Source organism: Mauremys reevesii, linkage group 17, assembly GCF_016161935.1.
Source record: "Mauremys reevesii isolate NIE-2019 linkage group 17, ASM1616193v1, whole genome shotgun sequence".
Taxonomy (NCBI): domain Eukaryota; kingdom Metazoa; phylum Chordata; order Testudines; family Geoemydidae; genus Mauremys; species Mauremys reevesii.
The window spans coordinates 6,481,736-6,553,354 of NC_052639.1; the positions used below are offsets into that span (position 1 = coordinate 6,481,736).

A 71,619-nucleotide genomic window follows, 5' to 3' on the forward strand; every position below is an offset into this window, starting at 1 on the left:
GACAAATGAGGGCCGCCCTGGAATACTGGTGGTGGCCAGCCATAAAAAGACCTTTACAATTTCTCAAAAGATGTGACATGTGCACAAGTGAATGTGGGTAAAAGGAAAAAGGTGCCTCTGAATCACCAGCCACAACCAGAGGACCGTGGCAAAATTTGCAAATTGATTTTACTGGACCCTTGCCACAAAGCAGAAAGTACACTTACATTTTGGTAAGTGTTAACACTTTACCCAATAGGTAAAGCATTCTCAACCAAGAACTGTACTGCTACCACAGTAGCCCAAATCCTAGCAGAAAAAAATAATACCCAGATGGGGTTTGCCACTGTCAATAAACTCTCACCAAAGACCTCACGTTACAGGGTGAGTAATGAAGGAGGCATGGACGGCGCTAGGACTAAAGCAAAGATTCCATATACCATATTATACCACCTTGAAAGCTCGGGAATGAGTGAAAGAATGAACAAAACAATGAAAACAGCCTTAACAAACACAGTACTGGATACAGGAAAGAATGCGCTCGTATGCTTCCTGCTGTATTGTATCAAATCAGGGCAGCCCAAATAGGCTAACTCAACTGACACCCTTTGAGCTAATGACAAGAAGAGCAATAAAAATCCCTAGCACTGTAATCCTCCTGCGGGGCGGGCAGGGCTTTTTGCGAACAGGTTGCAGAACTACATCAAGGCATTGGACAGAAAGTTAAAAGATTTAAACAACCAAGTGAAGGAAAACCAAACCCAGCTGAATCATAATAGCAGTCTGGGCAAACCTGCATTTAAAGCTGGGAATTTGGTAATGTGTCACATTTACCCAGAAGTTAAAGAAAATGTAAAGCCAAAATAGCAAGAGCCTATGAGGTCCTTCTAACTACTAATACATGTGCGAAAATTGGGAACATTTTGGTGTCACCAAAATCAGTTAAAATTGTTTCAATCAGCATCTGTCAATACTAACAATGTTTCCACAGATGTCTCCACAGGTAAACAACAAAAGGTAAAAGAGAAAGGACTGAAGGGTGACCAGGACAACCAGAACGACCCTGCTGTGGCTCCTGCTGTCCCTGTGGTGCATGAGAAAGGACGCAAGTAGTGTGCCATGTGTGACGGGAACTACAAAGTCCTGGGCTATCCCTCATTTGAACACAATTACATGACATATTGCCACGATGGCTTGAGAAACACACAGATCTCGATACTGGAATTTGTGTGGGATTTTGTGGGAAAAAAACCAAACACTCATGAAATATTATGTGCCAATTATACTGACCTGGTACCAGTTGAGGTTGGGCCTACTGAATCAGGATGTGGCTTACCACTTAAAGCATGGATGAAGGCAACCCCAAAGGCATAGCATACATTTGTTAAACGATGGCCCAAGTTAGAATGTCCACGACTGGTAACAATTAACGGGTTATCAGAGACAGAGTGGAACCACCCAACTGTGTGTCATGCCTGAACAAATCCCCTGTTCCAAAACCAGGATTGATAATGATAGGACCAGCCCTGCCGGTCCTCACCTCGGTATTCCACACTTACAGAGTTGAGGTGCATATTCCTTTAAAGGAAATGAAACAGACAATGTGCAAAGATCAGGCCTCGAATGAGTAGAAACATTACTAGCCTAACAAACTAAATTGGTGAGCGCTTAACTAGACAGAAGAGGATTACTAAATACCCTTGCAGGATGGTTTGGTGCAGGAAATTCTGTGTATGTTGTGTATTTGGTTGTCATGGTTTTTGTTCCTATGGCAACTGAGTTAGATTATTAGGGGATAGGCTGGGTACATTAAAATTGGTATATTTGACTTCGGGTTAGGGAACCCTAGGGTCAAGAGAAGGGACTGAAGGGTTAAAATCCATGTGCATTTTATATAACAACCTGGTATATGGATTGTGCCAGCTCTTTCTCAGACCCAAAGTCTAGAGTTTGGTCAAGAGACCAGAGGCCTACCAAATAGTGATTAGCTAAGAGAAAGCTGGGTAAACAGATAATCTTGTTTTGCTAAAATAGGCCTGGTCAGCAAATTTGCCAAGTGTTGCAGCTAAGAACTAAATAATTGTGTCTTATTCAGAGTTGCAAATTGAACAAAGGATCCCTGTTCCTATTGTGTCAGTCTCTTCTGTAGGGAATGTTCTTCCCACAGATCCAACCTTGAGTTTATGAATAGTTGGTACATGTCAGTATAAGATATGGCAGCCTCCCACCTCCCTTCCCAGGGACCAATGCCTGCCTTAAGACATAAAGGGGACAATCTTTATTGCCATATACTTCCACTGTTTCTTTGCTTTAACCCTTAGGAATGTACCTGTTGGACAATCAAAGGTTGCTCCATTCTATGGACCCCAAATCAGAATTCAACATAGATATTTTGTACTGATAACATTTTATCAAAGTATTAATTAAAGTTAACTTGCTAACTTGAGACCATGGGCGGAGACATTATGTAACCTTTTAACCATTGGCTAATGTGCTATCTTGTCTTGCTGCAAAACCTATCCCAGGGTGTGGAACTGCCTACCCGTCACTTTCCCCAACCATGGAAAATCTATATATTCTATTGTAATCAATTAATTGACTGTCTCTGAGCCTAATAAGCCAGGTGACACTCCGCCAGCGCTGTGTGTAATAAACTCCTCTGCTTGGCCTCTACACGGTGTGGATTTATGTCCCTTCACCCAGTCCTAAGGCATCTCCCAACAGTAGCCTTATCACCCTCCCCACCTTGGCCTGTTCAATGGGGAAGGCCTTAGGACAAAATATGAAGAGAGCGGACTGGTTTATGATGCCTCTGAACTTCTGCTGGTCCCTGTCAAAGTGTTCAGGCAAAGGTGTGGTGGGGCCTTGTTCGGGGACAGGCTAGTGCCCCGAGCTTGGAATGCAGCATTTCCCACCTGCACATGGGTTACCTGGTCACACCAAATTTTATTTTCTGACAACATCTGCATCATTCAAGCACGTGGAGCCTGATTTTCTGCCTATATATAAACAATCCACTCTGGCATATCCAGAGACCCTTAGGCTTGTCTGGGCGCTGAAATGCCTTCTTTCCTCGCCAGGGCGTTGGATGCAGTAGGGTTAGATGGTCTGTGCCAGCTGTCAGAGCCAGGTCATGGGCCGCGGCCTCTTGGCTAGAACCAGAGTCAGACATCAGGAATCAGAGTCGTAGGTCAGCATGGGATCAGGAACAGAATCTGGAGTTGAGGCCAAGTCAGGAGCCAGAGTCCAGGGCCAGGAGGTAGGCGAGGTCACAACCCAGAAGTCAGAAGCAGACGACAAAGCCGAGTCAGAAACCGGGTATCAGAGCCAGGAGGGAAAAGCCAGCCTCAGGAACCAGAGTGAGGAAGCTAGGTCTGTAGCAGCAACTAGCTGGGGATCCACCTAGTTGCACAAACTTCCTGTATCCTCCCCAGGCTTAAATAGTATGTCCAGGCCAATCAGCAATCAGGAATGTCCTGTCAGTAGGCCCACACGACCTGCTCAGTGTGTCCACTGCCACAGCTGTTAGGTGCTGGCATGGAGATGGTTGCTGCCCAGGATTCTGCAACCCCATGTTCTTGACCTGCTGCTCCTTACAAGGGATGAGGAGGAGACTTTTCCTAGGGCAGGTTACACCTTCCTCTCAAGCAGCTGCTTCTAGCCCTGTTGAAGACAAGACCCTAGCCTAGATGGACACTGGTCCAGATTCCACTGCCACACCCCAGATTCCTAAGCAGTCCCTCAAACTGTATCCTGTTTCCCTGGCTTGCCCTTGTCTATCAAGGCTCTTTGTCAGAAATCACCCAGCCTTCTCCTCCCTTAGTTTCTTTTCCTGGGGAATACCTGGGGCATAAGTGCTAGATGCCATTAATAATTCCACCGTATAAGCAAGCTTGGAGGGGAAAAATTGCTAAGTTAATTTTTAGATCTATACCCAGGGGGCTTGAACTCCCAGCCTTTATAGCAAGAGGGCAGTTGTATCCGCACAAGGCCTCAACACTGGATAGCTCTGGTTGCTAATTAGCAACAAGATGCAAGTCTGTTAGCCCACTGCTACAACAGACAGAGCACTATGAGGACAGAATCATTCAAACATTGCCCATGAAAGTTGCAGAGTTCAGGGCACATCTGTTCCCCTGGAGGCTGTTTCGCAGAGGGGCTTCACTTCTTCAACTAGAACTGAGAAGAAAAACATGAATTTCTTTCATCTCTGACGTGATGCAGTGACTGACGCTTGGCAGTGCCAGGCTAACGCCAGCTGGGTCTGCATGAGGTGGCAACAGGAGCTACTCACATGACTCTGAATAAGAAACAAATTCCAGATTCCACTTCTACAGACTGTCCATCTAAGCTGGGCAGTGCTATTTGGGGATTTATTATTATTCAAATAGCATCTAAGTGGTGTGTCTGAGTCCACCTACCTGCACCTCCTGCCATCATGGAGACGGCGAGAAATGCTGCCAGATCTGAGCTGGAGTTCACCTGCACTTTGCACTGGGGTGAATGACAGCTCCAAGGGCTGGAGTCAGGGGAGAATGGGGCCCTTTGTAGCCAGTGCATCTTGGCCTTTGTATAGAGAGGAAGGGCTCATCTTGCACATACTTAGGGTCTTGGAGGAGCTTGGACTGGAGCAGTTAGCCCAGGGCCTCGTTTGCACCACCGTGGCCATGCTGCTATTTGTAGCCTGTTAGCTCAGTCAAAGCTAGCATGTGTATGTCTCCCCAAGCTGGAGTATCCCCCGGCTCCAGTATAGATGGACCTTGACCCTGCAGCAGATGGGAGCAACTAGGGTGCCAGAGCAGAGGGACAGGTGGCCATGGCCCCACCACTTTTAAAACCCTTTTACTGGCCGTAAGGGAGATTGATGGGGAGAGGGGCAGAGAGGAGTGAGCAGGAGGATGGGGCAGTGCAGGGGTGGGGCCACAATTCAGGCAACAGTAGCCCTCCCACTTTGAAGCTTCCCTGCTCCTGGGAGCAACCTGTGACTGCAACCAAGCCACGACTACCACCTGGACTCAGCAGCCAGCAGACTCAATGTGCCCGCTCTGTATCTGTGCATTGGTGGGTCAAATGGGGGGCAAATTCCCCTTTGTCTGTAAGCACCCCTGCTTCCTCCCATCCGTAAGGGTCTCCTCCACCTCTCACATTCTCCCCACGCTCCCATGGGCTCCAATCCACCTGCTATAGCCGCTGCTCCAGTTGGCTCCTGTTGCTTCATGGCAAACCCCTGGACCCCAGAGGCTGTAAGCAGCTGGGACCTGGATCTGGCCTGGCAGCAGGCAGGGTGCTCAGCTACCTCCTGCCCTCCCACAGTGCACGGGCGGCTGGGGCCACAGCCCTACCTGAAGCAGGAGAAGATGCTGATGGCCAGGACCAGAGCAGCCAGGGAGGTGGAGTAGCCGCAGGTGTAAAGCACCTTCACAGTGGCAAAATAGGCCCCCTGGAAGAGAAAGGCACAGCTGAGTTAGCAGGTCAGCGCGGCAGTGCCAGGCAGCTGTGCAGGCACTAGGGCATGGCCGTGCAGCCGGGAGCACCACTGACCCTTTGGACATGCTGCTCCCTGACACGCAGTGGGGTGGAGAGGTGCGGTGGGGCGGGGTGGAGGGAACATGCTGCTGACAGACTTTGGGTCCTGCTGTATTCATGCCATCATCTATGAGGATCCCAGGGACCTGGCCTGCCCCTAGAGCCCCAGCAAACCACCCACCAGCCCCAGGGGACCCGGCCTGCCACAGACCCCAGCTCACCACCCACCAGCCCCAGGGACCCAGCCTGCCCCAGAGAGACCCCAGCTAACCATCCACCAGCCCCAGGGACCCGGCCTGCCCAGAGAGACCCCAGCTAACCACCCACCAGCCCCAGGGGACCGGCCTGCCCCAGAGAGACCCCAGCTAACCACCCACCAGCCCCAGGGGACCAGGCCTGCCCCAGAGAGACCCCAGCTCACCAGCCACCAGCCCCAGGGGACCCGGCCTGCCCCCGAGACCCCAGCTCACCACCCACCAGCCCCAGGGGACCCAGCCTGCCCCAGACCCCAGCTCACCACCCACCAGCACCAGGGACCTGGCCTGCCCCAGAGAGACCCCAGCTAACCACCCACCAGCCCAGGGACCCGGCCTGCCCCAGAGAGACCCCAGCTAACCATCCACCAGCCCCAGGGGACCCAGCCTGCCCCAGAGAGACTCCAGCTCACCACCCACCAGCCCCAGGGGACCCGGCCTGCCCCAGAGAGACCCCAGCTAACCATCCACCAGCCCCAGGGGACCCGGCCTGCCCCAGAGAGACCCCAGCTCACCACCCACCAGCCCCAGGGGATCCGAGCTGCTCACTAGAGACCCCAGCTAACCATCCACCAGCCTCAGAAACCCAGCCTGCCCCTAGAAACTCCAGCAAATCAGCCACCAGCCCCAGAGGACCCGGCCTGCCCCAGAGAGACCCAGCTAACCAACCACCAGCCCCAGGGGACCCGGCCTGCCCCAGAGAGACCCCAGCTAACCACCCACCAGCCCCAGGGACCTGGCCTGCCCCAGAGAGACCCCAGCTAACCATCCACCAGCCCCAGCGGACCAGGCCTGCCCCAGAGACCCCAGCTAACCATCCACCAGCCCCAGGGGACCCTGCCTGCCCCAGAGAGACCCCAGCTCACCACCCACCAGCCCCAGGGGACCCGGCCTGCCCCAGAGAGACCCCAGCTCACCACCCACCAGCCCCAGGGGATCCGGCTGGCTGCTCACTAGAGACCCCAGCTAACCAGCCACCAGCCTCAGGAAACCCAGCCTGCCCCCTAGAAACTCCGGCAAATCAGCCACCAGCCCCAGAGGACCCGGCCTGCCCCAGAGAGACCCCAGCTAACCATCCACCAGCCCCAGCAGACCTGGCCTGCCCCAGTTAGTGGAGCTCAGTTTGGTGCTGATGTGGGCTCTCATCAGTGTTTAATTAAATCTAGGCTGCTTCATTTTTAACCAATTCTTCCACAAAGTGGCAAACCCCAGAGCCCCTGCAGCCTTGCAATGGGGATACCAGCCAATGTCCCACTCCCCAGCAGTGCCTTGCAATGGGGATACCAGCCCCCGTCCCACTCCCCAGCAGTGCCTTGCAATGGGGATACCAGCCCCCGTCCCACTCCCCAGCAGTGCCTTGCAATGGGGATACCAGCCCTCGTCCCACTCCCCAGCAGTGCCTTGCAATGGGGATACCAGCCCCGTCACTCCCCAGCAGTGCCTTGCAATGGGGATACCAGCCCCGTCCACTCCCCAGCAGTGCCTTGCAATGGGGATACCAGCCCCTGTCCCACTCCCCAGCAGTGCCTTGCAATGGGGATACCAGCCCCGTCCACTCCCCAGCAATGCCTTGCAATGGGGATACCAGCCCCGTCCACTCCCCAGCAGTGCCTTGCAATGGGGATACCATCCCCCGTCCACTCCCCAGCAGTGCCTTGCAATGGGGATACCATCCCCGTCCCACTCCCCAGCAGTGCCTTGCAATGGGGATACCAGCCCCGTCCACTCCCCAGCAGTGCCTTGCAATGGGGATACCAGCCCCGTCCACTCCCCAGCAGTGCCTTGCAATGGGGATACCAGCCCCGTCCCACTCCCCAGCAGTGCCTTGCAATGGGGATACCAGCCCCGTCCACTCCCTGGCATAGTCTTGCTTCACTTGCCTTGGCTTCTGTGTCCTTATTGCTGCCATTCAGCTCGCAGGTGTAATGCGGGGGCTGGGGCTGCTCCAGCCGGACTCTGTGCAGTTCCTGCGTATCAACACTGCATCGACAAAGTGAAGCTCTTACAAGGACCTTTCCCTCAACCTCCTTGCCCGCACCCAGATCCTGCCCCGGCCCCCAACCCTCTGCCCCCGCACCCAGGCTGCACTGTAGTGTTTCTGTTCTAAGGGCTCCGATATCAGTTTCTGGTTCTCAGCCATGCCCGAGGCTTGAAGCTGGGGCCCATCCTGGATGCCTGGCGCTGACAACCCTGCTGTAACTGGAGAAGAGGGATTTGGAGGGCACTCGCCCCTCCTGCCCAGCAGCATGGTGCGGTGGGCAATAGCATAGGGTACTCTGACCAGAACTGCCTTCCCCAATGAGGCCTTCAAATGGAGTCACCACTGCCAATGCGAGAGGGCTAGGGCCCCATGGGGCAGGACATCAGCTACAGGAGTCGGGGCGTCCCAGACCACTCAGCACTGGCCTAACCCTGCTCCAGCTGGTGGCACTGGGAACAGTAAAGCCAATGCCGAGCTTTTGGGAATCCCACCCAGCACAGAAGAACTAGACTGGAGGTCATCACACAGCCCTCCGTGTAATGCCTGGGATTAGCCCCAACATACAGCATAGATACATCCCAAAGACCATTTCGTCACAGCCTCAGTTGCTGGTAAGATTCTCAGCGAGTCTCTATCTCAGCTGACCCGTCCCAGGCCTACTCTCTGACCCAAGGCAAATGGTTATCAAAACCCCGGAGCATTAATAAATTATACTCATTTGCCCCTGTGGCCAATCAGTCAGTTTTCTTTGTGCTCTGACAATGCTGAAGCAGTGCACTCAGAACCCCGCTTGGCTGCAGTCAAAGCCCAATAAGGGACTCTTGCTTTGCTACCAGGAAAGAATAGCTTTGAAATAATGATTATATCTGATTTGTATCTAGCACTTCTCAGCAGTAGATCCCACAGGGCTTTGCCAAGGAGATCAGCATCATTATCCTCATTTTACAGATGGGAAACTGAGGCACAGAGCAAGGAAGTGATTCGCCTAGCAGCAGAACCAGGAATAGAACTCAAGCTTGCTGTGCCCCAGGCCAACATTCACTCCACTAGGCCCCACTGCTGCCTACAGGTAACTGTTTTAAGGTGCAGGCCCAGGGCCCGGCTGCCCATCAGTGCAGCTGCCTGGAGCCAGAGAGCCACACTGCACACGTCAGGGGATGTGTGCATTGCACCAGGCTGAGAGGAAGCAGAAGAGCTTTGCTCTCTGGTGGCCTTTACATCGGACCTTCCTACCCCCAACTCACTATGATGATGGTGTTTGGAATTACCTCCTTCTGCCCTGGCCGCTGCCCCTTTAAGGTGGGCTGAAATTTGAGAGGCCTTCCCAGAGAGGTGCGGGGAACTGGGCTGGCACTGCTAGGGCCCAGTGCAACTGGCAGCCTCTCCACTGTCCACTGCAAGTGTCCGGCTCCTAACGGTGCCCAGCACCCCAGAGTGTTCAGGGCTAGAGTGTGCCCTAATTGACTCCAAGGGGTGACTTGATCCCATGACAGCCTCTTCCTGGGGCCCTCTCTCTCTCCCTCTGTGTCTCTCGCTCTGTCCAGAAGGGTCACTCCACCTGCAGGCAGACAGAGGGAGGAGCCCTCTCCTTCACTAGGGCAGTCCCTGTGGTGGGCTGCTGAGTGGCTAGACAGCCCCTTTCAGGTATCAGCAGTGGGAAAGGCCTGGCTAGTTAGGGGGCTGGCAGGATTAGAGATCCCACTTCTTCTTCCAGCCCAGGAGAAGAGGGGTGCCGGGGAGAAAGACAGGGGTGCATGCTGCAGCGGCAGAGACTCAGAGCTGGGGGACTGATGCTAGAAGCACCCTGTGGGCCTGCTCCACATGGCGCCACAAGCCAGAATCAGCCAGAGCCCAAAGGAGAGGAGACACCTGACTGTCGGATGGATGCTGAAGGGGCACTTGTGCTGTGCCTCTGCTGATGAAGGGTGGGATGATTCCTGAGTCCCTGCCCTCCCCAAGGGCAATAGGAGCAGCCTCTGCTAGAACTGAGCAAATCACTGATTGAAATGTTTTATTCAATCAGAAACTGAAACAGCCAAAGCGAAGTTTTTCGGCTTTTCAAAAATATTCTTCCATTTTTTTTCTAGTCACTGAATTCCTCCTGAATTCGGGAACAGTTTCATAGCCTTTAAAATGCATTTTTGTGCAAATTTACTATTTGCTGAAAACAATTCACCCCCCAGCTCTAGTTTCCATCCCCAGCAAGAGAGGGAGTGAGAACCAGCTACTCGAGCACAGAGGCCCCAGCACAGTGGCTTTGAAGGATACCGGCCCCTTTACTAGAGGGCTGTGGGGTGCCAGCACTGCACCTTGAGATTTCTTGAATACTTGAAGGATCTCTTGACAGGTCACTGCTTGGGACTGGCCAACTGACACCGCCGGCCAGCAGCTGACGCCATCCCACTCCCTCGAACAGCCTGGGAGAACCAAGAACAACGTTAGCATTGGGGGTGGAAATGAGCAAGTCACCATGTGGCATCCGGAGAGTGTAGCTATCATTTGGTGGGGACCAAGGCAAGTCACCCCCAAAAAAGAAAGGGGTCTCCTCATCAGCTGCCACTCCATGGCCTCCCCTCATCAGAACGCAGCCCCCCACCTGCAGAGAGGTTGCAGCCGCAGTTCCCTTCTCCCAGTCAGTAAAGGAGAAATTTCACACCAGATCCTCTGATAGGTGTTAGAAATGAAACCATTGATGCGTCAACGTGCTGTCATTCAAAGTGAAAGCCAAAGGCAGGTGAGGCTGCAGCAGCCTCAGAATTCGGATGGTGGCTGCCCATCTCTGCGAGTGGGGTCCATTGCTCTATAAGAGGAGCAGCTGCACTGTAGCAAGCTAGTCTTTAAAGATTTGATCCCCCTGGCTCCTTCCTCATCTATGCAACCCCACTGTGGGAATTAGGACGCATTCAGTGCAGGGGGTGTGCAGCAGACTGGATCATTCACCTGTGCAATGAGGATTCCTAACTCCATAGGAAGCCAGACAAAATACAGATTCCCTAAAGCCAACGGAAATAAATTCTGCTCAAAGGAGCAGTCATTTCTTTTCTTGAAGTCTGACAACAGCTGGATTGGCTAAGTCAGGGTCATGCAGCCCTTGACAATCACCCAATAGTCCACCCTGTACAATACCAAGTATTGTTATTCCCCATCATACCACTGGAGCACTGAGACCCAGCAGTTAAGTGACTGTCCCAACACCACACAACTCAGTGGCAGAGCCAGGACTAGAACTGAGGAGTTTGTACCTGCCACTGTTACACATATTCAGCTAGACCATGGCTCTGAGGTGGAAAACAGCTTCCTGTTTGCAAAGGAAAGGGAAGTCATGCAGTCAAATAGGGTTCCCTCCTAACAGCTAAGCTACAAGATTCCCCAAGATCACATTCACTTTCCTATAGGTCCTCTGTGTTGGCTGGGTTTGGTCTCATTTGATTGGCACTAAGAATAATTCTGTCCTACTTGTTTGATACCATGGTTACCACTGACAATGTGTGGCCTCTCATGCTCTTTACACTACATAAATAATGTGAAGAAACCATAGTGTACAGCTGGGTCCACATAACCATATGCACCAGAGCTGTGTGAAAAGCAATGTCTCTGTCCTGGGAGAAATTCTAATATCTCAACAGTTTTTTGGTCCCAGAACAGGGCAAAAATGAAACAGTAAAACTTTCCATGGAACAAAGTGCTCAGAAAAAAATTTAATTCACAAATGACAAAAAAATAGTTGTACACAGTATAGTTGTAGTTGTGTCAGTGCCCGGATATTAAAGAGACAAGGTGAGTTAGGTGACATCTTTTATTGGAGCAACTCCTGTTGGTGAGAGGGACAAGCTTTCCACCACACAGAGCTCTTTTTGGGGTCTGGGCCTGGAAAAGGGACTCTCAGCATTACAGTTTATGACTTATTACAACAATCTGTAACCCTTTAACCCCCCTCATTTTGTCCTATGACTGCAGAGGTGTAAATGGACCTTGAATGGGCCCTTACAATACCTGCTAACTATTTATGCTAAACCAGCTGTTCCACCTTGCACTACAATCCCCAGGTCCTTTTCTGCAGAACTGCTGCTTAGCCAATCGGTCCTCAGCCTGTAGCAGTGCCTGGGATTCTTCCATCCTACGTGCAGGACTCTGCACTTGTCCTTGTTGAACCTCATCAGGTTTCTTTTGGCCCAATCCTCCAATTTGTCTAGGTCACTCTGAACTCTATCCCTACCCTCCAGTGTATCTACCTCTCCCCTCAGTTTAGTGTCATCTGCGAACTTGCTGAGGTGCAATTCATTACCATCATCCGGATCATTAATAAAGATGTTGAAAAAAACCAGCCCCAGGACCGACCCCTGGGGCACTCCTCTTGATACCGGCTGCCAACTAGACATGGAGCCATTGTTCACTACCCGTTGAGCCCGATGATCTAGCCAGCTTTCTATCCACCTTATAGTCCATTCATCCAGCCCATACTTCTTTATCTGTATTTAGATAGAATCTAATACTGTACATAGAAACAACCTATTTACACTCTTGTGTAAACTAAAATGTAAACATGATGAGAAAATGCTAATGAATCGGCTGTTAGCATATTGTGTTGAAGCAGGCTGTGGCCTTATTAAATGCTCTGAGGGGCCATGTATGGCCCACGGGCCATAGGGTGGGTACCCCTGATATGCATGATATAATCATCCCATATGAAACCAAGAGCTCACCAATGCAGCATAAGTTTGGGTTAGTTATTGGACTCTTCATGCATGCATGGCAGCTGGAATCATCCCTGCAAAATCAGAAGTGTTCCTGCTAGCCAATGTAGAGGAACATGATTATTTCAGATATGGACTGACTCTGCTGCCCTGAACCTTTAACCTTGCCTCTGTGGATGAGGGGAAAGGAGTGGAAGTGTTATTCCTTGACTTTAGCAAAGCTTTTGATAGGGTCTCCCACAGTATTCTTGCCAGCAAGTTAAAAAATATGGGCTGGATGAATGGACTGTAAGGTGGATAGAAAGCTGGCTAGATCGTTGGGCTCAGTGGGTAGTGATGAATTGCTCCATGTCTAGTTGGCAGCTGGAATCAAGTGGAGTGCCCCAAGGGTCGGTCCTGGGGCCGGTTATGTTCAATATCTTCATTAATGATCTGGAGGATGGTGTGGACTGTACCCTCAGCAAGTTTGCAGATGACACTAAACTGGGAGGAGTGGTTGATACGCTGGAGGGTAGGGATAGGATACAGAGGGACCTAGACAAATTAGAGGATTGGGCCAAAAGAAACCTGATGAGGTTCAACAAGGACATGTGCAGAGTCCTGCACCTAGGATGGAGAATCCCATTCACTGTTACAGACTAGGGACCGAATGGCTAGGAAGCAGTTCTACAGAAAAGTACCTAGGGTTACAGTGGGCGAGAAGCTGGATATGAGTCAACAGTGTGCCCTTGTTGCCAAGAAGGCTAATGGCATTTTGGGCTGTATAAGTAGGGGCATTGCCAGCAGATCGAGGGACGTGATCATTCCCCTCTATTCGACATTGGTGAGGCCTCATCTGGAGTACTGTGTCCAGTTTTGGGCCCCACACTACAAGAAGAATGTGGAAAAATTGGATAGAGTCCAGCGAAGGGTAACAAAAATGATTAGGGGGCTGGAGCACATGACTTATGAGGAGAGGCTGAGGGAACTGGGATTGTTTAGTCTGCAGAAGAGAAGAATGAGGGGATTTGATAGCTGCTTTCAACTACCTAAAAGGGGGTTCCAAAGAGGATGGATCTAGACTGTTCTCAGTGGTACCAGATGACAGAACAAGGAGTAATTGTCTCAAGTTGCAGTGGGGGAGGTTTAGGTGGGATATTAGGAAACACTATTTCACTAGGAGAGTGGTGGAGCACTGGAATGGGTTACCTAGGGAGGTGGTGGAATCTCCTTCCTTAGAGGTTTTTAAGGTCAGGCTTGACAAAGCCCTGGCTGGGATGGTTTAGTTGGGGTTGGTCCTGCTTCGAGCAGGGGCTGGACTAGAACCTCCTGAGGTCCCTTCCAACCCTGAGATTCTATGATTCTAAGATTCTCCTGCCATCTGCCAGCACAATGCTAACTAGGCACAACACCACCACAATGATATAACTTTACAAGCTTCACTCCCACCCTTCATTTAAAATAAGGTCATCACAAGCATGCACCTAAGGCAAAGGAGTCGTAAGCCTGCCCAGAAATTAGCACCAAGTGGGTGAAGGGATCCACAGAGAATTGTTTGACCAGAGGCGCGTGCGTGTCTCTGTGTGTGAGACAGACAAGCTGATGGAGAGACAAGAAAGAAACAGAGATGGCATGAACATGCAGTTGGCAAGCCGACTTTAGAATCATAGGGTTAGAATGGACCACAAGTGTCATCTAGTCTAACTCCCTGCTAAGATGCAGGATTTGTTGTGTTTAAACCAGCCTCCTTTTGTAAACTTCCAATGAAAGAACTCCACAACCTTCCTGTGCAGTCTGTTCCATTGTCCTACTGTACTTACAGTTAGGAAGTTTTTCTGGCGGTTTAATCTAAATCTGCTATGCTGGAATTTGAACCCACTGCCTCTTGTCCTGCCCTCTGTGGCAAGAGAGAACAACTTTATCCATCTTTTTATGGCAGCCTTTCAAGTATTTGAAGACCACTATCATATCCCCCTGTGACATATTGTACCTCAAAATAGCACCCTGTAATCCCCATATTCATCATTCATATATGTTTGTGATATTTCATACAAAGCATGCCTTGTAAAGTATCATATGAAAGGTCATGATCTGCTGAAACCCATTTTCTGTACAAATATGTATATCAATAGTGTGTATGAAGTTATGAGATGTTGTTACTGAAATATGTTATAGTAGAGACTCTCAAACTTACAAGGGTGGTGATCCGCCCAGGAGGGTATTAATTGACCATTAATCAGCAAGGGAGTTGTAATCCAGTGTTTTACAATTCAATGACAGTTGCACAAATACCACACGATGGGCACTGCTCAGTGCTATGACAAAGACTTCAATTGAGGAGACTGGTCAGGCTTAAGGGAGAAGCTTGTGTGTTAAGAACTGTAACAGCCAGTGTGGTGAGAAAATTTCTTGATCTAAATATTGCCTAGTGTAATAAGGTTTAATATTTAGACTGTGTGCTTATCTTTTATTTTCTTTGGTAACTATCTCTGTCCTTTTGTGCCTACCACTTATAATTACTTAAAATCTATCTTTCTGTAGTTAATAAATCTGTTTTATATTTTACCTAAAACAGTGTGTTTTGGTTGAAATGCTGGGGAAATCTCAGCTCAGTTTACAAAGGCTTGTGTGTGTCCTCTCCACATTGAGGGAGGGGCAGACTGGGTAATAAACTTACACTGATTAGGCTTCTGATCAGGGCAAGACAGTACAGCTCTGGGGTGTCAGGCTGGGGAGCTAGGGGGAATTGACTGGTTCCTTTCTCTGTGTGATTCCTGAATGGCTCAGGGAGCATTCATGCAATCTAGCTGGGTGTGGGTCTCCACACGCTAAGTGATAGCAGCATCTGGAGAGGTTTGGTGCTTGTCACTAGCAAAGCATTGTGAGCGACAGCCCAGGCTGGAGAGGTAAGGGGTCATAGAAGTACCCTATTTCCAGGTTATACCCCAGGGATCCTGCTCAGAGCACCGTTTTGACTCCTTTTCTTTCTAATTGGTCTTTCCATGGCACCTTGCCTACTATTTCTTTGTCAGTTGAAATCTGCCTTTCTGAAGTCCAGTGTCCTTGTTTTGCTGTTGTCAGGTCCTCCTTTCCATAGGATCTTGAATTTGATCAGATCATGATCACTTCCTCCAAAGTTCCCAACCACCTTCACATTTGCAACTAATTCATCCTTACTGGTCAAAATCAGATCCAAAATGGATGACCCCTTAGTTGTTTCCTCATCTTTCTGATTCAAGCAGCAAAGAATCCTGTGGCACCTTATAGACTAACAGATGTTTTGCAGCATGAGCTTTCATGGGTGAATACCCACTTCTTCGGATGCAAGCAGTGGAAATTTCCAGGGCAGGTATATATATAAGCAAGCAAGAAGCAGGCTAGAGATAACGAGGTTAGATCAATCAGGGAGGATGGGGCCCTGTTCCAGCAGCTGAGGTGTGAAAACCAAGGGAGGAGAAACTGGTTCTGTAATTGGCAAGCCATTCACAGTCTTTGTTTAGTCCTAAACTGATGGTGTTAAATTTGCAAATGAATTGGAGCTCAGCAGTTTCTCTCTGGAGTCTGGTCCTAAAGTTTTTTTGCTGGAGGATGGCCACCTTAAAATCTGCTATTGTGTGGCCAGGGAGGTTGAAGTGTTCTCCTACAGGTTTTTGTATATTGCCATTCCTAATGTCTGATTTGTGTCCATTTATCCTTTTCCTTAGAGACTGTCCAGTTTGGCCGATGTACATAGCAGAGGGGCATTGCTGGCATATGATGGCATATATTACATTGGTGGACGTGCAGGTGAATGAACCGGTGATGGTGTGGCTGATCTGGTTAGGTCCTGTGATGGTGTTGCTGGTGTAGATATGTGGGCAGAGTTGGCATCGAGGTTTGTTGCATGGGTTGGTTCCTGAGCTAGAGTTACTATGGTGCGGTGTGCAGTTGCTGGTGAGAATATGCTTCAGGTTGGCAGGTTGTCTGTGGGCGAGGACTGGCCTGCCATACAAACTTCCATACAAACGGACTTCACTAAAATAAGACAGGAGATCTACATTACCCACTTCACCTCTCTAAAAAGGAAAAAGGACTGTAAGCTGTCTAAACTCCTACCTGCCACATGGGGCCACAACCGTGATACCCCTAACCCACCCAGCAATATCGTCAATCTATCCAGCCACACACTCAGCCCAGAAGAACAGTCTGTCCTATCTCGGGGACTCTCTTTCTGCCCTGCCACCCCCACCAACATGATACAGTTCTGCGGCGATCTGGAAGCCTACTTTCGCCGTCTCCGACTCAAAGAATACTTCCAGGACAACACTGAACAGCGCACTGATACACAGTTACCCTCCCACCAACAGCACAAGAAGAAGAACTCCACATGGACTCCTCCTGAGGGTCGAAATGACAGTTTGGACCTATACATTGAATGCTTCCGCCGACGTGCACAGGCAGAAATTGTGGAAAAACAACATCGCTTGCCTCACAACCTAAGTCGTGCAGAACGCAATGCCATCCACAGCCTCAGAAACCATCCTGACATTATAATCAAAGAGGCTGATAAAGGAGGTGCTGTTGTCATCATGAACAGGTCTGACTACCAAAAGGAGGCCATCAGACAACTCTCCAATACCAAATTTTACAAGCTACTTCCCTCAGATCCCACTGAGGAATACACTAAGAAACTGCACCATCTACTCAGGACACTCCCTACACTAGCACCGGAACAAATCAACATACCCTTAGAGCCCCGACCAGGGTTATTCTATCTACTACCTAAGATCCACAAACCTGGTAATCCTGGACGCCCCATCATCTCTGGCATTGGAACTCTCACTGAAGGACTGTCTGGATATGTGGACTCCTACTCAGACCCTATGTTACCAGCACTCCCAGCTATCTCCGTGACACCACTGATTTCCTGAGGAAACTACAATGCATTGGTGACCTTCCAGAGAACACCATCCTAGCCACCATGGATGTAGAGGCTCTCTACACAAACATCCCACACACTGATGGAATACAAGCTGTCAGGAACAGTATCCCTGATGATGCAACAGCACAACTGGTTGCTGAGCTCTGTGCCTTTATCCTCACACACAACTATTTCAAATTTAATGACAATATATATCTCCAGATCAGTGGCACCGCTATGGGCACCCGCATGGCCCCACAATATGCCAATATTTTTATGGCTGACCTGGAACAACGCTTCCTCAGCTCCTGTCCACTCACGCCCCTTCTCTACCTATGCTACATTGATGACATCTTCATCATCTGGACCCATGGGAAGGAGACTCTAGAAAAATTCCACCATGATTTCAACAGCTTCCACCCTCCATCAACCTCAGCCTGGACCTATCTACACGGGAGGTCCACTTCCTAGACACCACGGTGCAAATAAGTGGTGGTCACATTAACACCACCCTATACCGAAAACCTACCGACCGCTATGCCTACCTTCATGCCTCCAGCTTCCATCCCGGGCACACCACAAGATCCATTGTCTACAGCCAAGCACTGAGGTACAACCGTATCTGCTCTAACCCCGCAGACAGAGACCAACACTTAGAAAATCTCCACCAAGCATTCTCAAGACTACAGTACCCATGAGGAAATAAGGAAACAGATCAACAGAGCCAGATGTGTACCCAGAAGCCTCCTACTGCAAGACAAGCCCAAGAAAGAAACCAACAGGACTCCACTGGCCATCACATACAGTCCCCAGCTCAAACCCCTCCACCGCATCATCAGGGATCTACAACCCATCCTGGACAATGATCCCACACTTTCACAGGCCTTGGGTGGCAGGCCAGTCCTCGCCCACAGACAACCTGCCAACCTGAAGCATATTCTCACCAGCAACTGCACACGCACCATAGTAACTCTAGCTCAGGAACCAACCCATGCAACAAACCTCGATGCCAACTCTGCCCACATATCTACACCAGCAACACCATCACAGGACCTAACCAGATCAGCCACACCATCACCGGTTCATTCACCTGCACGTCCACCAATGTAATATATGCCATCATATGCCAGCAATGCCCCTCTGCTATGTACATCGGCCAAACTGGACAGTCTCTAAGGAAAAGGATAAATGGACACAAATCAGACATTAGGAATGGCAATATACAAAAACCTGTAGGAGAACACTTCAACCTCCTGGCCACACAATAGCAGATTTTAAGGTGGCCATCCTCCAGCAAAAAACTTTAGGACCAGACTCCAGAGAGAAACTGCTGAGCTCCAATTCATTTGCAAATTTAACACCATCAGTTTAGGACTAAACAAAGACTGTGAATGGCTTGCCAATTACAGAACCAGTTTCTCCTCCCTTGGTTTTCACACCTCAGCTGCTGGAACAGGGCCCCATCCTCCCTGATTGATCTAACCTCGTTATCTCTAGCCTGCTTCTTGCTTGCTTATATATATATACCTGCCCCTGGAAATTTCCACTGCTTGCATCCGAAGAAGTGGGTATTCACCCACGAAAGCTCATGCTGCAAAACATCTGTTAGTCTATAAGGTGCCACAGGATTCTTTGCTGCTTCTACAGAACCAGACTAACACGGCTACCCCTCTGATACTTTCTGATTCAGAAAGTTGTCCCCTGCACATGCTAAGAACTTACAGGACATATTATATTTTGCTGTAATTGTCTTCCAACAGATACCAGGGAAATTAAAATCCCCCATTCATTCTAGCTCATGTGTGTTAGATAATCTTGTTACCTGCTTATAGAATGCCTCATCCGCTTCCTTTTCTGGATGTGCTGGTCTATAATTGACCCAATAACATCGCTACTGCTCTTTTCCCTCACCCAGAGACTCTCAGTAGGTTGACTGCTCTCTTCCCCTTGGACCTCAGAGCAAGTGTACACATTCTTGATGTACAGCCCAACATCTCCTCCCTCCCCCACCCAATACCTATCCTTCCAGGATAAGCAATAGCCCTCAATGCTGGTACTGTGATCATAAATATATGGAGATATGAAGGGACCCTGAAAGGTCATTGAGTCCAGCCCCCTGTCTTCACTAGCAGGACTGACTACTGATTGATGCCCCAGATCCCTAAGTGGCCCCTCAAGGATTGAGCTCACAACCCTGGGTTTAGGAGGCCAATGCTCAAACCACTGAGCTATCCCTCCCTGCAAGAGACTTGGCCCACAAAGTCTCTGTAATGCCAATTAAGTCATAATTTTTTTCATAGTTTATGACTTCCAGTTCATCTTGCTTGTTCCCAATACTCCTTGCAAAAAGCCTAGCGATAGAGCTTTTTGAATGCTGACTGAACAGAGTTTAGGGTCCTGTGAGCAATGACATGTCCCCGGGATTTTTCGTTTTGGTTCCTCCTGTGTTCAGAGAAACAGGACTTTGTACATTCCTTATAAATAAACAAGACTGCATCTAAGTGAATACCAGACACCATCGTCAACAGGGCCCTGTAATAGCCTGCACTCACCTCTTGTGAGCACCTCCTGTCTCAGTGTGAGCACCTATTGCTCTCTCTCTCTGTTTGTGGTGGGTCTTTGGTGACTCACAGTTAGGGCCAGCTTTTCCACACAGCTCAGCATCCAGTTGCTGAGCACTTCTGAGAATCCAGACATGTCTTTAGTTGCCTGGGTGGGGGCTGAGCATTTCTGGGACTCTGGCCCAGAGAGGCACAGAGCTCTGGAATTGTCAGTTCCAGCAGGTGTGTTATGAGATGCCACGAACACAGCCATTCTCAAACTGGCTGGTCATTTGGTGCTGGCTCCTCCTTGTTTCCAGCTGCAAAACAGCTCAAATACATGGCATCCTTGCCTGAGACTGTTGGTTCATGGCAGCATCTTATGGGAAAGGGGATGGGGTCACATGACAGTAAGCAAGTGGGGTGAGGAGACCTGCATGATTGTGAATGGGCGGTGCACACAATACAATCTCTCAACTATGACATGGTCTGGATTATGCCAGCCCCTGCCACAGACATGCTTTCACCTCCTACCCCTGCTGGAGTGCTTCCCACTAGACCTGCCCTGCCTGCACTCCGCCCATCACACTTGCTCCAGGCAGTTAGCAAGGTCCATTCCTCGCCCCCTTGCTCACCTGTCTCAGGGCTAAACTGCCTCTGTTCCTACCCCCCTTCCCCATCAGGCCAGCTTGAGCTGTTTTGTTGGGATGATTTTCCCTTCTTATTCAGACAGATCCACCCCCGGGCCGACTCCTCCAGTGAGTTCACAGTCCAGCCATGAAATCTCTGGGATTTGGGGAGTGGAGAGATGGGCACAGCTAAATCAACCTAAAGGGGCATCTAGAGGTGACCTGCTGCTGTGTCATCAGCAGCCCACCCCCTCAGGCCAGGATTTAGGGAGACCCAGTGTTGTGAGACTGGGAAGCGCAAGGCTCTCAGTCAGCCTAGGGGCTAGAGAGAGCCATGGGGTATCTCTGCATCCAGCAGCCTCAACAAAGGCCCCCTTTGCTCAGAGCTCCCCCTAACACACTGGGACCTTAGCAACAGGAGGAGGCTGGTAACATCTCTTTAAGGTGCTTCATTTTTGGTTTTTACCGATTTTTACCAAAAAAGTCCCAGGTTTTACAAAAGCCATTATTCATCCAATTTTCACCCAAATGTTTGACGTGCCAGAACTCCCCAGACCCAGCTCTGGAGGGAGAGATGGTGGCTCAGGAACCTCTCCTTCCAGAGCAGAGATTCAAGTCAGACATACGGGAATGACTCCAGGCTGGTGTACGTACAGTTGTCAATCCACGCCCACTACATACTGACTCTGCAGAGAGCACGGATGGTTATCCGCAGTCAAGCAAATAAAAGTCAGTGAACTGATTTTCATGCTAACATGGGTTGAAAACAGAAATCTGAACATAAGCAGGTTTTTTAAGTTTGGGAAAAAGCAAATGCTATTTACTCAGAAAACTGCTCAGTTAATTTTTGCACCAATTTTCACCTGCATTTTAATTTTTGTAGTAAACACTGATACATTCCCAGAAAATTTTAAAGAAAATAAAAGCAAAATGAAGGGCCTGATGTGCTGTACACTGAGCTCTGCAGCATGGGTCAGCAGCTTGTTAATGCCAGGCAGAGCAGGTTTGCACCAGAAATTTGCTATAAGTGTTAACACCCCCCACCCCAAATCCTTCCTTGGCCTGTGATAGTGGGGGGGGGGGGTCTTCCTGGACAGCAGCAGGGAATGGGGAGGAGCAGGGCAATCTGTGCATTCCTTTCCCTATTCCAACCAGTGTCTGCATAACCCCAGAAGGAGGCAGCACGGCTTGGCAAAGACACGCCCCAGCTGGCAGTGGCCACGCTTTGCTCCTCCCAGCTCTGCTGGGTGCTGTGTATGGAGAGCAGAGCATCATGGGTGCCCCATGTCATTTGGAGAGGGGGAAAGAGTCTGCTCATCCAGGGCCATGTGGTCTTTGCACCCTCCTCTGTAGTAGCTGGTGTGGCACTCTACATCCCAGGGGAGCACACTGTGACCTCCATCTTCATCATTTGCATATAATTGTGATATTGCCTTGTAAGGTGTCATGGTTTCCCATGGTTATGATCTACTGAAACCCACTGTTCCATCTAAATATGTAATATAATGGAGATACACCTATCTCATAGAGCTGGAAGGGACCTTGAAAGGTCATTGAGTCCAGCCCCCTGCCTTCACTAGCAGGGCCAAGTACTGATTTTGTCCCTGATCCCTAAGTGACCCCCTCAAGGATTGAACTTATAACCCTAGGTTGAGTGGGGCTAAGGCTTGAACCACTGAGCTATTCCCACCCTCCACTGTGTCTTATTCATGCATATGAAGTTATGGGGTGTGGGAGCAGGGGCAGTGAATTGTATGGGCCCTTGGTGCCTGGGCTTCAGCAATATTCAGGGCCCGGCTCCACCAATGTTCGGGGTCAGGTCTTTCCCCCATCCCTGCCTGCCACTCCGCATGCCTCCCACAAGTGTCCTCTGGCCCCTACATGTTGCCCCCAAGCATCTCTCCAGCAAGCTCCCTCCGTTCTGAGCATGAGCTATTTACACTAGGCACTCTTTGTGTTTCTAGACTCTCCCCCTTTGCCGTTTACACAGCAGATTCTCGGAGCCCCCTCTCCCTGGACACAGAAACAGGCCCGGGGCATCAATTACAGCAGGATCATCCAAGTGGACTTAACTCGGCTTCACTCCCCAGTGACAGACAAAGGTGCCCTGGCTCCCCGCACGCTGCCTGCACAACTGCTGCTGCTCTCCACTCACGGCCGCCTTGCAGCCCCCTTCCACTGGGGCCAATGGGACACAAAGCAGCAAATGCCCCTCTCTGGGGGCTGAGTTGGCTGCTCCTGCTCTGTGCAGGCCCTGCAGAAACCCTCCAAACAAAGGGAGCATCCTGGGGCAGAGGGCAGGTTGGCCAGAGGAGGCGGGGGCAGCTTGGGGGCAGGAGGAGGCATGGCTGGGGCAATTCTGCACCTCAGATATTCCCTGGCTGCAGCAAGGCCCAGAGACCATGGCATCTGGATCACAAGCCTGAGGCTGCACTGGTCTGTGTTGGGGGTCAAAGCCAGAACCAAGGAGGCAACCCCCCTCAGCCCATGCAGCAGGGCTAGCAGGTACATGGACAGGCTGAGCTGGGCGTCACTAGCCATGAAAAGAACATAAGAACGGCCATACTGGGTCAGACCAAAGATCCATCCAGCCTAGTATCTGTCTACCAACAGAGGCCAATGCCAGGTGCCCCAGAGGAAGTGAACCTAAGAGGCAATGATCAGGTGATCTGTCTCCTGCCATCCATCTCCATCCTCTGACAAACAGAGGCTAGGGACACCATTCTTACCCATTCTGGCTAATAGCCATTTATGGACTTAGCCACCATGAATTTATCCAGTTCCCTTTTAAACATTGTTATAGTCCTAGCCTTCACAACCTCCTCAGGTAAGGAGTTCCACACGTTGACTGTGCACTGCGTGAAGAAGAACTTCCTTTTATTTGTTTTAAACCTGCTGCCTATTAATTTCATTTGGTGACCCCTAGTTCTTGTATTATGGGAATAAGTAAATAACTTTTCCTTATCCACTTTCTCAACATCACTCATGATTTTATATATCTCTATCATATCCCCCCTTAGTCTTCTCTTTTCCAAGCTGAAGAGTCCTAGCCTCTTTAATCTTTCCTCATATGGGACCCTCTCTAACCCCCTAATCATTTTAGTTGCCCTTTTCTGAACCTTTTCTAGTGCTAGAATATCTTTTTTGAGGTGAGGAGACCACATCTGTACACAGTATTCGAGATGTGGGCGTACCATGGATTTATATAAGGGCAATAATATATTCTCAGTCTTATTCTCTATCCCCTTTTTAATGATTCCTAACATCCTGTTTGCTTTTTTGACCTCCTCTGCACACTGCGTGGACATCTTCAGAGAACTGTCCACGATGACGCCAAGATCTTTTTCCTAACTCGTAGCTAAATTAGCCCCCAACATATGTATAGTTGGGGTTATTTTTTCCAATGTGCATTACTTTAATGGCCTGTGAACCATCCAAGCCTCTGGGTGATTCTGAACCAGGAACAGAGAGCAGCCCAGCACCAGCTTCTGAGCCCAGGATGAAGGGCAGGTGTCTCCTCTCCTTCCTGAATGTTCCTGCGGCTCAGTCTCAATGGGTCTCACCCCTGACATCTGGCATTAGCTCTAGAGTTGCCAACGTTTTACTCACACAAAACCAAACACCCTTACCCTACCCCTAAAGGAAATAATTGGAGATATACCAGTCTCCTAGAACTGGAAGGGTCCTCAAAAGGTTAGTGAGTCCAGCCCCCTGCCTTAACTAGCAGGACCAATTTCTGCCCCAGATCCCTAAGTAGCTTCCTCAAGGACTGAGCTCACAACACAGGGTTTAGCAGGCCAATACTCAAACCACTGAGCTATCCCTCCTCCAACGCCTGGCCCTTGCCCCACCCCTTATCTGAGGTCCCACCCCCTGCTTACTACCCCCCCCCCGTCGCTTGCTCTCCCCACCCTCACTCACTTGCTCATTTTCATGGGGCTGGCTTAGGGGGTTGGGGTGTGGGAGGGGGTGAGGGCTCTGACTGGGTTTGCGGGCTCTGGGTGGGGCTGGGGATGAGGGGTTTGGGGTGCTGGAGGGTGCTCCGGGCTGGGATCAAGGGGTTCAGAGGGTGGGAGGGGGATCGGGGCTGGGGCAGGGGGTTGGAGCACAGGAGCAGGTGAAGGGAGAAGGCTCTGGGCGGCGCATACCTCAAGCAGCTCCCAGAAGCAGCAGCATGTCCCTTCTCCAGCTCCTACGCAGAGGCGCAGCCAGGTGGATCTGCATGCTGCCCCATCCACAGGCACCTCCCCCGCAGCTCCCATTGGCCATGGTGCAGAGCCCCCTGGCTGCCCATTCAGGGTTGGGGGGGCATGCCACTGCTTCTAGGAGCTGCTTGGAGCCACGGCAGGCAGGGAGCCTGCCTTAGCCATGCTGTGCCACCGACCGGACTTTTAATGCCTTGGTCAGCAATGCCAGGGTCCCTTTTCAACCGGGCGTTCTGGTCGAAAACCAGACCCTGTCAACCTTAGCTAGCTCTGTATGAGGGGAAGCATCATCCACCATCTCTCACCAGGATTCAGCTCAGGACGGTGCCCTGGTCTCACTGCTTTCAGGGAAGTGCCCTTTGGAGGCAACATTCCCTCTATGGTCAGCCTCTGGGATGTGGCATAGGGTTGTGTCGGCCTGTGAGACATGACATAGGGTTGTGTCAGGCTGTGGGATGTGGCGCAGGGTTGTGTCAGCCCATGGGACGTGGTGCAGGGCTGAGTCGGCCTGCGGGACGTGGTGTACGGCTGTGTTAGCCTGCAGGATGTGGCGTAGGGCTGTGTCAGGCTGCGGGAAATGGTGCAGGATTGTGTCAGCGCACGGGACGTGGCGCAGGGCTGAGTCGGCCTGCGGGGCATGGTGCAGGGCTATGTCAGCCTGCAAAATGTGGCCTAGGGCTGTATCAAGCTGCGGGACATGGTGTAAGGCTGAGTTGGCCTGTAGAACGTGGCGTAGGGCTGTGTCAGCCTGTGGGACGTGCCATAAGGCTGAGTCGGCCTGCAGGATGTGGTGTCGGTCGGTGTCAGCCTGTGGGACGTGGTGTAGGGCCGTGTTAGGCTGTGTCAGGCTGTGGGATGTGGCATCAGGCTGTGGGATGTGGTGTAGGGCTGTGTTAGGCTGTGGGACGTGGTGTAGGGCCGTGTTAGGCTGTGGGACATGCCGGAGGATGTGGCCTGCAGGATGTGGTGTCGGTCGGTGTCAGCCTGTGGGACGTGGTGTAGGGCCGTGTTAGGCTGTGTCAGGCTGTGGGATGTGGCATCAGGCTGTGGGATGTGGTGTAGGGCTGTGTTAGGCTGTGGGACGTGGTGTAGGGCCGTGTTAGGCTGTGGGACATGCCGGAGGATGTGGCCTGCAGGATGTGGTGTCGGTCGGTGTCAGCCTGTGGGACGTGGTGTAGGGCCGTGTTAGGCTGTGGGACATGCCGGAGGATGTGGCCTGCAGGATGTGGTGTCGGTCGGTGTCAGCCTGTGGGACGTGGTGTAGGGCTGTGTTAGGCTGTGGGACATGCCGGAGGATGTGGCCTGCAGGATGTGGTGTCGGTCGGTGTCAGCCTGTGGGACGTGGTGTAGGGCCGTGTTAGGCTGTGGGACATGCCGGAGGATGTGGCCTGCAGGATGTGGCGTCGGTCGGTGTCAGCCTGTGGGACGTGGTGTAGGGCCGTGTTAGGCTGTGGGACATGCCGGAGGATGTGGCCTGCAGGATGTGGTGTCGGTTGGTGTCAGCCTGTGGGACGTAGTGTAGGGCCGTGTTAGGCTGTGTCAGGCTGTGGGATGTGGCATCAGGCTGTGGGATGTGGTGTAGGGCTGTGTCAGGCTGCAAAACATGGTTTTAATATGACCCACAGGGCAGCACTTGTGGTCTGAGCTAGGAATCCGTGTCCTCAGCTGTTTCCCTGCAATGAGCCGTGCTGGAATACACGGCTCCAGGAGCTCATTCACAGGCCATAGTTTTGCTTACAGGTTAGGAATAAATCTGACTAAACAGTGGATCATATTTTGGATTCTTGTCAGCTCCAGATGGATTCAGGAGGCTGCATTTCCTTTTGGCCTTTTACCTTCTTCGCTCTGGGCTTAGGCTGGGCTCACTCAGAGAGCGCCCCGAGCAGTTTGGCCGTTTCTGGCTCAGCAGGCAGCTTTCTGACATTCATAACAGACCATGACTGTTCCTCTTCTGTACGTCCATCGTACTAGGGCATCATCCACGTGACTCTCCCCCCCGAGGGGCAGTAACTAGAGGAGCTCAGCCACCCCACTGATGGCAAAGGAAGGTGGGGGCGGTTGGAGCCAAACAAGGCTCCATCTGGGGATAGAGAATCCGTCATGTGGAAACCCAAAGGAAAAAGGCCAGAGCTCTTGCTGACCCTGAGAAATGTATCTCATTTTTATCCAGCTCATAATGTTTGAATTTCAGGGCCCTTTCTGGGGAAGCCACTGAGGTCATTTTAGGAATTTCTCTTTCAAACCCTGGTTCTCTGTGCCCTCCCAGGACAGAGACCAGCCCTCCATTCCTGAGCCTAAAGTGTTCTGCAGCCTTTGGCTTGGGTTAGTATGCAGGGCTGGGGCTTCTGCCGGTTGAGTTCACACTGTTCGCTAGAGGCCATGTGATCTGGTGCGTGGGGCAGCACTGCAGAGACCTGTGTTCTCAGCCTGGCTTTGCTGCTGGGTGACCTGGTTCAAATTGCTTTGACTCTGGCTCTCCTCCCACTCTTTGTCGGTTCAGAGTGTAAGCTCGCTGGGGCAGGGGCTGCGTCTCACCCCATGCAGCACCTTGCACAATGGGGCCCTGGGCTCACCTGCAGCTGTTGTAATACTAGTAACAGAGCAGATTGTGAGGCTCTTGCCCATATCGGTTTGTTCACCATCCGATGTTCCTTTTGATTGTCCTCCTCCCGAATGTATTTTCTCCCCCTTGTTCCCCATGCCATCCTCCAGCTAGCACGGAGTCCTGCAGTGCGTCTCCTCGGCCACATCCTGTGCTTCTTCCCATAGAACAGCACGTCAAGTTCAAGGTCTCAGGCCCTATCTTCAAGGCACTACAGGGCCTGGGACCAGTGTATCACCAAGAGCTGAGAGCTCTGGGATGAGGACAGCGCAGGAGGCTCTGCTCCTCTGGCCCCACAGAACTTTCTGCCCCAAGCAGGAAGCTTGAGCGCTCTCAGGACCCAGCCCCGACTCTGGAATGAACCCCCAGAGGAGAGAAATCTCCCCACCTCCTGGTCTGATTGCCAGCCATGCCTCTCTGTCCAACCTTCATTGACACACATACAGCAGCATGGACACATCGAAACAAAGGCCTACCAAAATGACCTACTCCACCACACCCCTGCTATCCCCATGGGAAGGGGATGAACTACATGGGACAGAGGTTAGTCACGTCACATAGTGCACAGCTGGAAGGCGCTCAGATACCACAGGGATGGGGTGGGATGAGAATATGCCTTGACATGAGTAGAATCCCCTATGGGTTAGCACCACCCTGAGACACTGTCACTGTGACTAGCACCCCAGGCCAAGAAAATGTGAGCAGCCCTGCTACAGTGCGAGGAAGAATTGGTGAGAAGGGACTGGAAACATGCCAGATCTTGTCCCCAGAGCAAGGAACAGAGCTGGGGTCCGGGGCAGGAGCGGTGGGTATAATAGGCCAGGAGAGGCTAAACCTCCCCTGGCGCAGCCACCACCGACCCTGCTGCCAGACCTTTGGGCCGTGGTGGCTCCGCCTCTTCCCCTCCCTGCTGGGAGTGGGCTTCTGCCAGAAGATTTTGCTTATTTATCATGCACCATGCAGGTTCCTGGGCGGCTGAAGTGGTGGGATCTGCTACTCAGCTTCCCGGGTCCCTTAGACTCCCCAGGGAGATTGCTGATGAACCTGGGAAGCTGAGTAGCAGATACCACCACCTCCGCCGTCCTGAAACCTGTGTGGCACCTGTAAAAGCTCAGCGTTCTCCACGCGCCACTGCCTGGCTGCTCCTCTCCAGCACTCCACCCCCTCTCCGGTGCCTATAAAAACCACCTGGAGGGACCAGGCACAGAGAAAATCCCTCCTCCAATCTACACATCCACTGAGGGGCTGGGACAGAGCCCTCTCTGAACAGACACACTGATGGGAGGATGGCCAGGGACAGAGCCTCCTACACAAAAACACTGGGGGACAGCTAGAGTGAAGGTTAGGAGCAGAGCACACCCCACAGACCAGAGGGGAACCAAAGCTCCCCCGCGAACACCCAGCAGGGGGAGACAGCCCCCTCCCCAACCCACAGCTGGGGGAGAACAGCCCCCCACTCTCACACACATGAGGTGGACAGAACCCTGCGTGGTACTATCCCTAACCCCCCATAACGGCTCTGGACCCACCCATCGCATGCCCCTGGCCCCACTCACCTCCCATTTGCCCCCAGGCCGCATTTCCCTTCTGGGCAGGGCTCGCCCGAGGCAACAGCGAGTGTGGACAGTGTAGGGGCAGGTGATGCGTGCTTGCAGGTGCCCAGCCAGAGCGCAGATTGGGACTGTTGTGTTTGGGTTGCCTCGGGGGAGCAGCCAGGCACACGTGTGGGAGGGAGTGGGGGCCCCGCTGCCCAGAGGGTCACTGGCCTAGCTGCCCATTGGGGATGAAGGTGAACGTCATGGCACACACCAGGCAGGTTTGCAATGCACACACTGTCATTAATGTAACCAGAGCAATAGACTAGTATAGCTGTTCACATTTTAATCCTTGCTAGCAAACAAATGCTGGAACAATCAGCCCTGGGAGGAGAGGAGAGGAGGAATGGAGAGGAGGCCTGGGGTGGGGCATGGCCATGGGTGGAAGAGGTGGGATGGGAAGCTAGCCTCCCTGAGTGGAAGCTTCACCTGCTGCCCATGGTCTGGAGCAGGCCTGCACAACTCGTAGCGGCGAGGCCACCTTCCTCCAAAGAAAACAGCTGAGGCCGAAACCTCCCAGCCCGAGGAAACACCCGCCCCAGGGCCCCAGCCCTGCGGAAACAAACCCTCCTTCCCCAGCGCCGCCCCACCAAAACAGCTGTGGGCCAAAAAGGAAGGTTGGGGGTGGGGAGATGATACTTTATTTTAAATCAACCAGGGGCTCCCAGCTAAAGAGGTGGCTGGGAGCCCTCAGGGTCAAATTAAAGGGCCCGGGGCTCCAGCGGCTGGGGGAACCCGGCAGGGCCGGCTCTAGGTTTTTTGCTGCCCCAAGCAAAAAAAAATTGTCTGTCCCCCTTCCCAGCCCTGGGCTCCCCCCCGTACCCTCCTGCTGCCCCAGTCCTGGGCTCTCCCCCCACCCACACACACCCCCTGCCACCCCAGCACTGGGCTTCCCCCTTTCCTCCCCACCAGTGCCCTCCCTCCACCCTGCTGCTGCCCCAGCCCTGGGTCACTGGTAACTCGCTCCCAGGGTGGGTCATTCAGCCGGAATTTTGGATGTGCACAAAACACAGACAGGATTGGTTCCCATATGGTTACAGAGCTGCAGTAAAGTGGAACAATTTTCAGCTTGTGTGATTGGAGGAGATCTGGATGCATATTATAAGACTGTCCTCCATAACTGAGGAAAAGTTGAGGTGCCTTTATTATTCTTTTGTTCCACTCTTTCTTTCTATGGGGAATTTGCCAATGCAATATCACTGTCTTCCTTTCAAACAAACAAAAAGGCAATGGCTGTTGAAAATAGCAATTCCAGTCCTAATAAGCATTTCTTGCTCAATTTTATCCTACTTTTTCTACAGCAAGTTACAGTGGATCAGTATATTTGAAATGAAGTAAAAGCTGCCCAAACCGAGCTTGAGCACTCCTGAATTTTGAGGTGTTCAAATCTGGAAGGCAGGTGCTGGGGGTGGGAGAGGGCTGTGGGCTCCATGGGGGAGCATGGCAGCAACTGTCTGGAGCTGCAGGGAGCTAGACACGCTGGTCTCAGTGGCACAGTAAGCGGTTTGGGGGTTGGAGAAGGGGTTGGGGGTTCCGGGGGGCAGTCAAGGGACAGGGAGCAGGGAGGTTGGATGGGGCAGAGGTTCAGGGGGCAGTCAGGGACAGGCAGCAGTAGGATAGGCATGGGAGTTCAGGAGGTTTATCAGGGGACAGGTAGGGGGTGGGGTCCTGGGGAGAAGTTGGGGGTCTCAGGAGGGGCAGTTGGGGACAAGGAAAAGGGAGGCTTAGATAGGGGCTGGGGTCCCAAGGGACAGTTAGGGGCAGGGGTCTTGGGAGGAGCAATCGGGGACAAGGACCAGTGGTGCTTAGATAGGGGTGGGGTCCTGGGGGCAGTTGGGGCAGGGTCTGGGGAGGGCAATCAGCATCCAGGGGCTGGGATCTAAAGGGCTCTGGGCTCCCCGCTGCAGCGGGCAGCCCAGAGCCCTCTGATTCCCGGCCGCGGCTGGGATTTAAAAGGCTCTGGGCTCCCTGCGGTTGCCGGCAGCCCAGAGCCCTCTGACTCCCGGCCGCGGCTGGGATTTAAAGGGCTCTGGGCTCCCTGCCACAGCGGGCAGCGCAGAGCCCTTTGAATCCTGGTCCCCACTGAGATTTAAAGGACTCTGGGCTCCCTGCTCCTGCAGGGAGCCCAGAGCCCTTTGATTCCCTGCCGCGGCTGGGATTCAAAGGGCTCTGGACTGCCCGCAGAGCGCCATGGGGGGGGATTTAGAATCCCCCAGCGGGCCGCACAGTGAGGCTCCACGGGCCGTATGTTGTGCAGGCCTGGTCTGGAGGTTAAAGGTCACCTGTCTAAGCACCCTACCTTCCCTGCAGTAGACAAATGCTTTTACTGCCTCCTACCCCCTGGTTTGCAATGTTTGTTTAAAAAGCAGAACATCAACCCTTGAGCCCAAATCCAAGAGAATCCCCTAAGAAGGAGTGTGGGCACCAGCAAGAGGCTTTTCCTCCACCAATATCCTTCTAAAGGGCTTTGCTGAACTTAGATGAAAACTTCCCCAGAGCGAGGAACTATTCAGGTTTTGAAGTATTGTGGGGTGTCTGTGTTTGGCTGCCTGTGTGACAGTCTGATCTACCCTGTTTTTCTGCAGGCCTCGTTGAGGTCTCCAATATATACTGCAGACTCTCGCATCTTCACCCAGGGGCCAGTGTTGGTGAATCTTTGACCGAGGCTTTCTTTCCCTCAAGTATTTGTTAAGCATTGGAGTCAAGTCCTTCCCTTCTCCATTAAAGACCTCGCCCCTGTCAAACAGGCTTCAGGAATGCCTAGTGGTGCTGGAACTCACTCACCTTTCCAGCTGGAAGACTCTGGAGACTCGTTGCTTTGGTTTTCACTCCTGATTGTTTCCAGACACTCAGCTTCTCGTTCCTGTAAATGCAGAACGATGGAGCACTCCGGGTGGGTTGCCTGCACCTTCAAGACGAAATGGACAGACACCAGAACACAGGGTGTTAAAGGGCTTTCACTCTTAACATACCCGTGCCTTCCGTTCAAGGACAAAATATTCCTGTGTGTCATATTTCCACTAGCCCCAACCCCAGGCAGTCCTCACGGTGCAGCTACCCTTTATCCCTGGTTTTGTCATATTTCCTTTGCTTTATGATCTTTGCCCAGTGAACAGTGTTAACAAACATGGAAATCATCGTTTACTATCCTCTCTGAGTCCCCTGTGTTTAAGAGGTCTCCTTTGAAAGCCACTGTGCCATACAGAGAATCTGTGCTTTCAAGATGGAGCCATTTGAGCCCTTTACCAGGGGGAACAGGAGTGGGGGTAATGGACGGACAGCAGAGGATTTGAAACAGAGCAAGAGAACAAAATATATTAGAGACAGAAAAAACTATTAGGACACGTCTCTCACATTGCTCTGTCAGCCAGGACAAGGTTGTTACCTGCAATAGATTTCCTAGTTCTTGGTCCTGTCTATTTTAACAGGTTTGAAGAGGAGACACCTGAGTAGTTGTAGAAAGGCAAAACCTTTCTCTTATTCCAAGACAAACCAGTGGGAAGGTGTCTCTGCAGTGCAGGTACATTAAAGGTTCATTCAAGTTTCAGGCTCTGTCCTCTGGACAAGTGCTGAATGTACAGCACAGCGAGACATCTGGGAGAGAACTCTCAAACATATTTGAATTTCAGGATCATTCCAGGAAAGTCCATTGCTGGCACATTTTTTAAAGGACAGGAAGGTTATAAACCTTTAATGAGATTGGACAGTTACATAGCCTCCCACATCCCTAAGCCTCCCAAAGCAAATCACAAACTCTGCTCTGTGCCAAAGGAGAGAACAGTAGGCAGGTTGTGAAGTCAAGCACGCAGAAGTTAGGAAATGCCCATTCAGCCCCCTTGGGCGCATGCATCATGACACCATCTTTATTAATATGATTTTTCCCCCATCTATTTTTACAGCTGGAGAACTGAGGTGCAGAAAGAGTAAGGCCAATGTTTGAAAAATGCCCAAGAATTCTGCATGCCCAACCCGAGACACCTCAGGTCTGGTGTTTCAGAGGCACTAAAGCATCCACAGCTCCACTAATGTTGGAGAGGCCAGGGTTCAGTCCTTCGGAAATCAGTCCTTAGGTGTCCCAAACTGGGTGCCCAGATTAGCCTTGCCATGCCTCAAATTGAGGGTCAATACGGTACAGAGCATGAGTCACTCAGATACTATGGTAACAGTAAAAATAGATAGATAGATAGATGTGCATGGGGATAGATAGATAGATAGATAGATAGATAGATAGATAGATAGATAGATAGATGTGCATGGGGATAGATAGCTGAACAGAAGAAGGTTTAAGGCCATATGGGCATCTGCTAAGTGGTTCTACAGTGTCACCATTTGAGCCTCTCCTGCTCTGCTCCTATGGCTAATGTGTTGGCCTAACCATTAGCCACTCATGGGGAGGCACAGGCAGTCGGTAAGGTCAGTTATTTCACTTCCTCAAGTAGTAGTCATTTCTTTTGGGTTTTACACAGGAACATGGGCATTGCCAAACTGGATCTGAGCCAAGGTCCACCCAGTCCAGTATGCTGTCTCTGACAGCGCAAGCAGCATATACTTCAGAGGAAGGCGTTGGAGATCCCTCCCTAGCGCATGTGGGATAATCTGCCCCCAGGAAGGTTTCATCATAATCCCTAACAATTAGAAACTGTTTTAAAATGAAAAAGGAAATTGTGCAAAAAGTGGAAACATGACCAAATTGATCAAGAGGGGTATAAAAGAACAGTACCAGTATGTAGGGACAAAATGAGACAGGCTAAGGCTCAAAATGAGTTACTCCCAGCCAGGGACAAAAAAGGCAACAAGAAAAGGTTCTTTAAATACATTAGGAGCAAGAGAAAGACAAAGGAAAATGTAGGTCCTCTACTTAGGAAAACTAATAATTGACATCAAGAAGGCTGAGGTACTTAATGCCTATTTTGCTTCAGTCTTCACTAAATAGTTAATTGTGACCAGATACTCAACACAATTAATACTGACAACCAAGGGGAAGGAATGGAAGCCAAAATAGGTTAAGAACAGGTTAAAGAATATTTGGATAAGTCAGATGTATTTAAGTCAGCAGGACCTGATGAAATTAATCCTAGGTTACTTCAGGAACTAGCCGAAGCAAATCTCGGAGCCTTTAGTAATTATCTTTGAGAACTCCTGGAGGATCGGAGAGGTCTCAGAAGACTGGAGAAGTGCAAACATGGTGCCTATCTTTAAAAAAGGGGGAGGGAACCAGGAGGAGCCAGAGAATTATAGACCAGTCAGCCTAACTTCAATACCTGGAAAGATACTGGAGCAAATTATTACACAATCAATTTGTAAGCACCTGGAGGATAATACGGTTATAAGGAACAGCCAGCATGGATTTGTCAAACCAACTTAATTTCCTTCTTTGATAGGATCACTGACCTAGTGTGTGTGTGCGGGGGGAGAAGCAGTAGTCATGATATAGCTTGATTTTAGTCAAAACAATGAGGAGTCCTTGTGGCACCTTAGAGACTAACAAATGTATTTGGGCATAAGCTTTCGTGGGCTAGAACCCACTTCATCAGATGCATGGAGTGGAAAATACAGGAACAGGTATAAATACACAGCACATGAAAAGATGAGAGTTGCCTTACCAAGTGGGAGGTCAGTCTAACGAGACAATTCAATTAACAGCAGGATACCAAGGGAGGAAAAATAACTTTTGTAGTGGTAATGAGAATGGCCCATTTCAAACAGTTGACAAGAAGGTGTGAGTAACAGTAGGGGAAAATTAGTATGGGGGAAATTAGGTTGTGTAATGACCCAACCACTCCCAGTCTTTATTCAGGCCTAATTCGATGGTGTCCAGTTTGCAAATTAATTCCAGTTCTGCAGTTTCACGTTAGAGTCTGTTTTTGAAGGTTTTTTGTTAAAGAATTGCCACTTTTAGGTCCATTATTGTGTGACCAGGGAGACTGAAGTGTTCTCCTACCGGTTTTTGAATGTTATGATTCCTGATGTCAGATTTGTGTCCATTTATTCTTTTGGTCGGGCTTGGCCAATGTTCATGGCAGAGGGGCATTGCTGGCACATGATGGCATATATCACATTGGTAGATGTGCAGGTGAATAGTCCCTAATGGTGTGGCTGGTGTTAGGTCCTATGATGGTGTCCCTTGAATAGATATGTGGACAGAGTTAGCACCGGGGTTTGTTGCAGGGTTTGGTTCCTGGGTTGGTGTTTTTGTGGTGTGGTGTGTAGTTGCTGGTGAGTATTTGCTTCAGGTTGGGGGGCTGTCTGCAAGTGAGGACTGGCCTGTCTCCCAAGGCCTGTGAGAGTGAGAGATCATCCTTCAGGATAGGTTGTAGTTCTTGATTTTAGTGCTGCTTTTGACACAGTTCCGCATGATGTTCTCATAAGTTAACTAGGGAGATGTGATCTAGATGAAATTACTATAAGGTTGGTGCCCAACTGGTTGAAAGAACATACTCAAAGAGTAATTACCAATGGTTTGCTGTCACATTGGGAGGGTGTATCTAATGGGGGCTGGACTTGATGACTTCTCACAGTCCCTTCTAGGCTGACATTTCTATCATTCTATGAGACCCTACAGCAGGAGTCTTTAGTTCCCTACAGATACTCTGTGCTAGCACTAACTGCAATAATGCAGGTGACATCAGGGATCCATAGACATGTCTAATTCCTCTTTCATAAAATCATCATAGAATATCAGGGTTGGAAGAGACCTCAGGAGGTCAGCTAGTCCATCCCCCTGCTCAAAGCAGGACTAATCCCTGGACAGATTTTTGCCCCAGATCCCTACATAGCCCCCTCAAGGATTGAATTCACAACCTTGGGTTTAGCAGGCCAATGCTCAAACCACTGAGCTATCCCTCAGGTTTTCCTAGGGGATCTCAGACATTCCAAACATTTCCCAGCAGTGGGTTCCCAGGGACACTGATTCACTATCTCCGCATTCCAGGAGTTGGGAGCTGAAGTCACTGGGACAAGGGGGCATATGAACTGGGGGCTTGGACAGAGCCAGAGACAGTGAAGTTCTGATGTAGAGGCACTTTTGACCACATGGAATGGCTAAGGTCCATCAGAAGGGAGACCTGCTCTGGGGACTTTAGAAAGCCAGGATCTGCAGGGCTCCCTCCCATAGACCTTCACAAAGGGAGGAGAATGGAGTGTACAGCTATGGTGGGCTGCAGCCAGTGAATGAGATTGTCTAGGGACTGGAGGCAGACAGAGCTAAGGAGTTAGGGCTGGAGTCTGAGGAGCTCAGGAGTTGGTTAAACCAGTGGTTCTGAACCAGGGGTCTGGGGCCCCTTAAGAGGCTGTGAGCAATTTCAGGGGGTCTGCCAAGCATGGCCAGAGTTAGACTCACTAGGGCCCAGGGCAGGAAGCTGAAGTCCTTCTGCATGGGACTGCAGCCTGGGGCACCAAGCCCCACCACCTGGGGCTGAAGCCAAAGCCTGAGCAACTTAGCTTCGCAGTGCCTCCTGTGGCATGGGGTCCTGGGCAATTGCCCTGCTTGCTACCCTGGCTTTCATATGCAGAAAAACAGTTGTTGTGGCACAGCTGGGCCATGGAGTTTTTATGAGGTTGAGGGGCCTCAAAAAGAAAAGGGTTGAGAACCATCATAGTTGCTCTAGGAAAACCTCTGCACCCCTGACACAGAAAGCATTGGCCAGTGTTCAATCTTCCTGCAGACACACACTCAAAACCAGAGGCATCTGGCATGCTACTTTACAAACAACAAAGGCAATTCCCATGCAAAAACTTAGCTACAGTTTAAGCTGCTTTGTGGAGTTCTAGAGCAGACATACAGGACCACTGAGCACAGCCATCAACTCCCTCAAACATTAAAAACTAAGGATATCATAAGGTTCCATCAACAGTTTTGACACAAGTCTTAGTCTCCAGTTCACACACAGAGATACCTTCTCTCCGAGCAGCATTCAAATGACCTTAACTCTGCCCCTGCTCTAGTATTTATGGGCAGATCCAACATCCACTTAAATCAATAGTAAACCTCTTTCTGCTGACTTTAATGGGAGTTGGACCAGGCATTTATACCGTGTGCCTTTTTAGCATGGCAAATATGGGTAGCTGACTATATGATTAGTTGTATCACCATGGACTAAGATGCCATTGTGTGAGTTGCTGTCCAAATGCAAACCAAGAGACAGTCCCTCCACATGGAGCTTACAGTTGGAGTCTATTATTTGTTCTGTGGCATCCAGTTGCCTCGTTCATTATGGCACATACAATTCCTGCTTTTACAGAAAAGCCATCGTTTTATGATCTGGTGTGAGAGGTCTGATTAAGTCAATGTTCATTATATTTGTCTAATTAGCAGTGCACAGAATTATTTTGCGCAGTAGGAAAATACTGCAATTTGGACATGTTTCTATGGTACAGAGCTGGGCACTCTCAGGAACTCTAATGTATTCCCTTGGTGGCTTCCAGGAGCACACGGTCTTTCAAGGATGAGGAGTTCAAATCCACTATGCAGGTGCTGCATATTCCGGGTGCAGCTGCGCTCTCAACCCACCTTTCTGTTTGCCCGTTAGAAACAGCAGGTAGTATCATGCTTTGTGTGCATGTCAGGGCAGATTCCAAGTCTCTCGCTAGATCCCAGCAGTCTGGAAGGAACTGGTGAATTTATGCACACCTGTGTTTAAAAACCAGCTTCCTCACAACTCCACGTGACTGAGAGGCTGGCATAAAGTGCTTGTGCATGGTTCTGAGAGGAAGCTACGGTTTAGTCACAGTGAATAGCTATTGTTTGATCACAGGGTGTTTGCATGCTAGCGGGTGAACGTGGTGGTCTGTGTGTGTGAACGGGAGGCTGGAGTGGTTCATGGAACCTCAGCCTATGGTTTAATGTTTGGGGGGCAGGGGAAATGGCTGAGTTCAATGATCCGCTGAACCACCTGAACAGGACCTTACAATGTGTCCTTTAGGATTAGACTGCAGTGATGAGGTAGGTAACCCATCCTTGCTTATAAAGAATTAAGTTAAGCCCTGTGGACTTCTGGGAGGTTTGCACAGGTGAAAGTGTTTGCTCCCAGGCATCATGTGTTCAAAATACATGGCTGGATCCTTCACCAGCTCAGCATTTTCCATCCCTATTCATGGGGATGGAGTTGTCTCCAGAGCTTCGTAGCCTGCTCAGAGCCCTGTGTCAGCATGTTGAGCAGACAGCCAACAGACCAACGGGACCTACGGGGGTAGGGCTGAGCTGTCACTCTGATCTCATCTCAACCCAGCTGTGCAGAGACTCCAGTGAAGGGGCAAGTCAGGTGGGGGGTCTTCCTATTGTAGGCCTGATCCTGCACAATGCTGAGCTACCCCAGTTTGAACCTAAACCAATGGGCGCTGAGGCTTCTCAGCTCTGCCAGGGCTGCTGAGCACCCTGTGGGATTGGGCCCTAGAAGGACTCCCACACTGTACAGCACCATGGCATCTGCTGGACCCTGCATGCACACGTCCTGCTGGGATCGCTCCAAGCCTTGGAGGCAGTGAGCACCCAGTGGCCTTGCTTCGGAAGCTTGTTCTCTCTTGCTATTAGCAATTGCTCTCAACTGTCATTTCCAGGAAGCAGCTGCTGCTGAGTTGGTCCTGGGGCAATTCAGCAAGTGTCCCTTTGGGGGGTCGCTAACTGATTCCCTTCTCTGTCTCCAATGCCGGGATTGTCAGGTGCAGGAACCAAGCCAGAATTTGCAAATGCAATAAAACTGCCCTCCCTCCAGGAATGCGTTAGTGCTCTCTGTGTTCTGCTGTGCAGCCCAGACGTGTGGCTGTTGCAAGCACACATTTCTCAGGGCTGGCAGCAACTGCAGTTGTGATCGTGCCTGGGGTGCCTCATTCCGACAGCGATAGCTGGGCTTGAATTCTCTCTTGCCGAAGGACAGTAGGGGAATCTCCCAGCTCCCTAAGAAAGGTGATCCCCGCTCTCAGCATCAGCCATTCAGAAGTGTGAGTCACCTCTGCAGCTCTGTTACTAAAACATAAAGGTCAGGGTGAGGATGGCAGCAGAGTTACGGGCCGGAGGTAGAGTTAAGGTTACTGTGAAAGTTCAGGTTCAGGTCATTTTAAAGTAACTCCAGCTGGGTTAGTGGTGAAGTCAAAGAGACGTTCGGGTTCAGGGGACCTGACAGCACCTCACGTTGGACTTCCCTAAACTCAGAGGCTGCTTTCAGGTCTAGTGGCCTTGGGTACCCAAGAGCTAGCTTGGGCCTTTAGTCACAGCCCTGAACAAAGCATGATGGGTAAGACACCAGGCCTCCGCGACATGGCTCCCTCCCTGTGCCTTGCTCCTGGCGTCGGTCGTGTGCTGGGGACATAGAGCGGCAGTGAAGCAGAACACCACAGGTGTGCTGACTGGCACAGCTGCGGGGGAGCCACTACTCTGCCCCTCTGCCCCTCCCCACCTGCTCTAAGGGGGCATAACAGGCACACAGGGCTGCCAGGGAGCACCTCTGCAGTGGCACACGGGACAGCCCCATCAGCCTGTTTGGTCTCCTAGCTGCTGCGCCAGGCACCCCACCACAGAATCTGCCCCATTTGGAGACAGCAGGCTCCATTCAGTGCTCTCCTCTCCCCCACTTCCATTCCACTCCAGGCCCCCCCTTGGCAGTGCCTGTGTCTCTAGGCAAGGGGCGGGGGTTCAGGCTGCCCCTGGATCCCATCTGCACCCCACAGACAGCTTCACTACAGTGTGATGGGCAGGGTCTGCTCCCCGGGGGGGATGAACATGCAGGCAAAACACCAGGGAATTGGGGGCAGAGGAGTCCCTGGCCACCAGGGTCACCGGGTTCAACACCCCACCTGACCATGTTCCCGGCCTGGGACCCTGCCCTCCCTTACGGGGCTCCGGGATGGGGGCAGCACTGAGGAATGGAGCAGCAGCAATAGCCAGGCAGAGCCAGGAGCTGAGAAAGGCCCTTCCTGCTCCACACGTTGACCCCTGTAACAGAGATTCCGGGTGGCCCACGGTCTCCAGGCCTGGCCCTGCAGGTAACAACCCTGCCCATTAGCACTGGCTGGGCTGGGCTACAGCGTGCTCTGGCTGAGCAGGGTTAACACGAGGCTGTCCCTAAAGTGGGCAGCTGTGGCACTGACGCACACAAGGGCTCCGGTTAACAGGGCGTCTGGGGAGGAGGCTAAGGTGGCACCTTCATGCCGCCCCTTTGGGGTCTGACGCAGGCCCCAGTGCCATTAGAACATGGCAGCTCTCGCTGATGTGCTGCTTCCCAGGGCCCCGATGGATGCTGAGGACAGAGACTTTCCAGACCGCAGTGTGTCCCCCCGGCCCTCTCCCAACCCCATTCCATCCACTCTGACAGCCCCCTATGCTAGGGCCTGGGAGCAGGTGGGGACAGGAAGGTGGGGGAGCCCCCCACCCAGGAGCGTTCCTCTCTGCACCACCAGAGCAGCTTGCAGGGGTTCTAGGCCAAGGGGGACCATGTGCAGAGTAAAGCAGGTCCTGGCTCCGGGGGGAGTCTGCCCAAGGCCTGAAGAGCCCAAACCAAGCTGAGAAGGGAGAGCTGGTCATGCCCTTTGCTGCAGCATCCCCCTCCCCTGCCCAGCCCTGGAATCGTAGTGCCCTGTGCGCTGGGCCTGCGTGGATGCTGCCAGCAGGATGGGGGTGCATGGCGCTTCCCCACCCTGTGACCCTGTGGCAGGGCCAGGTGCTGCCTGGGGGCCATCCCAAAGGGCGAAGGGGGGAGGGTTGGCAGGCAGAACCAGGCTGATGTGGAGCTGTTCATCCAGCACCCCTCTGGTGTGCAGAATGCCTGTGCGGGACCTTCCCCTCCTAGTTTGCTCCCCCTCCAGGCAGGGTTGTGGAGGGCAGGGGGACAGGAGAGGTTGTCCTTTGCTCAGGTGAACTCAGGTACCTCTGCCTGGGAGCGAGGCAGGAACAGAGAGGACAGAAGAAGCCAGGATTTCGCTGCTAGCCTGGGGCTCAGAAGACCCATGTTCAGTTCCCTGCTCTGTGACGAACTCCCTGCATGACCTTGGCCAAGTCACTCTGGCCCAGAGCCAAAGGTAATTAGGTGCCTAATTAGGTGGGAGTTCAGAGCCTACCTACTTTGGTGTCTCTGGGCCTCAGCTCCCATCCCTGCAATGGGGAGAACAGCCCTGCTGGCCTCTGAGGTGGGGTGGGGGGTGAGGCTAAATACATTACAGTCTGCGAGATGCCCAGGTACTTCCAGGATGGGGATCAGAGGAGAGATGGGGTCAAAGAGGTCTCAAGTTATGACTCCCCAAGTCCCTGGGGAGGGTCAGGGGTAATTCAGGCAATAGCAGAGGGGCTGCCTCCAGAGAGGCAGAAGCAGCTGCCAGTACAGGCTCTCTGTAGGAGCCTGCCTGCCCCACTCCTTCCACCCTGCTCCCTTAGGCCCAGGGGCCAGCAGCTCCCCAGCTCACTGGAATGTTGCTGGCAGCCCCAGCCTGAGACCTTAGCAGCAGGTTTGTTTCCATCCAGTGAGTTCTGCCTCACTTCACCATCATCACATTAGCCAGCTCACAAAGAGGCAGCCTCAGCTCAGAGCCCCCGGGGCACACCGAGCCCTGGAACCCCAGCTCCTGGCCCATCAGCTCTCTGCGGGGTGGGGAGGGTCTTTTGTTCCTTGAAAGAGAAAACTCTCTGTGCGCTGCAGGGCAAAACAGAAAGTGTCTCTTTGCCTGTCCGGCTCCAATCCTGCCGCTGAGCTGGTATTGCAGAGACTTCCCAGCCAGCCCACTGCTGCAGCCTGCTCCAGAACAGCCAGGGAGGGGACAGGCCAGCAGCTGGGTCAGAGAGCAGGGCAGGCCCAACCTGGCAGAGGGTTCTCGGGGAGCTGCCCCCAAGGCATACAGACCTCCCCCATCCCACTGGGGAGCCCCAGGGGGGAGCCCTGCTGTCCTTGCTCAGCCACTGTTAAGTGCTTCTCTGGGGTGGAAACAGTCTGAGGAACCCCTGGGGCAGGGGGACCGAAAGAGGTGCCGGGGCTCTGAACTGCCAAGCCCGGAGGTGCCGGGCTCTGAACTGCCAGGCCCAGAGGTGCCGGGGCTCTGAACTGCCAGGCCCAGAGGTGCCAGGCTCTGAACCGCCGATCCCAGAGGTGCCAGGGCTCTGAACTGCCAGGCCCAGAGGTGCCGGGGCTCTGAACTGCCAGGCCCAGAGGTGCCGGGGATAGGAACAGCCAGGCCCAGAGGTGCCGGGGCTCTGAACCGCCAGGCCCAGAGGTGCCGGGCTCTGAACTGCCAGGCCCAGAGGTGCCGGGGCTCTGAACTGCCAAGCCCGGAGGTGCCGGGCTCTGAACTGCCAGGCCCAGAGGTGCCGGGGCTCTGAACTGCCAGGCCCAGAGGTGCCAGGCTCTGAACCGCCGATCCCAGAGGTGCCGGGGCTCTGAACTGCCAGGCCCAGAGGTGCCGGGCTCTGAACTGCCAGGCCCAGAGGTGTCGGGGCTCTGAACTGCCAGGCCCAGAGGTGACGAGGTTGTGAACTGCCAGGCCCAGAGGTGTCGGGGCTCTGAACTGCCAGGCCCAGAGGTGCCAGGGCTCTGAACCGCCGATCCCAGAGGAGTTGGGGCTCTGAACCGCCAGGCCCAGAGGTGCCAGAGCTCTGAACCGCCAGGCCCAGAGGTGCCGGGGCTCTGAACTGCCAGGCCCAGAGGTGACGAGGTTCTGAACTGCCAGGCCCTGGCACAAATGAAGCCCTGGGGACTGGTAGGCACCGAAACGGGAGCCAATCTGGCACTAGCTGCCCTGTGACACCACACAATACAGTGATGAGAGTGGGTGGCTAACGCAGTTCCATCTGCCAGCATAGGTGCTGCCCCTCCCACCCATCCCAGGCCCTCCTCTGCCCCAGGTGGGTGGGATCCTCGGCCTGGAGCACTGGCCCAGGGAGGAGATTGTGGAGCATCGGCACTGCACTTACCTGTGTGAGTGGGATCGCTGCCAGCAGGAGCAGCAGCCGCCTGACCCCAAAGAGCTGCCGTGTTCCCAGCATCTCAGGAGCAGGGAGCCACTTCTCCCACTGCCTTTGGGGGTCAGCACTGAGGACAAGGGATTAGTCCAGCTCCTCTTTCATGTCCCTGTCTCTGCAGGGGCAGTGCTGTCCCCTGCTCCTTCTCCGATGGGATCCACCAAGTGTGATCAGGGCACCTGGCCTCAGTGATGGCCCTGGCACGCAGGTCCCTCTGCAAGTCCAGCTCCCACTACATGCCCAGATCCCTGCACTCCCAGTTCCCTGCACCCTCAGCTCCCCCTGCACGCCCAGTTCCCTGCACCCTCAGCTCCCTGTGTGCCCAGCTCCCCCTGCGCCCTCCCTGTGCACCAGACCAGCCCAGTCCCTCAGGTCCTGCTGCGCCCTGCCACTGTCTCTCACGTGCTCCCTTCTCGCCCCCTGGCGTCTTCTGCCAATTCCTTCCTCTGTACTCTGCTCCAGTCGAGCCCCTGTGCCTGCCCCACACACCTAGCTACGGCTGCTCACCCAGCTCCCACCTGCCCCTGCTCTTTCCCAGCTCCCCTTCCCTGCCCAGCTCCTGCCGGTCTCCCTGTCTCCCAGAGACTGCATGTGACAGCTCCTGTATCTGGTAAAATGACAGGCTCCACCCTCCTCTCCCTCCTCCCCACGCAGGAGGCTGGATGGAAAGTGCAGAGATTGGCGGACTCCCAAGCTGGGCGCTGCCCAGTGCAATCCAGGGCCTGCCCCCACTGCCCCCCCCAACAGGAGTGAGTCCTTCCCCAGCACTCTAAGCTTTCCCTGGTGATCTAGGGGTTCCAAGCTGAGCTGCCCCAGGCCGACAGGGGGACTAGGAGCCCCTCTGCATCACCAGGCCCGGGGCTCTCTGGTGCAGCCCATTGGTCAGAAGCCAGAGGGAGAGGGACCCCAGCCAGCAGCTAGTGCCCCCTAGAAGCAGCACAGCCCGGGGAGGGGGCTGCCCGGGGCGCCCAGGAATGTAAGGCATCGCCAACCTCAGAGGAGTCAGACCAAAAGAATCAGGAGATTGGCACAAAACATCATGAGCCTGAGGGGTGGGAGGGTCAGACTGTCTCGTGGGGGGTTGCGTCTGTCTGTGGCTCACTGAACACCCCGGCCCGACAATCAGTGTTGCCCTTGTTCCCAAACGTACTGGGGGGTGGGGGGGATTATGGCCCTGGCTGCAGGAGCTCTCACCCCTCACCACGTTTGCCTGGACCCTGCCCAGCCATTAACCCTAACCCTCTACCCAGCCCCCACCCCAGTCACTCTGCTCCTCTGGGGGGTCTTCACCCCCCAATCCCAGGCCTGAAGGGATGCAGAGGGGTCCCCTTTTCCCCCTCCAGGCAAGGGGGGGCTACCTCCATAGGCTCGTCACAACTGGAGAGAAGTGGCAGTTTCCCCTTCAAAGCACCACTTCTCTCTGGCCGGCTGTGCGGCCACCCTGTGCTCCTCCTGCATCCTCCAGCCCATGTTCGCAGCCCACAGCCAAGCTGTTGCAGGGATGGGGGGGAGCAAAGGAGTCATCCTCAGCACACGGGGGGGGGGGGGCAAGAAGGGGCTGGGCTGCCCAGACTCTTTCTGCTCCCCCTCCCCTCCGGTAAGGATGGGGGGGTTGCTGATGGGAGGGGGCGGGAAAGGGGGAGAGCGCTTAGGGTGACCACTTGTGCATTGAAATGGATTACAACTGATACAAGTACTGGTTGAAACTCATGGTAATTGCACTGTATGGCAGAGGGCAGGAGAACCCCAGGCTGGAGAGACAAATGCCTGCTGTGCTATGGGAAAGGGCATTTCCCTTCAAATAAAGCTTTGTCGCTTCTGTTTTGTGTGCCTGTCCCTTGTTTCCATCCAACAGCCGTGGTCACCCTGAGAGCACTGCATCTGCAGCCTCACCATTCTGGTGCATGTGTCTCTCTCTGAGCTGCAGTCACACCCCTAAGTGCAGTAGAGACACACCCTCAGTCTGTTAAGGAATCCATGCTGCAGAGTGCATCTCAATAACACAAGGGGCGAATGCAGGGCCAGATTCCCCTGCGTTACCCTTGGAGAACCTCACCAGTTTCCCTGGACTGATGCTGGCCCAGAACTGGAATAACACGGGGGAGGAACACTTGGGTGTGATCATTATTAATTGTATTGCAATAGCTCCCCCCAAGATTGGCCCCCTATTGTGCCAGGTGCTGTATACACATGCAGGAGTTGACCTGCAGGGATAGCTAGTGGGACTCTTCCAAGCCCCACCCACAAACCAACCTCTGCCCACACCCGTTTCTTGGCAGACCAGGACATACCACTTCCAGATGCTTTAATGCTTATCCATCCACTGGCTTTCAAGGGGGCAGGGGTTGCACTGTAAGTGCTTTGGGACGGCGGCAGTTTCCTGGTTATATGTAGTGAAAAAACCATTCCTGCCCTCAAGGAGTTCCCATCTGACCCCACTATGCCTGGAAGCCAGGAGAAAAGACAAGCTGGACATGTAAAGTGCAGATCCCTTCAACAACCTTAAAACCGCCCTCACACCGCACTGCCCTGTGTATCACATGTCAGATCTGGGGTACCAGCCAGTTTTTCCTCAAACCCTGACAATGCCCAGGAGACGTGGCCGATGGGATTTCTTAGCTGTGGTGGTGCCCTTTTGGTATTTCACCTGCAACAGCCATCATCTTCCCCATGCAAGAGGGCCAATTCTGCTGCTGCTGCTCTGCCTGTTCTTTTTCACCTGCCTCTCCTACATCAGGGGAGCAGCTCCAGGGGAACCTCTTCACCCCCTTCCCAGGGAGTGGCAGTTGTAGAGTTGTGGGGCCCTGTGCTCAGCTTCATTTTTGGGGGGCCCCCATGGGACCCAGCCAAGAAAAAGAACATTCTCTCCTATCTCCCCTGCCCCCCGCCCTCATTTTTCATTCTTTTTTTCTTCATCCTCATCTTAGATTATAAATAATAGGAAGTAAATGACAATAAAGTGAGGTAACTTGATTGTTTTTGTAGTCTAACTTTTTTTTTCAAAGACCACTTGAAAAGCGCTGAAGGTCTTGGCAGACCACTCAATGATCTTTCCAAATATTGTTTGTACCACTAGCTAACTATTGTAAAGTGCTTTGGATAAGAGTGCTGTATAAAAAAACCATAACAACCTTTCCTCAGTCCATCTGAATGGAGTTCTCAGACCACAGTTTGAGAACTTCTGGTCTAGATTAAAGTTTGTATTTGCATCACACTAACGTGAAAAATGTGTAAAAATAAAAAGTATAGCTGATGCATGAATGGAAAAATAAAAGTTAACGTCCTCTGAAGAAACTTATTCAATTCTGGGAAAAAAATTATTCAGATAGCTTTTTTTCCTACACTTTTTCTTTACAAAATCATCAATTAAGTCATAATAAGTAATATTTTGAAAGGATGCACTTTCAATTGTATCTAGCGAAACCACAGCTTGTGTGGTTGCAGCACAGCACTGGGAGAACTCCCAGCACTCTAAAAAAACCACCTCCATGAGGGGCATAACTACCAGCGCTGGTGCACTGTCTACACTGGCACTTTACAGCTCTGAAACTTGCTGCATTCACAGGGGTGTCAGCAGAAAGTTGCAGGGCTGTAAAGTACCAGTGTAGACCAGCCCTAAGACAATCAGTTTAGTTGTAGGAAGGATGCACTCTATTCTCTGGAGAAACTCCAAGTAAGTCAGGCTCCTGTGGCCAGCCCCAGCCCCTGGACAGTCCCCCTGCCCACAGGCTCTGTGCTGGTTCCAGTGGCCAGCCCCCACCTCCCCCTGTGGGCTGCGCCTCGCCTCCGCTCACCAGGCAGCAGGGAGAGGCGCGAACGCAGGCCGGAGGACTCAGGAGGAGCAGGGGGCAGCCACACCGCTGACAGCTGGAGAGAAGTGGCAGTTTCCCCTTCAAAGCACCACTTCTCTCTGGCCGGCTGTGCGGCCACCCTGTGCTCCTCCTGCATCCTCCAGCCCATGTTCGCACTGCTCGCTGCCACCCATACCTTCCGCCTGCTCCCCTGAGGCTGCAGGTGAGCCTCCCTCCATTCTCTCCTGCCCCGCACAGCTTCTGCCCCTGCAGTCCCCACCACCATCCTCTGCGGAGCAGGCTGCCCGAGTGCCCGACCCTGGGGCCCCCTGTCATTGGGGAGCCCCATGCCAGGGCACGGTATGTTTTGCGGTAAATTTGCCCCTGCTCCCAGGCCTGTGGAGGAGTCAGCTCTGGGGTTTTCACCACCCCCAGGCCTAGGGGCAGAAGGAGTCGGAGAGAGATGAGGACCTACAGAGCCACTGGGAGCTGCAGTTTGCCAGCCAGAATCCAAGGGCTAATGGCTTCGATAGCATTAGACCTGGCTGGAAAATGAAAATCTTTTTCCACAAAACTTTTTCTTCCTTTTTTTTTAGAATTTTTTAGATCCAAATCCAGGATGAAACTTCAGAACCGACACATGTTTCCTGGAAAGGGATTCAAGAGAAGTTCCATTGCAGGGAACTCAAAAGAGAATTTTTCAGCTTCCCAGTCACCCACCACAAGAGTCTTCCAGCCCAGCTGCCAAAGATGCAGAGAGTCCAGCCACTCTGCCTTTCCCAAAGGTCTGGAAGGTGTGTGTGTTTGGGGGGGGTGGGTGATGAGGCAGCGTGCTGGGGCACTCTGAGTATGTCTACACTGAAGCTGAGAGCGTGCCTCCCAGCCCGGGTAGAGAGACACACGCATGGGCGGCCTGGGAACCACCTAGCCCCCTGCCCAGCCCCTCCCACCCTAGGCCATGCCCCTACCCCCACACCTTCCACACACACTCTCACCTGCTGGAGCCAGAGGAGCCCCAAGCCCCCCACCATAGTTTGAGGAGCCCTGTCCAAGCCGCCCCGAGCCCCGGCCCACTTGCTGTGGCCGCCCCGAATCCTGGGTTGCCCCCTCCGTGGTGCCCCGAGTCCTGGCCTGCCAGCCGGCCCAAGCCCCAGCCCACCAGCTGGCCCAAATGTCGGCTCGCCTGCCCCAGCAGCTCCAAATCCCAGCCTGCCAGCTGCCATGGCCCTGCCGGCTAGCCCAAGCCCTGAGTCCCTGCTGGCTTCAAGGGTGGGCAGAGCAGCAGTGTGGGTGGGGTCATGGGGGAAGAGTGGGATGTGGGAGTGGGGCCTCAGGGCAGAGCATGGGCAGGACCATGGCCTGGCTGTTTGGGGAGGCTTAGCCTTCCATGGCCTATTATACCCACTGCCCATGGAGCAATCAAGGTGTCCGGTGGGCTCGGACTCACGTGACTAGCCTGAGTGGAGCTAGCGCGAGTCTCTCTTCCTGAGGTCACTGAGCTAGCTAAAAAGGTGCTGGAGGATTCGGAAGTGGTGGAGACCTCGTCAGAACAGTTCTTAATGAAGGGTAGGGAACCTTTGGGCATACGTGAATCAGTCGCAGGCTAATGGATGCACATTCCATTATTAGCTGGTGCCTAGAAAGCCTGACACAGATCAAAGCCCTATTGTACTGAATACAGCAGAGGTTCAGTCCCTGCCCAACAGAGCTTCCAGTCTAAACAGACGTAAGTTAGAGAGAAAACAAACACCCAGAGGCAAAGTGACTTGCCCACAGCCAGAACTAGAACCTGAATTCTAGGCCAGGTCATTAGCCACTAGATTCCCTAAGTGTATTGAAGCCTATTAAAGGGATTAAACAATCAATTTACCAACTTTCTGACTGGTTTCTGAAAAGTCTTGCAGAAGTGAGGATGTGTTGGAAGTGTGGAAAGAAACAGAAATGGAGCTGCTCCTCAAGAAGAGAACACATGGTGATCCTAGCAATCGCCACCACCTAAGACAAATTTCTATCCCTAGTAAAATAGTGGGACAAACAGTAAAAATCAAATCACTAAAACTCTCCAAGATGATGGAACCATGGACATTAGACTGTCAGCTCTTTGGACCAGAGCTGTGTCTCTGCAGTGCCCCACAATACACAGTGTAATGATCTCTTACACCCACAAAACCAGTATGAAAAGAACCATACCTCTGTAAAGTCCAGCACCCAACAGTTAGGAAATGCCAGAATTAAGGTTGCCCATGCAGACCCCTCCTGCCAAATTTCAAGTTCTTACTCCAAAACATGGAGACACTAGAGCTTCTCGATAAAACAGTTGTAAGAATGTTTTTACCATAGGCAAAACAATGTGTTTTCCCTATTTGGCTAAACCACTTGAGCTGAAACTTTCCAGCCGAAGGCTGACACCTGGAATGGACATTTTCAGCCCAAATGGTTACAATTTGGTAAAGTTATAAGTGACTGAAAACAGAGTCTTATAATGCAAGGTGTCAGGCATCCTTATCGAAACATGGAGCAATAAAGAACACATTCTGCCAAATTAATTTGATTGCATAGAGCTGAAAAATCAATGGAGGAAATGCTGGAGAGGTAATCTATTTGGATTACTGTAAAGCATGGGAAACAGTATCGCATGAAATCTTACTCACAAAAATAATTCAATTTGGCTTGGCAAAGAGGATATGGATTGAAAAACCATCTGAAGGAGCGCAAACCAAGGTTCTGATGTGTGTCCGTGTCTAGATGTAGTGGGAGGGCTCTGTAGGGAGTGGTGTTCTGTTCAGTCTTATTTAGCATCTACATAAATGATGTGGAAAAGAAAAGAAATAGCACGTTAATGAAATTCATAGACAATGCTAAATTGGGAGGTGTTGAGAATGCCAGCGAGGCCAGAGAAATAATACACAGGGCTCTGGAGAAGCGATATCAAATCTGGAGAAAGACGAGCTAATGCACTTGGAAGGAAATGATCCAATCCGCCAAAAGCAGCACTAGCAAGGCTAGCAGTGCTGCCCAGGCCCAGTGGGGAGTGAGATGAGCTAACGGACCTTTAAGTCTCTGATTCTGTGAAATGACCAACGCTGAGTGAGCCTGAGATTATGGGCAGCTGATGCAGCTGTGTGCTTTGATGAAGATGCTCTAAGCTGATGGGAGAGAGCTCTTACGTCGGCTTAGTTACTCCACCTCCATGAGAGGAAGTAGCTATACTGGTGGGAGAAACTCTCCCGCTGATGTGGTGCTGTCTACTTAGGGGGATAAGCTTGGTATAGCTAGGTCACTGGGCAGGGTGGCTTTTTCACACCCGAGTGGTGTAGTTATACCAAAATAAGTGTGTAGTGTAGACCTGGCCTGTGTCTACACTAGAAACACTACAGCAGCACAGCTGCAGCGCTAGTGTAGACACCACACTATGGGTTCTTCCATCAGCATAGTAAATCCACCTCTCTGAGAGGTTGACAGAGTTCTTCCACCAAGACTAGCTGCATCTACACAAGGGCTTAGGTTGGTTTAACTATATTGCACAGGACGTGAAATGTTTCACATCCCTGCGCCATGTACTTAAGCCAACCTAACTGTGTAACACAGACTAGCCTGGAAGAACTATTTGTGGGAACCAGCTGGCATCAAATGGCAGTGACTCTTCAACCTGAAGTCTGTCTCCCATAGTGGGTGACGACAGGGCAATGCTTAGATAAGCAGGTGGGAATGTGGATCTCTCTTCTACCACTACTCGCAGTCTGGACTCACTTTTTAGAAATCCCTGTATGGATTAGTCTTCAGACACCATGTCTGAGCTGTGCTTCGCCCAGTGTTTTTCATCCTTGTCAAGGGGGCAACCCCTTACTAGAAGTGTTAGATTTTCACAACCCCCTTATATTTACTATAAACGTGAGACTAAAAAAAAATCTATCAATGCTAAGCCAATCAGATAGACTATGGGTGCCTTTTGAGAGGCTAGCAAAGAACATTTGGCCCTGCTCTACACTACAGAATTATTTGAGTGAAAGTCGTCACTCAGGGAAATCCACCCCGAGCGACATAGTTCTACTGACCTAAACACCAATGTAGACAGCGCTATGTCAGTGGGAGGGCTTCTTCCACCAACAGAGTTACTGCCTCTCGTGCAGGTGAATGAGCTACACCAACAGGAAAGCTCTCTCTCTCTTCCTTTGCTTGTGTCATAAACAGATAGTTAAGGGTTAAGGTCTCTTTTACCTGGAAAGGGTTAACAAGCTCAGTAACCTGACGAACACCTGACCAGAGGACCAATCAAGGGACAAGATAATTTCAAATCTCTGTGGAGGGAAGTCTTTGTCTGTGTTCCTTGTTGGGGTCTTTGTTCTCTCTTTGGATCTATGAGAGGCCAGACATATTTCCAGACTCTCCAAGTTCCCTGAAGTATTTTCTTCTATTCAGTATAGTGAGTATTAGAAAGGCGGTTTAGTCTTATAATTAATTTCTACATTTGCAATTGTGTTTGCTGGAGAAATATCTTTATTTCTGTTTGCTGTTACTTTGATTATTCTGAGAAAGGAGGTGGGGGGAAGTCTCTCCAGGTTTATAAGCTAGACCCTGTATATTTTCCATCTTGGTGTTACAGAGATAGTGTACTTTCTTTCTTTCTTTTAATAAAATCCTTTTCTTTTTAGAACCTGATTGATTTCTTCCCTTGTTTGGATTTTCAGGGGAAGGGAAGGGGGAAAAGTGAATCCCTCCTTGTTTGATTCAAGGAGTTTGAATTAAGGTATCTCTCCCAACGACTAGGGGAGGGGGAAGAAGGTGGGGGAATGGTTTATTTCCCTTTGTGTTAAGATTCAAGGAGTTGGGATCTGTGTTCCCCAGGGAAAGTTTGGGGGAACAGGGAGTGTGCTAGACACTGGAACTTCTAGCTGGTGGCAGCTTTACCAGATCTAAACTAGGATTTAAGTTTAGAGGAGTCCATGCAGGTCCCCATCTTGTGGACGCTAAAGTTCAAAGTGGGGAAATAACCTATGACAGCTTGATATTGCAATAACATTTTATTATCATTATTAGATCAAGGGGGTTGGATTCTAGAAGGGTTTTGCACCAGGATCAGCAAAAGAACCACTTCTGTGCCCCTAACAGTACCTAGTCTGGCTACTAAACAAGCGGGTATTGTAAATCTGTCTTTGGTAGCTGGTTCTATAGATCTGTCTAAGGCCTCTCTACACCACAGCCTATGTCAGAGTGTGCAAACCATCCCAATGTGCAGGAAGAATAGCAAATATGGCAGGCGACCAGCTTGACTTAACAGTGAAATCTTCAGTGAGCCTAAACACAAAAAGGAAGTTTACAAGAAGTGGAAACTTGGACACATGACTAGGGAGGAGTAAAAAATATTGCTCGAGCATGCAGGGGTGTAGTCAGGAAGGACAAAGCACAGCTGGAGTTGCAGCTAGCAAGGGATGTGAAGGGTAACAAGAAGGCTTTCTACAGGTATGTTAGCAACAAGAAGGTGGTCAAGGAAAGTGTGGGACCCTTACTGAATGGGTGACAGGTGATGTGGAAAAGCTGACGTACTCAATGCTTTTTTTTGCCTCAGTCTTCACAGACAAGGCCAGCTCCCAGATCACTGCACTGGGCAGCACAGTATGGGGAGGAGGTGAGCAGAGGGCCACCCAGAGGATTCAGGGGCCCTGGGGCAAAGCGGGGGAGCTGCGGTGCTTGTACTCACCCGGCGGCGGTCCGGGTCTTCAACAGCATTTCAGCGGCGGGGGGGCTTCAGTCTCTCTGCATCTTCAGCAGCACTGAAGGGCCCCCCACCACCGAAATGCCACCAAAGAGCCGGACCGCTGCCGGGCCAGGGCTCATGGGGCATTTTGGCGGCAGGGGGCCCTTCAGTTGCTCCACGTCTTCGGCAGCACTGAAGGGCCCCCGCCACCGAAATGCCAGCCAAAGACCCAGACCACCACCAGACCAGGGCTCGTGGGGCCCCTGCGGGGCCCGGGACCTGGGGCAAATTGCCGCACTTGCCCCCACCCCCCAGGCGGCCCTGGGTGAGCAGCCCTCTGTGGAGAAAGAACAGGTTAAGGACTATTTGGAAAAGCTGGACATGCACAAGTCCATGGGACCAGATCTAATGCATCCAAGGGTGCTGAGGGAGAAGGCTAATGGCATATTGGGCTGCATTAACAGGAGCACTTCCAGAACATCAAGGGAAGTGATTATTTCCCTCTATTTGTCACTGGTGAGGCTATATCTGAAGTATTGTGTCCAGTTTTGGGACCCCCTGCTACAGAAGGGATGTGAACAAAGTGGAGAGAGTCCAGCAGAGGGCAATGAAAATGATTAGGGGCTGGGGCACATGACTTATGAGGAGAGGCTGAGCAGAGCTGGGCTTATTTAGTCTGCAGAAGAGAAGAGTGAGAGGGGATTTGATAGCAACCTTCGACTACCCGAGGGGTTCCAAAGAGGATGGAGCTCGGTTGTTCTCAGTGGTGGCAGATGACAGAACAAGGAGCAATGGTCTCAAGTTGCAGTGTGGGAGGTCTAGGTTGGATATTAGGAAAAACTATTTCTCTTGGAGGATGGTGAAGCACTGAATGGGTTACCTAGGGAGATGGTGGAATCTCCTTCCTTAGAGGTTTTTAAGGCCTGGCTTGATAGAGCCCTGGCTGGGATGATTTAGTTGGGGTTGGTCCTGGTTTGAGCAGGGGCGTTGGACTAGATGACCTCCTGAGGTCCCTTCCAACCCTGATAATCTCTGATCTCAGCAACGCATGTCACTCCAGGATATAAATATCCTTGAGTGATATAAGTTACACCAACATAAGCATTCATGTGCACAGCACTATGTCGGCAGGACAGCTTCTCCCACCAGCATAGCCTTTGTCTCTCATAGAAGTGGGGTTTTTTATGCCGGGAGAGCTCTACGTATAGACATGGCTTAAAAATAAATAATGTCTCCAAGCCATTAATTTTACTAATTAAAATTTCTTAATGAAGTAGCAAATCATGTTGTCCGTTTCTTCAGGAACAGTGATTAAATTTAATCCTGGTGATTAAACAGTAAGTCAATGAATCACTTAACATTACTTTTACTTTGTAATTCGACTACTTCAATACAAATTACTATGTAAATCAATCACTCAAATACAAAATGGTTTCCTAGCATTTCATACGACATTATTACAAATCTCTGACATCCTTTTAATATGCTTAAATATTCATAGCACTGATCCTGCACTTATATTTACATCGGGGGGTTCTTTGGCCCAGGCAGAAACCCATTGACTTCCAAAGTCTTCCTATACAAATGCAAGTACAACATCAGGGTCTTCAATCTTTTTATTTCCCAAAAATATTGATCGACATTATAGATAGTTAAAAAAACCAATCGATACACAAATATCTGCCAGAGATGGTCTAGGTTTACATAGGCCTGCCTCAACGTGGGGAGCTGGACTTTATGACTTCTCGAAGTCACTTCCAGCCTGACATTTCTATGATTCTATGATACTCCGTTAATAATACCTGTGACACTGGCAGCCCAGGGGCCGGCTCATGCTGAGGTCCCCATTCCCCAGTTGCACACTAACCAGTATGTAGCTGGAATCAGTCTGGCTCACTGGTGGGTTAATATTGACAAACCAGGTATTAGAAGGGCCTTTATTTTGCCTGGGAGTTGCTACCTGCATTAATCTCACTTCTAATACTTGAGTTCCATATTGTGCTGTAATATTTGAGTGGTTGTACTGTGAGCCTCTAGGGCAGGGGCACAGGGGAAGGGATAACTCAGTGGTTTGAGCATTGGCCTGCTAAACCCAGGGTTATGAGCTTAATCCTTGAGGGGACCACTAAGGGCTAGTCTACACTTACGAGCCGGGTCGACCCGGTGAGTTCGACTTCTCGGAGTTCAAACTATCGCATCTAATCTGGACGCGATAGTTCGAACTCCGGAAGCGATAGTTCGAACTCCGGTACTCCACCACTGCAAAAGGCGGTGGCGGAGTTGACCTTGGAGCCGCGGACTTCGATTCCGCGGCGTCTGGATGGGTGAGTAGTTCGAACTAGGGTACTTCGAATTCAGCTACGCTATTCACGTAGCTGAATTTGCGTACCCTAGTTCGACCCCGCTTCTTAGTGTGGACCAGCCCTTAGGGATGTGGGGCAAAAATTGGTCCTGCCTAGTGAAGGCAGGGGGCTGGACTCACTGACCTTTCAAGGTCCCTTTCAGTTCTAGGAGAATGGTATATCTCCAATTATTACTGAAAGGAATCACCATACAGGAGATGGGCATTGATTAGTGTGAGGAGCTGCTCTTTTACAGAAATTGTTATGCCCCTCCCAAAAGAGGAGACCCATCCATACCAGACGGGTGCTGGGTGGATCTTACAACTGGAAACTCCCCACATCTCAATTGAGAAACCATCAACAAAAGGACTAAAGGGCTAAAGGACTAAAAGGACTAAGTTCTGCTCTCCTCCCCATGAAGAGGAGCCATGCCAATGGACTCTTTCCATCAGCTGAGTTTGCAGCTCAGAGAACCTGGCAGGATAAAACCTCCAAACCAAAGGAATCTCTATGCTGCTTGGGATCAGGGGAGGTGTTTCTAGGCATAAGCAAGAGATTCCCCGCTGCTTAGCCCTAAAGGTCAAATAGCATTTGCTGATTATAGAGCCCGTATTACCTTTTGAAACCTGAGACTGTAACTCATTCATGGGTCTATGTTTGCTTTAACTTTAAATAACTCTCTAATTTTCTTTTCCTATTTAATAAATCTTCATATAATTTATTATAGGATTGGCTACAAGTGTTGTGTTTGCTGTGAGTCCTAAAGCACAGCTGACCTGGGGTAAGTGACTGGTCCTTTGGGATCAGGAGTAACCTGAATATTGCTGTGACTCTTGGTGTAAGCCGCCAGCTACACTCACCTGGGTGGCCAGACAGGCCAAAGTGCCCGAGGGGACTGTCTGTGACTCCGTTTTGATGCGGTCATAGTTCCTGAGGAGTCTGCACTTGGGGCAGTTGGTTGATGAAATCCAAGTTAAAACTCACAACCAGTGAGGGGTTTGTACCTTGGTTTTTAGCAGTCTGCCCTGAGGTTGGCACTCGTACTTTTGTGTCACCATTGGGGAGCATTACTACACCCAGCAGAATAGAGACCTTATTAAACAACAACCACTTCAGACCTAGCTACATTACAACAGACCTGGATTAAATTAGACTCTCAGTAGCTCAGTGATCCCTTAAAGTGCAGATCACCGCAATTATGGTGACTGAGTTGTCATTCAGTTCTCCCTCCTCCCATGCCTCCCCATCCCGAGGTGCTGCAGAAGAAATCTAGAGCCCCCCCATGTGCGGCACAGAACTTTTTTTCTCAGCAGAAAATACGTTCTGCTAAGAAGTGCTTCAGTTATGCCTTTCCCACCAAGGGCCACTGTGGTGCCAGAAGAGAGACGCTGTGGCTAGGGAAGAGCAGAGACTGTGTTCCTCACAGCACCCTGCCCACAGGGTCAGGTCAGGAGGCATGAGGATAGAGGGACAGACAGTGTGGGGCATATGGAGCTGCTGAGGGGTCACAGACTGGGGTTCAGAAAAGCTTGTGGACAAACTGAGGTAGGGTCTGAATGGGAATGGGGGTGCTGAGCCACATGGAGACAGGGGAGGGAGTGGCTGAGTGGGGATGCAGGGACACATAGGGACAGGGGGATGAGGGGTAGCTGAATAGGGTGGAGGGATACATGGGGAAAGGGGCAGATGTGCCTGACTGAATGACAGAGGCTAGGGGTCAGCCAGGGTCTGTATGTGGAAGGCTCCTTCTAGCGGGGTGGTCACCCGCTCCTGCTCTGAGGGGTTTAAAGACAGCCCTTGGAGAGGACTGGGGTTGAGAGAGAGAAAACCCTGGTCTGATTGGGGAAACAGCTGCAGCTGGCCCCAGCTAGCCTGTATAAAGAGGCTGGGAGCCAGGAGCTCAGCAGTCTCTCTCTGTTTGTAGAAGGAGAGGGGCCTGGCTGCAGGGAGCTAGAGACCGGGTACCTGAGTGGAGCAGGGCTGGGGAAAGACAGAAGAGCTGGGGAGCTCCAGCCTGGAAAGCCCCGAGCTGCGGCCTAGCATTGGGCTAATAGGTACTGGGGGTTGCAGAGGGCAGCCCAGCGGTAGGCCAAGGCAGCAGGTCCAAACCCAACCCTGCCAGTGATGAGTGGCTGATACTGCAGCCTGCCCCAGGGTGCGGGGCTAGACAATGACTGGCAGTGGCCTCAAACTGAGGTGAAGTGGGGATAGTGGGCAGGGCCGGCTCCAGGCACCAGCCGAGCAAGCTCGTGCTTGGGGCGGCAGATTCTATAGGGCGGTAATCTGCCCAATCCTAGGGCGGCACGGCCGTTTTTGTTTTTTTGGTTTGCTGATCCGGCCCCCCTGTAGGGGGCGGTGGCGCAGAGGAGGGGAGCTGGGAGCAGGCTGTGCGCTCCGTCTACCCCAGCCGGTGCCAGGTCTGCAGCAAGTCCGGCAGCCTGAGTCCTTCCCTCCCCGCCGACTGGAGCGGCACAGAGCCCGCCTGGCAGGCGGCATGGTGGTTGGGGCTGCGTGGCGAGTGCCCCGTCTGAAGCCCTGGCTGCCCCCCTTCTCTCTTCCCCCCCCACTCATTCTCCCTCCCCCTCCCCCCACTAGCCGCGGCACGTCTGCAGCACAGGGAGTCTCCCTGCACCCTGGCTCCAGCCGCGCCACAGGGGTTTTTTCCCCTGCTTTGTCGCTCCGGCCGCGCCGCAGGTTTTGGTTTTTTTGCTTTGCCGTTCTTGCCACCCCGATTTTTTTTTCTTGGGGCGACAAAAAAGCCAGAGCCGGCCCTGATAGTGGGTGGGGGTTCCCCTGAGAGGGGGAGACCCAGAACTGTGGGGATACTGACAGGCAAGTAGCATCCAGTTAAAGGGGCACCAGGTCCTGGGAGGGACTCGGGGACCAATGGCAAGTGGATCACTGGCCTGCAGAGGGCGCTCCTGGGTTGAAGAGCTAATTCCCGAGGATGACCAGCAGAAGGCACTGCAGGGGTGAGTTTGCGCTGTGCTACACTCCCTAACAACCCCCCCCCCCCCCGCCCGCAAAAAAAAACCTGTTCCAAACTTTTCCCACTCACACCCAACAACCCTCCAATTTCACACCCAGGCTGTTTCCCAGCAATCAGTTCTCTCTCCCTCAGCTCCTCCATTACCCACAACTCCTCCAAACCTTGGCTCTGCTTCTGAGGGGTGTAGGAAATACATTTCTCTACTGTAGTTTCAATGAATTATTACTCAAAATTCTGTATCAATGTGCCTAGTAAGGAACTTTGTCAAAAAACATTTCCTGAATCTTTTTTGTTGTCTGTATTGTTGGACATACTTGCTGACATGTATTTTGAAATAAATTACCAAACTAATTGAAAGTGGTGTGACATTGTGACAAATAAAACATGCAGAATTTTAAAATCATTCACAGAATGTTTAATTTTTTGATGCAGAATTCCCCCAGGAGTAAATATGCAATACAGGGTATTTAGAGCTGCCTCTACCAGCTTTCTGCACGTTTCAGGGCATTTAGTGCCCCCTCGTGGTGAGTTCCCAAGCTGACTGGCCTGAGACTTTCCAGCGGTAGTGAAGACACCTATATTAAGGAGTTGCTGGCCGTGACATCATAATTACTGCACTGAGCAATGTATTTAAAGCAGCAGCTTAGTCTCCTGAATGCATTTTACCAGCCCCACAGCCAGGATGGAAGTCTCTGGGACAAGATGTGAAAGCAAGGTGCTTCCATAGCCCCAACCCTCCAGCAACATCCCCTGCAGCCCTGCCCCCTTCCCAAAGGGTTCACTGCCCTTTGTTCTGTGGGGCAGAAGGGCCCAAAGGGCAGATACAATGCTTGTGTGGGCTCTGTGGCCACTTGAATCCTTGGCTGGGGACAGTTTTTCCAGCTGTCTCCCATGGTCTGGCAAAACTCATGCAATTTACCAAGGGAGGCCACCAGGGTCAATAGTCATGCCAACAAACTTGACAGAGAATTTCCTTTGTGCCAGCCTAGTCTCCCATCCTGCCCTACTCGCGGCTCTCAGCTGCAGGACCTGTAGCAACCTGCAGCCCCTCTGTAAAGTCCGTGTGCGCAGCTCACGTGACTGTAGAGCAGGATTGCTGGATCCCTTCCCACAGACCCTGGTGCTGAGAACACTGGCTGCTTGTATCTAGGGCTATTATTAACAGCTCAGTCTAGTCCCGAGGAAACCAAGAGGGGACTGTTAACTCTTAGCCTTTAGGTGACACAAAGAAGCAAAATATGGTGTAATAGTAACTAAACTAACAAAAAACACACAGACAAAGCTTTTACTGCACTTAACTAACAACCTCAACCCCTACCATCTTCATTACCACACAGCACTCAATAGCTCATTCCCCCCTTAAGCTGCCTCTTTCAATAGGTTATGGGGACTGACCTTGTGACCAGCTCTTTCTTTTAAGTCTGGTGCAAAACACTTCTGAGGGCTAATGAAGAGATTCAGTATGATAAAAACTATAATCAACACATGTTTTTTAGAACAGTCTGTTCTGCTTCACAGAAAATCCCAGCATTCCTTTCTTCTCCCCATACTTTGCATGCTCTGTGACTTCCAGCAGAGTCCCTGCCCTGCAAACTGCTGGTGAGTTCACAGGTTGCTGCAAAGAGCCAATGGCTAGAGGCAGAAGCCAGACAAGTTACAATGAGCAATCGAGTGTGAGCAACCGTTGGAACAAACAGACTGGAGGCCTTTCTGGAAGATGCTTTAGCGTGACACAAGCATAAGTGACAGGGCTTAATACAGGGATAACTGGGTGAAAATGATCAGTCTGTGCTAGGCAATAGGTCAGACTAGATAATCTAATGGTCCCTGCTGGCCTTAAACTCTATGAATCTCTGAGTTCATCTCCCATTTCAATACCAGAACAAGTGGCCACGGTTTCAAGAGGGCTCAACAGGCTGGGTGTACATGTTTTGAAAATGGCCCATTAGTTCACATGGGAGCTGCTGGGGGCTGGGCACCTCGGACACTCTGGCTAGCTCTTCTTTAGGTGCCTGAATGAGAGCTGAGCTCTTTGGAGAATCTGGCCCCACAGAACTACCGAGACGTGATTCTACCTAATTATTTACCACACTTCAAGAAAGATGTGAACAAATGGGAGAGTTTCCAGTTTAGATAAGCAGTTGTCACGGCGCTGCAGAAGGAGTGGGGTGGGGCCACAGTCCCATTGCTCCTGTGAGGGCTCCCAAATTGGCCAGGGCCCTGGGCACAGGCCCAGTAGGCCTGTGTGTTAATCCGCCACTGCCTTGAGAGTGCTAGAACCCCTGAGAGTGCCAGAACTCCTGATGGGTGGGCCAAGCAGCCTCGGCATCTCTGAGACTGAGCCCTGGGCTCCAGCCCTCCTGTTTCTCACCATGAGCTCTGCCCAACAAGTCCAGCTGAGCCAGAACCCTGGTCAGAGGCTTTGGGCCCCCTTCAGGGATCAGTGCACCTCAGCCAATATTTGCAATGCAAGGCAGCCTTTTCAAACAGACTAGGGTTTATTAGCCAGCTGGAGCACAGTCTCGGAAAGTCCTTAGGTTAGCAGAGAGTAGCAAAGATGAAGAAGACTGAGTTCAGACAGGCCAACTGTGACATTCCCCACAGTACAATCTGGATATATGAACAGCTGTTCCTCCTCAATTCTCCAGTCTGGGGTGCTTGTCACACTGCTTAGCTGTGAGAGCTATCACTCCTGGTCTGCTCACAAACAGCGTCCAGTCCCAGAAATGTGCATCTTATACTGCCCGGCACTATCCTTGGCAATATGAGCTCATAGAAAGCCTGTCATTTCATTAATAGAAAATGATATGCACAAATCCTGTTATCTCAAATGAAGGCTTCCAAACACTTCAATCCAAACACACTGTCTTAGGCCTGGTCTACACTAGGACTTTAATTCGAATTTATCAGCGTTAATTCGAACTAACCGCTCAACCGTCCACACCAGGAAGCCATTTAATTCGAACTAGAGGGCTCTTTAGTTCGAATTTGGTACTCCACCCCGGCAGGTGGAGTAACGCTAAATTCGCACTTGCTAGCTCGAATTAGGCTTGGTGTGGATGCTAATCGAACTTAGCAGCTCCGGGAGCTATCCCACAGTGCACCACTCTGTTGACGCTCTGGACAGCAGTCCGAGCTTGGATTCTCTGGCCAGCCACACAGGAAATGACCCGCGAAAATTTGAATTCATTTTCCTGTCTGGGCGGTTTGAATCTGACGTTCTGGTTGCACATCGGGGCGAGCTCCGCAGCACCTGCAACGATGCAGAGCTCTCCAGCAGAGGAGTCCGGGCAATCCCAGACTAGAAAGAGGTCCCCAGCATGGACTGACCGGGAAGTCCAGGATCTGATCGCTGTGTGGGGCGAGGAGTCTGTGCTCTTGGAGCTGCGCTCCAACAAGCGGAACGCGAAGACCTTCGAGAAGGTCTCTAAAGCCATGAAAGACAAAGGATACAGCCGGGATGCGATGCAGTGCCGCGTGAAAGTGAAGGACCTAAGACAAGGGTATCAAAAAGTCAGAGCAGCAAACGGACGCTCCGGAGCCCAGCCCCAGACATGCCGCTTCTACGAGGCACTGCATGCCATTCTAGGTGGGTCTGCCACCAGTGCCCCACCAGTGACGGTGGACTCCGAGGACGGAATAGTGTACCGGGACAGTTCCTCCTCCCTGTTCGCCGATGGGGAAGATGAGGAAGGGTCTTTTGAGGACGGCGCAGGCGACATCGAACCCACTCCCGCTTTCCCTGACAGCCAGGATCTCTTCATCACCCTCACAGAGATCCCCTACCAACCGTCCCCGCCCGTTAACCCGGACTCGGAATCAGGGGAAGGATCAGGCGGTAAGTGCTACAAACAGGGAAACATTTATTTTTTTAAGAAACAGGGATATATATAAAAAATAGAAATACTATATAAAAATTTTCAAATATGAAACTATACAAACAGCAGGTCTACACATATAGGAATGGAGCAATAGTCCTCTGGGGATAGTTCAAAAAAGCTCTCAGAGAGCAGCTGGAAAAGCCTCAGCAAGAGGTTTCTTGGGAGAGGTGCTTTATTGGGTGCTCCGTTGAAGCACACTCTTCCGCGCCATGCCATCCTCAGGTACAGGGGGACCATCGCCTCTACGAGCATGGCAGCGTAGGGTCCTGGTCTGTGCAGGGCTTCTGTTAACATCCGCTCTCTCTGTGTGCGCCTGACACGCCTCAGGGTGATGTCGTTGTGGAAGTGCTGCATCTAATTAGTGGAATTAGTGTACTGTTACTATTGTGCATGGTAGACTTTTACTTTGCATAAGAATGACCCTCGCTTAACAGAGTTTTACTTTGCATAAGAATGACCCTCGCTTAACAGACTTTTACTTTGCATAAGAATGACCCTCGCTTAACAGAGTTTTACTTTGCATAAGAATGACCCTCGCTTAACAGCCACTTGTGGCAGGCCTCAGAGGAAAAGCATACAGGGGTCTTTCCCGTTCACTGGCGGGAGATGCCGCATAACGCTCATCTTTTCTGCTTTGCACATTGCCTCCAGCAGGAGAGCACAGCTAAGCACTAACTGATAAGCACTCTGTACTGTAAGGCTTACCAGGACTTTGTGCAAGAGGGATGCAGCTATCTTTCCTCGCTTGTGCGCTCTCCAGTGCAATGGCGCCGCCAATGAGAGCGTATTCCGAAATCTCGGACTAGTTCTGAGATCTCCTGAGACTTGGTTCCCTCTTTGGTCTTGTTCACTGAAACTGACTAGACTGTGTTTACTGTTGGCAAACATGTATGTGTTCAAGGAAATCACCTACTTTTTCACATCACACAGCTTCGGCTCCTTCCCGGACTGCCCCGCCATCCCCCTCGCAGAGGCTGGCTCGGATTAGACGCCGAAAGAAAAAGACAAGGGACGACATGTTCCAGGAACTGATGGCCAGCTCCAGAGCGGAGGCGGCAGAGCAGAGACAGTCGAGGGAGAGCCTGTGTCAGCAGCATCGCACACACCTGGAACGGGAGGATAGGTGGCGGCAGGAAGACCAGCAGGCGACTCAAACGCTGCTTGGTCTAATGAGGGAGCAAACGGACACGCTCCGGCGCCTTGTAGATGTTCTGCAAGACCGCAGTCAGGAGGAGAGAGCCCCCCTGCAGTGCATCTGCAACCGCCCTCCAACGCCAAGAAGTCCTGTCCCCCCCTCACCCAAAGTGACAAGACGGAGGGGCGGTAGGGGCCGTGAGAACTGTCCCTGCACCGCAGCACACCGATAATGTTAGAGACAACTGTCGTGCTGTAAATTTGTACAAGCTCTTTCTTTACAGCATCAACCAGTCCCAACTCCAAGTTCAAACCCCCCACTGTGTATTACATTATTAAAAGCGGTTTGGTGTTACTGACTGTTTCCGTCACGTTTCTGGTGTCAGAAGACTTTCTGTCGTTCTGTGGGGGGGGGGGGGTTATTGTAATGTCACTGCATAGCCCACAGTGCCATGCTACAGACTTGGCTGCAGGGTCAACTGCAGGGCACACACAGACTGCAGTCACTAGGCACCAGGGACAGTCTGTGTGGTGTATGCTGCCCGGTCTTTCCTTGAGGTGTATGCTTGTGCAGGGTCCTGGTGCCTGACATCCCCGAATGTAAAGGCAGGCTTCCTTCACATGCATTTGGACCGTAGTCACGATCCTCCCGGTGCCCCGAGCCCCAAAAATAGACCTCATCCAGGGGCAGATACTCACCCTTCCCCACACCTCACCCCTTCCAACGCCCAAACCCACAGCCGTCATGGTAACCCCTATCCAAGGACGGCACCCTCGCCCTTCCTGCAAACCCACCCATCAGTGCACACCTTAACCAGCACAGAATGCTTCCATGTTTCAACGAATAAACAGAAATGCAAAGTCAACGAAAGATTTATTATTAATTACTAAAACATGTCCTTAGTTTTAAAACGTCCTTGGGAAGTGGGGAAAACTTGGTTTATGATCAGGCTCTCTTAAAATCAAGTGGACAGTCACAGGTTACCCTGCTCTGCGAGGAAACTCGCTTTCAAAGCCTCCCTGATGCATATCGCTTCCCGCTGGGATATTCTCTCAGCACGGGTGTCTGGCTGATCGTAAACAGCAGCCAGGCGATTTGCCTCAACCTCCCAAGCGGCCAAAAAGGTCTCGCCCTTGCTCTCACAGAGATTGTGGAGCACACAGCAAGCAGCAATAACTACGGGGATATTCTTTTCGCTGATGTCCGAGCGAGTCAGTAAGGTCCGCCATCTCCCCTTGAGACGTCCGAAAGCACACTCCACCACCATTCTGCACTTGCTCTGCTGGTAGTTGAAGAGTTCCTTTTCAGTGTCCAAGGCACCTGTATAGGGCTTCATGAGCCAGGGCATTAGCGGGTAGGCCGGGTCCCCGAGGATCACTGTAGGCATCTGCACATCCCCAACCGTTATTTTGTGGTCCGGGAAGAAAGTGCCTGCCTGGAGGCGTCTAAACAGACCAGAGTTCCTGAACACACGCGCGTCATGAACCTTGCCCGCCCACCCGACGTTGATGTTGGTAAAACGTCCGCTATGGTCCACCAAAGCTTGCAGCACCATTGAAAAGTAGCCCTTTCGGTTAATGTACTCGCTGGCCTGGTGGGCTGGTGCCAGGATAGGGATGTGAGTCCCATCTATAGCCCCACCGCAGTTTGGGAATCCCATCGCGCGAAGCCATCTATGATGGCCTGGACATTTCCGACAGTCACTACCTTTGAGAGCAGTTGCTCAACGATTGCGTGGGCTACTTGAATGACAGCAATCCCCACGGTAGATTTGCCCACGCCAAAGTGGTTCGCTACTGACCAGTAGCTGTCTGGCGTGGCAAGTTTCCAGAGGGCTATGGCCACTCGCTTCTGCACAGTCAGGGCTGCTCGCATCCTTGTGTCCTGGCGCTTCAGGGCAGGGGACAGCAAGTCACACAGTTCAAGGAAAGTGCCCTTACGCATCCTGAAGTTTCGCAGCCACTCTGTGTCATCCCAGACCTGCAGCACTATGCGGTCCCACCAGTCTGTGCTTGTTTCCCGGGCCCAGAATCGCCGTTCCACACCATGAACTTGACCCATTGCCACCATGATCTCCACTGCCCGGCGTTACCTGCTTTGTGAGAGGTCTGCGCCACTCTCCTCACCGTGCTGCCGGAGCCTCCTCGCCCGGTTTCTCAGCATCTGACTGTGGAAGAGGTGGACGATAATGTGCGAGGAGTTGACAATGGCCATAAGTGCAGCGATGATCGCAGCGGGCTCCATGCTCGCAGTGCTGTGGCGTCCACGCTGTAACCGACCAGAGAAGGGCGCGAACAGATTTCCCGCCGGCGCTTTCAAGGAAGACAGGGAGGGCGGGATTGACGGTTCAATGACGACACATTTTTCCCCCCAGCATGCATTGGGGGGAAATCCCACAATTCAAATGGGCAGCGGGGAGTGCGGGAACTGTGGGATAGGTTCCCACAGTGCACCGCTTCCAAAGTCGAAGCTGGCCCTGTGAATGTGGACTAAGAAGTTCGAATTTGTGTATTTAGTATGGATACACAAATTCGACTTATTAAGGTCGAATCCACAAATTCGACTTAAGTAGATTCGAAATAGTCCTGTAGTGTAGACAAGCCCTTAGATAAAACAATAAAACAATACAGAAAGAGAGATTTTAAGTGATTACAACTAATGAGTCATAAAAGTCAGAATTGGTTACAAAGAAACAAAAGGTAAAATACAAACTAACACCCTGAGCCAGATTAATATTTTGTGGGCCCTGGTGCCTGGATCGTGGTCCTATCCCTGCCCGGCCTCGTCCCTTCGAGTCCCTGCCTGATGCTTGCATGGGAGGGAGTGGGCAGAGAGGGATGAGCAGGGGAAGAGGGATGGCAGAGGTGGAGAGGAGCGAGCAGGGCATGGGCTCTTGAGGGGAAGAAGTCAAGCGGAGGCAGGGCCTGGGGGCAGAGTGCAGGCGGACAGACGGGCGGGGGGGCACTGTCTTGGCACTAGGGCTCCTTCTGAGTGTGGACCTGGGCCCCTGGTGCCACTGGCCCCATAGTAAACCCGCTACTGCGAATACCTAACTTAACAAGCTGAGTGAATTCCAAATGAACGTCTCTCTCACCACATGTTCTAGCCGTCTTGCTGGCTGAATCTTGAGGCCAGATCTCTCCCCAGCCCAAAGTTGTTTCCTTTCTTGTTCAAATGTTGTTGATGTCATGAGTAGAGATGAAGGGACAGATCTGGAGAGTTTATTCCCCATTTTTATATATCTTTTCCTCCTCTTTGAGAATCATCTCCAGCTGGGGTCCAGGAGACAGAAAGTCTGTGGGGTGGGAATTTCAAGCTGTTTCTTTGCCAACAAGTAAATTTCTCACTCACACCCTTTTCCCTTCCAAAGAATGGCCGTTTAATGAGGTGATGTTGAAACCTGTCTAAGGCATCAGGTTGCCTTTTGTCTCTGAGGGACTGGTTTGTGCCTGCTTTTCTAAACTTGGAGCAGGTCTTAGTAAAGTCATGCAGTAGAATTTTATAACTTTATATACAATATCGCTGCACATATTTTACCAGGACAATAATGTTCAGTAGATTATAAGTTTTCAAATGATACCTCGCAAGGCATACTTTGTATGAAATGTATGATAGTCCTGAAAAAGGATGAACATAGGAGTACCAGACTGTCACGCCAACATCAGGAATCTACCCAGCCAAGCTGCTGTAGGATCCATTTTGCCTCTTGTTTTCTCTCTGCCTCTTTATCAGCCCCAGGTGAGAGCTGCTATTATCTCCACTGTCCTTGGACTCTCTTGGGGCCTCCCTGGATCTTGAGCCTGGTTCTTGGCTTAATCATTCTTCATGCAACAGCTGGATCTTGTTTAACTTCCCAGCCTTTGGCTAACCTTGTTTTTACTGCTCCAAGTCACTTATTGCCAGTTACTCCTGGTGCATTTGGTATCCCATGGCTACCCCCAGCTGTCCCAGATCCTAGCAAACCCCTCTTCCTGGCCGCTCTCTAGGACTGCTGTGAGGGGAATCCAAGCCCCTGTGCTCTGGATCCCCATGGTGTTCATAAGAACATAAGAACGGCTGTACCGGGTCAGACCAAAGGTCCATCTAGCCCAGTATCCTGTCTACCGACAGTGGCCAATGCCAGGTGCCCCAGAGGGAGTGAACCTAACAGGCAACGATCAAATGATCTCTCTCCTGCCATCCATCTCCATCCTCTGACGAACAGAGGCTAGGGACACCATTCTTACCCATCCTGGCTAATAGCCATTTATGGACTTAGCCACCATGAATTTATCCAGTCCCCTTTTAAACATTGTTATAGTCCTAGCCTTCACAACCTCCTCAGGTAAGGAGTTCCACAAGTTGACTGTGCGCTGTGTGAAGAACTTCCTTTTATTTGTTTTAAACCTGCTGCCTATTAATTTCATTTGGTGACCCCTAGTTCTTGTATTATGGGAATAAGTAAATAACTTTTCCTTATTCACTTTCTTAACATCGCTCATGTACCTTTATCATATCCCCCCTAGTCTTCTCTTTTCCAAGCTGAAGAGTCCTAGCCTCTTTAATCTTTCCTCATATGGGACCCTCTCCAAACCCCTAATCATTTTAGTTGCCCTTTTCTAGTGCTAGAATATCTTTTTTGAGGTGAGGAGACCACATCTGTACACAGTATTTGAGATGTGGGCGTACCATGGATTTATATAAGGGCAATAAATCCATGGTACACCCACATCTCATGCTTGTGGAGCCCAGCCACTGCCCCAATCTTAGAGTCCCTGGGTACACTCTCAGACCTTCCATCTGGCTTTATAGAAGATTAGGGTTGGAAGGGACCTCAGGAGGTTCTAGTCCAACCCCCTGCTCAGAGCAGGACTAATCCCCAGACACATTTTTACCCCAGTTCCCTAAATGGCCCCTCAAGGATTGAACTCACAACCCTGGGTTTAGCAGGCCAATGCTCAAACCACTGAGCTATCCATCCCTCCCCCCTCTGAGTGTCAGAACCCACTGTTCAGCCACCTAGCCCCTCTGGGCACAATGCTGACCCTTCAGACTCCCTGGTACTTAAACACACCCCTCTGCTCCAGCTCCAGCTGTGAAGCCATCAGCACACACACACACTCTGAACTTTCCATGTAAAGCCCAGGAGTGTACAAGTCACACACAACACCCTAAACACCATGTCCCTTGCTAGCTCACCCTTCCCTTGCTAGTCCTTGGGGATCCTCTGTGTTCTCTCAGGCAGATAGGGGGCTCCTCCGCCCCATTGCTTACCCTGCCCCTGCAGCAGCCTCCTCACCTTCATCTGGTTCTTTCTCCCAGTCCCCTCCTGTGAGCTCCTGTACAGATGCCTGCTGGGGTCACCTGCTCCTTTGTCTCGCCTGTTGGTAATTTTCCATTACTCCCCTCAGAGAAGAGGAGGATGTATCTTCTCCCAGATGGAGCAAACCTGCTGTTTCCAGGTTGTCTCTGGCCTGGCAGAGACGTGATACAAACGTGCTAACTCACGGGGGATCCCCACACCTAGAGGCATTCCAGGAAACTGATTTCATGGTATAATATAATAAAATCATCCCCAGCTCCAAAGTGGTACAGACAGATACAAACACCCCTGCCTGCACCCATTTGTTGCAGAGGTTTAGAAAACATGACCTATGAGAAAAGGTGCACAAAACTGGGCATGTTCAGTCTAGAGAAGAGAAGGCTCCAGAGCACTGGTGATCAATTGTTCTCTATGCCCACCGAGGGTAGGAGAAGAAGCAATTAGTTTAGTTTGCAGCCAAGGAGCCGGAGGTTAGATATTACGAAACACTTTCTCACTCTAAGGACAGTTAAGCAGGTTACCTAGGGCGGTTTGGAATCCCTGTCACTGGAGGTGTTTAAGAACAAGTTGGGCAAACCTCTGTCGGGGGTGGTCTAGATTTACTTGGTCCTGCCTCAGCGCAGGGGGCTGCACTAGCTGCCCTCTCGACGTCCCTTCCAGCCCCACATTTCCATGATTCCCTGAGTGAAACTGACTGTCAGTGGGGATTCAAGCTCCCAAATAGCCGCTCAGCTCCTCTGCACTGATCCCCCCAAAATAGCTACTTGCAGGTCAAGTAAGAGTAAGGAGGGGAGACCTAGCACCCGATAACCATAAAACTGTGCTCAGAGTGTGGAGAACCCAGCTAGGACACACGTCAAGGAAGGCCCAGAATCTCATTGTGGGAATCAGGGAAGGAAAATGCCTCTACAACAGCGCTTGCTGCTCCAGGTATATGTGCAATAATCAGGTTCAATGAGGCACATTCAAAAAGAGGGTTAGGTCCCCTGTCCCTCCAGGGAAAAGAGTAAAAGCCTCCGCGTTAAGCAGCTGATAAGACACCCCATCTGATCTTAGCAGGGCCGGGGCTACCATTAAGGCAAACTAGGCGGTTGCCCTGGGCACCAAGATTTGGGGGCGCCAAAAAGCGGTGCCCCCAATTTTTTTTTACAGCGTTGCTGGGCTGCGCTGCCAGAGGTGCGCTGAGACGTGTGGCTCAGACTCCCTCTCCCAGCGCACAGGGGCGGCTCTAGAAATGACGCTGCCCCAAGCAGCGCGGAGCGCTGCGCCGCCCTTCCCCGGTCCCGCGGCGGGTCCCCTCTTCCCGCGGCTCCGGTTGAGCTCCTGCCGGCATGCCTGCCTGCGGCAGGGCCCCCGGCGCCCGGGACCCGGGGACCGGCCGCAGACATGCCTGCGGGAGCTCAACCGGAGCCGCGGGAAGACGGGACCCGCCGCAGTCATGCCTGCGGCAGGTCCGCTCGTTCCGGGCTCCGGTGGACCTGCCGCAGGCATGCCGGCGGGAGCTCCACCGGAGCCAAATGCCGCCCCCCCGGGAAAAGGCCGCCCCAAGCACCTGCTTGGCGTGCTGGGGTCTAGAGCCGCCCCTGCCAGCACAGCTGCCGCTCCACTTCTCCCGCCTCCCAGGCTTGGGGTGCCAATCAGCTGTTTGGTGCTGCAAGCCTGGGAGGGGAGGAGAATTAGAGTGGGGGCAGCGTGCTCGGGGAGGAGGCGAAGCAGAGGTGAGCTGGGGTGGGGAGCTGCTGCATGGCTCCCGGAGGGCGGGGGGGAAGCTGCCGGGGGGGGGCACCTCAGGGCGGATGGGGGGCGGGGAGCTGCCACAGAGCTGGGGGAGGGGTGCAAAACTTCCTTGCACTGGCCCTGGATCTTAGCCCCAAGGCTAAGAAACAAACAGCACCATTTTCTCCGTGTTACTATCTACCCTTGAAAACCAGCACCTTCCCCCACAAATGCAACTCCAGGAATGGTAACATACTAGCCAGCTTCATAGCTCACTTCCCCGCTCAGCTGCCTCTCTTGACAGCCAATGGTGACTGATCGACAGGTCAATTCTTCTGCTGGAGGTTGGTGCAAAACCCTTACTCAAATCCAAATGTATTAGGCTACATCTACACTGCAAATGAAGGTTGCAGAGTCCATAAGCTTACCTGAGCCAGCTTTAATCCAGCACGCGCCCGGGACCTGGCTGGGTCATTGCTTGGCTTGTTTGGAAATGACTGTGGCCCCAAAACTCCCTTGTGTGTTTCTCAGATGGGAAGAAAATGGCCAGAGTCAGATTTTAGCTTCCTAGAGTCAGTAGAGTGAGGCCAGCTACAGGTGGGGTAGATGGGTACAGATGGGGTATTAGCTGGTGTCTGCTACAGACCATCAGATCACACCAGGGAACAGCATGATTGGCCCCTTACACCTCTTTCTAGAATAATGTAGGAAAACAACTGTGTGATCCTGTGGGACTGCAATTTGAGTGACACATGCTGCAGGTCTCATGCTGCCAGCACTAAAACATCCTCGGAAATAATATAGATGACAATTTCCTAACTCATAAAGCATTGCATCCAACATGGAGGCATTCTATATTAGACTTAATCTCAAGAGATAAAGAGGAATTAATCAAAGAACTAAAAATTAATGGTAGTTTAGGTACAAATGATCATAACTTTATCACATTTATAATGTGCAAACAGAATAAAGTCCAGACCTGTTATCTATATACATACATATTAGCCAAACCAGCTGGGAGGAAGAATTTAATTAGAAAAATATGAATGATAATTGGGAATTGTTTAAGAACACTTTGTAGATGCTCAAAAAGCCACAATCCCATAACTGAAACAGTGCATATTGGTTAAAAAACTGACCAAGCTTAGAGGGGAAGAAAAGGCAGGTATAAAATATAATATTATAACATGGAAGAACAGGAAGTTAATAGTAATGAATGTAAATCTGAAGCTAGGACTGGTAGAAAATTGATAAGTGAAGCAAAGGGGCACAAATATAAATCTATAGACAGCAGAGTTAAGGACAATAAGGAGCTTTTAAAGTATATTAGGAACAAAAAGAACACTAACAATGGTGTTAGGCCATTACTAGATGGAAAAGGTAGAATTATCGCTAATAATGCTTGGGGAAGTGGCTGTACCCCTGGCATACAAGACTAGAAAAGCCAGCTGTCATTACTGCAGTGCAGGGTTCTTATGCAGCATTTGCCCCTGTGTTTCTTTGCCACTTGCACCGTTTCCAGGCCTGCCTCTACCCCATGGTCTGTGCTTTGTCCTGGGAAGCTCTCTGCCAGGACTGTGCAGGCCTTGCATTGCAAGGGAGGTAATCCATTATCTTCACAGTACCTTATTCCCCTTGGCTCTCCACTGACTCTACATGGCTCATTAGCAGCTCTAGCCATCAAAGGCCTGGGCTCTAATTGCCACCACCTGAGCAGATGTGCATCTAATTGCCATAGCATTGAGATACAGCTCTGTAACAGAGTGAAAACTGGTGTGTCTGTGCTGCTGGGAGTAGAAAGGTCCCCCTCATAGCCCGCACTTGCCTCCTTGAGCCTTCACAGGTCACTCCCCACATAGGCCTCCAGCACCTGTTCTCTCCTGGCTCCAGAGACACCATTCTGCCCCTCTGTCAGGGTCATGTGATTTGTTGTGGGGATTTGGAGCCC

At 51.5% G+C, this 71,619-nt stretch overlaps 1 long non-coding RNA gene across 1 annotated transcript; it reads right to left on the bottom strand.

The window, feature by feature from the left end:
• Positions 1-7,689: 7,689 nt before the first annotated feature.
• LOC120385013 lies at positions 7,690-31,794 on the bottom strand. Its single transcript, XR_005589206.1, has 3 exons — positions 31,669-31,794; positions 10,050-10,157; positions 7,690-7,739 (listed from the first exon to the last, which is right to left on the bottom strand). It is a non-coding gene; the product is annotated as an uncharacterized LOC120385013 (long non-coding RNA).
• Between the last annotated feature and the right edge of the window lie 39,825 nt (positions 31,795-71,619).